Here is a 72,089-nt window from a genome sequence, read left to right as displayed (position 1 = left end):
CAACTCTCACCCCCTAAACCCTGGGGAACGGACCACCTTTTCCAACCTCCACAGGGCATGGAGGTTCATTCAGTCATACATGACTGAATAGAGGATGGAAATTTTACTCAAAGCAAGCCCTCAGAATAAAAGGTAGGAATTATACTCGAGTCTCTGTAAAGCATCTCATGTAGGGGACAGTGTCACAGTCCCTTTACTTTGAACAACCAAGAATCCTCCTTGCAGAAATGTATCCTCCATCGTTGCTGGTTTTGAATACTTATAGGGGTCACATGAAAAGGATCGTTCTTTTAGAAAGAGACAAATTTAACATGGGGTTGTATTTCATTAGCTGAAAGGCTTTTGAAGATCCCTTTCAAAAGCAACAGAGCAAGTTCCTATGTTGTGGAGATCACAAACACTTATAGGATGAATAAATAAGTAATGAATCCCAAGGTTGTACAAATGAGTGCTTAAGGCTTGACCTAAATTTTCCAGTGGCATCATTTTACATGGACTCAAAAAGTCAGCATCTCAAATGGAAATAAAATGATACTCTGGAAAATTCTTAGAAGATGAAACTATGGTTCTCTTGACGGTGAAGACAGATTTAAAAGATGCATGTGGAGTTTTAGTAACATTGTTTGAAACAGTGAGGAGTAGTATTTCTGAAAGTAATATATTACTAGTGTAATATAATTTTACATCCTAAAGTAAGAAATTAAATATCCTCAATCTATATTTAATCACTTAATCACCTTCCCTAAAAGTTTCTATGTTCAAGTCAGTCAAGAGTTTTTCTAGACTGGAAAAGTAGCAAATCAACTTATTTATAATCTTGTCATTTGGAAGCCATAGTTTATTACCAATTCCTCCAAAAGTGCCCTAAGATGTCTTCTTTTTTTCTTTTTTTTTTTAATATTTATTTATTTGGTTGCACTGGGTCTTAGTTGAGGCAGGCAGGCTCCTTAGTTGTGGCATGTGAACTCTTAGTTGCAGCATGCATGTGGGATCTAGTTCCCTGACCAGGGATTGAACCTGGGCCCCCTGCATTGGGAGCACAGAGTCTTAACCACTGAGTCACCAGGGAAGTCCCTAAGATGGCTTCCTGTAAGTGAGCTAAGAACTTAACCTGATAAGCTGTAAACTCACCAGAACAACCAGATGCTATGGTATCTGGACCCAACCAAGAGGCAAGGAGAAGTGGGAAGTGGAGTCTGGCAGGGCTGTGATCTTAACAGTTTAGAAATGAGTATATACATTTAGGTTATTGCAACCAGGATGAGAGAAGTAAAACAGATTGATTCATCTTGTTTTTTTGTTCACTTGAGGGTATTGTACACTGGAAAGATACTAAATCCAATTTAATGTGCATTCAATCTTCCATTCGCTCAACAAAAACAAGCACAAAAGTCTGAGAACCTGTCATGTTCCAAATACTGTGCTAAGTTCCAGAGGAACAATGGTCAACCAGACAGAGACCAGTCACTCCCTGCCTCAGCCCAATAGATGCTGGTCTTACAAACTGAGTGCTGGTGCCCAGGTCCTGGGCTGCCCAGGTCCATCCTTCAGATTACTGAAGCAGGATTGTATAATCAAATAATCAGAGATTGACATTGGTTTGTGAAAATGGGCATTTCTGCATTTGTCCTTTTTAATTTATCAAATATTTGATAAATAATGAGTGAGGCGCTGGAGAGTAATGCTTATTAAAAACTCTGGAACTTCAGTCAAGACTTGAGAGGACGACAGAGGCATTGATCAAGTAATGACACAAATCGGGTAAAATTTTGAGAGACAGGTGCTACAAAGAATGAGTATTTGTTATTTCCAGAACCTAAATGGAGACTTTTTGATATTTTTTATCAATGTGTATTATACATGCAGAAAAATGGACAAATCATAGATGTTCAGCTCAGTGAATTTTCACAAAGAAACAGAATATAACCAGCATATCAAAAGCCTCTCTTGCCCCTGTTTGTCACCACTCACCGCAAGGGTGACCGATATCCTGACCTGTGAAACATGACATATTTCCTCTATTTCTGAACTTTATATAAAAGGAATCAATTGTTCTTTTTGTGGGTTTCTTGTACCAACTTACTTTACTTAACATTACATTTGTGAGATTCATCTATATAGTTGTGTATAAGTCGTATAGTATCCCATTCTATGTGTACCCTTCTATTTATCCCTTCTGCTATTAGTGAGCAAAGGGAACCATTTCTAAGTTTTGTCTGTCAAGAATAGCGCTACTATGGACTTTCTAGTCCACGTCTTCTAATGAAAATATGTACACATTTTTGGTGGGCATATGAGATTGGCAGGGATGGAATTATGGGATCAAAGGGTGTATATGTTCATCAGTAGTAGAGGTGCCAAACTATTTTCCAAAGTGGCTGTACAATTCTGCCTTTCTTTTGTTAAAATTTTAGAATGTTTTTTAAAAATTCATTTGTATTGGAGTATAGTTGCTTTACAACGTTGTGTTAGTTTCTGCTGTACAGCAAAGTGAATCAGTTATACATGCACATGTATCCCCTCTCTTTTAGATTCTGTTCCATAGAGATCATTACAGAGTACTCAGTAGTGTGCTGTCGTAGGTCCTTATTAATCTGTTTTATATATAGTAGTGTGTCTATATCAATCCCAATCTCCCAATTTATCCCTACCCTCCCTTTCCCCCTTGGTAATGCTAAGCTTGTTTTCTACATCTGTGACTCTATTTCTAAATAAGTTCATTTGTATCATTTTTTAGGTTTCATATATAAGTTTCATATATAAGTGATATCATATATCTGTCTTTGTCTGACTTCCTTCACTCAGTATGGCCATCTCTAGGTCCATCCATGTTGCATTTCTAACCACAATGTACAAGAGTTCCAGTTCTTCCTTATCCTTACTAGCTCTTAGTACTGTCAGTGGTATCACGCTGTCGTTTGGATTGAATTTCTAAAAAGGGAGGGCAGGAACAGCTCCCCTGAAGAACTGACAATTGAGCTGAGGCTTGAAATGATGCACTGTGGTTAACTAGGGGAGGAGGGGAACAGATAGCATTCCATGGAAATGCCATGGAATTTCCATGGAAAGGAAACGGCACTGTGCAGAGATCCGGTGGCAGGAGGTGGCGTGGTCAGGAAGAGCTGGGGAAGGGAGCAGGTGTGGCTGTAGCACAAGGAACAGGCAGTCAGGTGAGGTGAGGATGGCTGTGTCAGGGGTACCTGATGGAGCAGAACCTCGGAGGTTTATCGTTAATACTCGAGGCAACAGAAAGTCCTCATAAGACTCTAAACAGAGGAGATGATCACATTTGCTCAGATCAGTCTAGCTGCTTCATGGAAAACAAATTAGAGGGGCTGGATGGGTAGAGGGAGGGAATTGGACCTGCAGAGGGGGCCACTTTGTTGCCCGAGAGGAGAGCTCCAGGTCTTCAGGAAAGAGGCTTCTTTCTGTGGCTTTGTGCTTTGTCTGGGTCTAGGAGCCCATAGTAGGCCTAATTTTCATGACAACCTTCAGACCTTTTGGGATATGTAACCTCTCCCTCAAAACCACAGGTTACACTCCATAGTAATGTGAGGAAATTCTGGCCACAAGCTTAGTACTGGTCTGGTTAATCAAGAAACCTATTTTGTAATTTCCAAGCACTTGAGTAGACTGATTGACTAACATCGTTAAAATGATGGGCTCTCTTGTCTTTTCTTCATTTACTGAAGCTGAGATGAAAGCTGGCTTTGCCTTTTTATTGATTAAATGAAGGCCTGGGACTCATAGCCCAGTGTGTGTTTATGGGCGATCACAGAATATACTGACTGCAGCCAAGGTTTCCTCCCACATAAAGGAAATGTAGGTGACATGGCTTTGTGACAAAGGGAGCTTATCCTTCTTGGGTTCCAATCAAACTAGAATCTGGGTTTACAGGCTCTGGATCACTATTACTAGGGACTTGGGATGAATTTTTGCCACCATGATTAGTCCTGAGAGTATGAAATATAAAAATGTGGTACATTGATGTTTATATGCAATACAACTGTGAAAGAATAGAGCAGAAGTTCATGTGAGTTTCTCTAGTGACGCCTCCATAGGTTAGACTAATTATCTAAACTGTCATTAACATGGCAACATAATCATCTGGAGAAATTAATTTAGGGTAAATTAAAAAGTAATGTGCAGAAATCTCTGTGGATGTGAATGGGGGATGGAGGAGACATGAGTGTGACTGTGTGTGTGTGTGTGTGTGTGTGTGTGCTCGTATGTGAGTGTGGCGTTATCATGGACTGAAGTTTACCATGAACTCATGTGAACAATTCACTACCTCTCTCTAGACATTGGTTTCTATGTCTGTAAGTGAAGGAATTGGCCTTAGATAATCCTTAAGGACTATTAAGCTCTAATGTCTGAATCTTTCATAATTAATCAACCATAATAACATGCTCTCCAATGAGCCCTCCTAACAGTCAAAACCCTTACTCTCAAATTAGAAAATTGGGATGATTAAAACAAATAGAAATCTATAAGATTTTTGTAGATTTTTCATTGTAACCCTGAGCAAACTAGATAGTCCTTTTTTTTTTATTAGTTATTGAAATGTTTGTGTGATTTAGTGGATACAGCCAAAATGCAACAATTTAGTTGTTAATATTTACTGACTATTAGTCAAAAAAACTAGTAGAGAATACTTTGGAAATAGTTCTGAGTGTGAAGTGTCCTAACTTTGAGACTCTGGGGATACATTGTGTTGTACTTTTTGATCCATATAAACGGACATGATTAAAAGTAATACCATTTGAGAGTAATTATAGAGACTATCATAAACATTAATTAAGCAACAAATTGTGCTTTGTGATCAGTTTTTATTTATCTTCTTTGCAGGTAAGAAAATTCTCTTAGGCCTCTTTTCTTATCAATAAAGCAACCTAAAATAGGCCTTAAATATCAGAAGTAACCTAACAGGCTAAAAAGCCATTAGACAGTAATTTCAGCTGCATCAAGATAAGAAATTAAATAGAATCTTGAAATTAAAGAAACTAAAAATTGGTTAAAGAAAACCATATCTGCCAATAAAAGTTTTAAGCATCCTATGAATAAAGACTTGCTATCCCTCCTTTGAGGTTGTCCTTCTGAAATAAAGTAATTTCGACATTTTCATTTATATGGCATTTCCAAGATGAACTTTAAGTGCCATTTAATTGTATTCAGATGATAGCAAATACTCATGCGGGTTGTCAGCACATTGCTTCATTAATAACTTTGGTACCGATTGGTTTAGGGTGTCAGAGCCCTTCTCCTTTTGACTTGTGCACAAATATGAAGGCATGTTTGTTATCATGTCAAACTTAGCCCTAGAGGACTGTGCTGAGACCAGGGAGCCTGCCTTTCTGGGCTTCACTCTTGACTCCAGATGATCCGTTATCTCACTTTGTATGTATTCGACTGGTTGATGAGATGTGATCCGGCCAAGGAAGTAGAAAGTTAGAGCAGGAACTGTATGTTTCATAGTTACCCGAACAGATGTGCCTGAGACCAGGCAGGTGTCACAAATAGCAACATGCTTGTGCAAGGGTCTGGAACAATCTAGAGAAAATGCTACTCTTTGAGGGACTAGTTACCAGGAGGGACACAGGTGCAGTTCTGCCTGACCATCCATACAACCAGGAGCCCAGAATCTCAAAGTTCTTAGGGCACTTGCTCAGTTTTTAAATGTTGGGAGTTAATTCAAATTGCAGATAAACACTCGGTGGAACAAACAATATTTGTCTGTGAATAGTACAAATCCTGGTTTAAAAATAAAAAATCTGAAGGCAGTTCCCAAGCTACGTAGTCAAATTCTATGAAATTGAACCATAGGACATTGCTATGTTTATAGCTTAAGAAATGGTCAAACATCAGCAGTTTCCTGTAGTTCAGCCTAATAGTTTGCAATTTCAAACTATTGAGAATGATAGTGTGTGTTGTCAGAACCGATGTGCAAGTTACGTGAAATAGAAGAACAGCACAAAGTGAGTTTTAAGTTATTCTGGATAACCATCCCCATTCCCCCCTCCATGATAAATTTCTTTAAATCTTTGGACCTTCTGAGATACCTGAACTTTTGCATCAAGTTTTGAAATATGAGGGAAAGGGAATTATAAAACCTAGAAATCAAGGCTTCAAGTTAAGGCCCTGTGTGTGAGCAGGTCTAAATGCAGTGCTGTATTAGTTTGCTCAGGTGACCATAACAAATGCCAGACTATGTGGGTTAAATAGAAAATTTCTTACAGTCTGAGAGGCTAGAAGTGCAAGATCGAGGTGTTGGTAGATTTGGTTTATTCTGAGGCTCCTTACCTTGGCTTGTAGATGGCCACCTTCTTGCTGTGTCCTCACATGGTTTTTTTAATGTGTGTGTGCATGCCTCTGGTGTTTTTTTATACATCCAGATTTCCTCTTATAAGAACACCAGTCAGATTGATTAGGACCCACAAATATGACTTTTTAAAAATTCTGAATCACCTCTTTAAAGGCCTATTTCCAAATACAGTCACTTTCTGAGGTTCTGGGAATTAGGGCTTCAGTTTGGGGCATGAAGGGAGCACAATTCAGCACACAAGTGGTGGGCTCAAAAATTTTTAACATCTCTCTAGGGAGGAAAATCCTTACTTGCAGCATTTGCCAATTTCTGTGGTGTAAATATCCCCATCATGGCTGATTTCAGGTTACCAACATGATGTCACTGAACACAGACTTGGGCCAATATGGATAAAAGTGCATCATTCCATAGCAGTGCCACCATCTGCATCCAGTAGACATGAATAACCTCCAGACCATAAATAATAGTCAATGTAATAAAATTATGAGTACAAGATGAGGGTTTAGTCTTTTGTTATCTTTGCTGTTGATATCATTTGCTTTTTGTAAGTTTATGTAATTTCATCCTTACTAAAGGCTGTGCGTGTTTAACAATTCACCAGCCAAATTGCTGAAAATTTAACACTGGGTCTCAAGAGCCAATACCAACCAGCTCCATCACACCACTGAGTTATGTAGCTGTTAAGTAGAATTCTATAATCAGGAATGGGAAAGTAGGACAGCTTCGTCGAAATTATAAAGGGAGAATCTACTGGACACGATGACTGACAGGATATGTGTGGAAATAAGCAGGAAAAATCCAAAATTAATGAATGAGTTTGGAAAGAGTTTGAAGGGAGAGCTAGGTTAGGTGGGCAATAAATTAGTGAGGATGATGGAAGAGCCAGCTGGGGGTCCAGTGACCGGAATTCCTACCCTAATCCCACCCGAACAAGCCTGTTGATGGGTGGGGTGGGGGGGCCCTCTCTGAGCTTCAGTTTCCCCTCTCTAAAATACACCCCCCTCTGGACGACTTCTCAGGAGCCTCTCAACTCTAAAATTATGGGATCCTATCACTATATAATCGCCAAATCCTTTCTATGTCTATGTCTCTACAAGCCAAAAAAAAAAAAAAATCCAAAGGTCATGTGTGTGTCTGTCCCTTAACGTATGATACGATCACCCCAGAAGATACATTTAATGGAAAGAAAGGACATAATTCTATTGTCTCTAATAATTAGCCAGATTGTTATCAAAAAGATGTTTTTCAAAGACTTCTTTTATTTCCTTATGACCCTCAGAGGCAATTACAAGTAACCCATTTAAAAGTGCGTCTGGGGCTTCCCTGGTGGCACAGTGGTTGAGAGTCCGCCTGCCGATGCAGGGGCCACGGGTTCGTGCCCCAGTCCGGGAAGATCCCACATGCCACGAAGTGGCTAGGCCTGTGAGCCATGGCTGCTGAGCCTGTGCGTCCGGACCCTGTGCTCCGCAACGGGAGAGGTCACAACAGTCAGAGGCCCGTGTACCGCAAAAAAAAAAAAAAAAAAAAAAAGTGCGTCTGGCTTAGAAGAGCAGGTATGTGAACTGTATCAGAAACGCAAGCAACCTCAGAAGGGTTTTACTTTCAGTTCGGTAGTTAAGCCTCAGTATACACTTTATGTTTTGACTGTATCACAGCAGGGTGCCTCGTTGCTGTACTCTTGAAAAAATCCTTTTAAAGAAAACCAGGGGTGGGGGGGTTGTGCATTTAAGACGCTCTCTGAAAAAAAGACATCCTCATTGGCTCATGAATTTTTCAAACTCTCCTGCAAATGTGCCTTCATAACCATTTCAGAACTGTCTTATAAATAACTATATGTTGACTTGAAATGAAAATAATCACCTTACAGTATGTCGATCAACCTCACTTACTTCATTTTGAGATGGGATCCTCACCCCAGTGGTTCTCCAAGTGTGATCTCTGGGCCGGCAGCATCAGCATCACCTGGAAACTGTTAGAAATGCAAATTCCCAGGCCTTCCCTCAGACCTAATGAACGAGGGTCTCTGAGGACGGCATCTGGCCTTTCCAAGTGTCTCTGGCGCAGGCTTATTGATGGGATGCTATGCTATAGCACGCTCCAGGGAGTCAGGCTTTTTCCCCTTTGTTCATCACCAGCTTCATCTCTTTAGGCCAGTGATTCTTAAGGTGAGGTCCCTGAACTAGCAGCATCAGCATCACTTGGGAACTTGCTAGAAATGCAAATTCCTGGGCCTCTCTCAGACCTGTTCCATTAAGAGCTTGGGATATGGGGCTCAGCAAGAGGGAGTGTTATTGCCAAGACGTAATTTAAAATAATGGACTGGGGTGGCTCCACCGAGACTGGGGAGAGGAAGACATTAACCTGGTAGGACATCAGTTTGGGAGACACAGTGGATTCAGAAGAGGAGGGAGGAGCAGTGAGAAAGCACGCTTCTGTGGTCGGGTGTGTTAGAATGGCGGGCCATCGGGAGAGAGGGAAGCTGGTTTAAGAGGAGAGCTGTTCACCCGGCAGAGCTGAGCGCTCCCCCGCTCCACCTGCCCGACTGTGCCTCTCCCAGCTCTAGCCCCTGCCTGTCGCTGGCACAGAGGGGCCCAGACCTGTTCTCACCACCATCCCAGGGTTGCGGGTATTTCTCATTCCCTAAAGGATAGAGAGGCACATCCTTGGACAGGTTTCCTGGCAAAATCCTAGCTGCTGTGTAGGGTCGTCTACTTTAGGACTTCACTTCACTTTAGGACCTTTTTCATCAGATGGAGCTGGTTTGGGCACTGGCTGATTTTATTCTTATAAAGAGGGCATTTTACAGAAGAGCAGGCTGTCTTGGCGAAGACTCCCTCGCAGTCTGAAAGCTGAGTCTGTCCTCCATGACTTTCCCCCTAATATCCCTCCCACCCTTATAAAACCTTAGGTCGGTGCTGAGGAGCCCAAAAGTCAAAGGACTGTGTGTTTCCTTTTCTTAGAAAACAAGAGCCTCTGGCAAAAAAAAAAAAAAAAAAAAAAAAGTAAACTCCAAGGGTAAGAAATAAATTAAATGAATTGGTCTTGAGTTTGGCCCAACTCTGATTTGCATAACTGCCTCAAAACTTGTGACCTGGGGATAAATTCCAAGTGGAAAGTATTTCCAGCTTCCGTTTATGGATAAATGGCCCAGGAGAGCTTTTTCCTTGGTCTTCACTGGTGAGCCTTCTTAGCTTTTAAAAATGTATGGCCAGTGGGGAGTTTCCTTTTCTCTATGTGATTCTGACCCATTTCTCAACCACTTCCTCGACACCCCAAAGCACCATTTAGCACTCCAGGACACCTTGTGTGTTAAAGATAACCCTTAGAGAGCTCTGGGTCCATAAACCAGTGTTAAGTCCCTCGTGGCACAGCAGTGCTGCTCTTCATCTCAGGAGTGGGCAATAAGGGTCCTGCTACTATTTCAGCCAAATGGGAAAAGGAAATTAACATGGGACAGAGTAGAAGGCAGAAATCCTTTAGTTGCATTTTGCTGCTGTAGAACGCCAGGTCCAAGAAACCATACCAGAGCGAAAATATCTGCTTGATGATGTATGAGACAGGGCTTCTGAATTTGGGGACGCATAGAATATGGTGTCAGGCAAGACAAATCACATCCTTCAGTTATGGTGCAGCTAGAAAGCCCCTTATTCCTCTGAGAGACAGCTATCTCATGCCATCAAATTGAGCTTTCAGCACTAAGAATGGAGCCATATGGGGTGATCAAGTAGATTGTATTGCTGGTCAATACCTTTTCCATTAGTATGTAACTGGAAAATAATTATTATCTTCTGCTCGAGCCTGTGTGAGATTGAGAAAGATCAGGGAGAGGAAAAATACTGCATTGTTCAACTTGTACTTTATATTCAGCCCATACACACATTAAAGCCAGCAATGCTAGCCGAAGATTACTTTGTATTATTTTCTAAATCATCACCCTAGAGTAATCTCTTCTGCCTTTTTCTATGCCCATTAAGCTAGGTTGGTAACGTGATTCTGAAATTTATAATCAATAAAAAAGTGTTGGACGATACTTAATTCCATATTCTTCCACAGATTTGGCTTTGGTTAAAAACTTGATAGCTGTGGCCTTTTAATCACAATAAAGTCAAATACGTTTAATAAATTTTTGAGGGAGGAAAACAGTATTGAGGTTTAATTAAGTAAACGTTTATAATTTGTATTATCTTATGCCTCCTCCTGAGCACTATTAAAATAAATAAACTGGGGCCTAGAAAATTCAGCTTTCTGCACTTGGAATGTCTAAGAGAACATTTGGTATTTCGTCCCGTGACTTTGAGGAAGCCCTACAGCTTCCTGAAAAAGCTGTGGAGGAATCATTCCCATCCGAGGAGCTGGTTTTCACTGTGTCATATTCTAGAACTCCCTTGAGTTTGTCAAATATGTCTGTCTGGTCCCTGTAACCCTAAAGTTAAGTTCTTCAAGAGCAAAGGCCCTGGGGTATTTTTTTCTAGTTTGTCCTCCATGCATTTTAGGTACTCACATATATGTTGGTTAACTTAAAACAACAAACAAACAAAAATACCCTCTTCCCCCTTCAACAGGGACATACAGCAAAAAATCAGTCTCTGAGTATTCTCATCCCGAGATTTTATATTCTGGAGGCTTTTCCCAGTCTACTTCCATTGTAGGAATATGAAACCTTTGTTCTGATGTGCTACTTAGGGTTTCTTGATTCAGCACTATTGAACTGGACATGATAATTTCTGTTGTGGGTGGCAGTCCTCTGTGCTACAGGATGTTTACCAGCGTTGCTGACCTCTACTCACTAGGTGCCAGTCACACCCTCTCCCACCAAGCTGGGACAACCAAAATGTGTCCAGGTGTTGCCAGATGTGCTCTGGGGGCTAGAATTGCTTCTCCCCCCGCCCCACGTGGGGAGCCGCTGGGTACACTGCAGGTCTGTCCTCGAACTGAAACTCTCACGAAACCGAGACACATGGGGCAGGTCCTAAGCTAGTTTTGTTGTCCCCTTCCCAGCCCATAGGCTTTTCCTACAGATTCCCAAGGGAAGAGAGATGGTTGTTTTAATGAAAAGGGATGTTATGATCCTCCCTGTCCTTCCCCCGCCCCCGCCCATAGTAGAGACATTTTGCTGTTATCTGGAGGAGGAACCTTGGGGTGGGGAGCAGAAGGTAGGGAGAAGGTATGAGGGCAAAGAGAACACAGTGGAAACTGAACAGGTTCATGGGCATCCCTGCTCTGTTGACCCCCAGCTTTCTCTTAGCTAAGGGGTTCTCTCCCACCTGGCTTCACTATGTAGCAAACACTTGGGGTCGAGCCCTGGAAGGAAACCACCCCGGACAGACTTGTTTGCATCAGCCATACCCGAGAACATCCAACTTTTTATCTTCTCTCTGTATGAAGTAAGAACAACTGAAAAGGGCAGTTGTAAATAATTCCATGTCTTTATATACTTGTTCCAAGGTCTCATTCCAGTTTTAGGGAATTAATGTCAGTGCTCAGACACTAAAAATAAACCAAGAAACCTAAGGCTGGAATGAGTAGTATCTCTATCAGGAAAAATACAGTAAGAGAATTAATAAATTGTACTTTTCTTAACATTCTATTGTTACAGTTAATATTTTATTATTCCTGGGAGATTTTGTCCTGATTAAAGCCATTAGAAGGATTTTTCCCCCTAAACATCCACACCCATTTACTAACCCTGTAATCAAGGCAGAGTATCAATTAAGCCAAAATTATTTTCTTTCCCAAGAAAACTATTAATAAGGCCATAATTAACAAATTCACTAATTGTTTTTCTCTGCTACCAACACCAGCCAATGTTGGCAACAGTAGCCACCATTGAAACTACATTGTAAAGACATCCACAATCAGTGAGCTGCCTTATTTATCTTCATTAACCCAAAGTCTACATGATAGAGCCTGCCTGTCCACACCTTCCACTTACCTGATGCAAGAATGGTAAAACAAAGACAGTAAAAGCTAATGTCCCTGTGGGCTAGGATAATTAGCTGCAACACTTATTTTTTCCCCCTCGAAGCCAGTTCCAGTCATTAGCTGAAGTGCTCCATAAATGCTGAGGATCCCTTATTGCCTATGAAGTTAATCCATCCCAGGGTGAGACTGGTTTATTGGTGGATTATGTGGAGCTGAAAGGAAGCAGAGGTGAGAACTCCAGACACTACTCAAATTCAAGAGCAGTATTCACTTGAAACAACACTGAGATGCCGTTGTTCCCCGATCAGATCGGCAGAGGGGGAACAGCTTGATCGTGTATCGCAATGGTCGGGATGTGTGGGAAACAGGCACATCTATACACTGTTGGTGGTAGTAACGATTGGTAGAACAGAGATGGTAGGTGGAGGGCGCTTCAGCAAGGCCAGGCAGGCAGGGTGCCAGGGGCAGGAACCACAGCCGAACCCACCCTTTGTTCTAACAACTTCTCACAGCTTCTGCGCGTTTATCCTACAAACCTTCTCACAGATAAAAGGGCAAGGTTGTGTTGTGGTCACATTGTTTACAGTCATACAAAAGAAAACAAGTCAGTGATCAATCGTAGGCGACTGTATTACCTCGTGCAATGAATACAGCACTTTGCAACCCATAGGCACTCAGTGAAACCTGTGAAGTTGAATTGAAAAGTCACTCAGCTTAAGTCATCTTTCTCTTCATACTCAAATAATTATTAAATGTCTTCTGGTTGCCAGGCATTCACCTAGGCTTTTGCTACTAATAAAACTTGTGCTTCTGTTTTTCAAATAGAGAGATAGTTTGATGGTGTCGATCCTGTGAATGTTCCTCTTTCTTTTGTTTTGTCAATATTGATTGAGTGAATATTATCAGGAGGCTCTGGAGCTTTAAGAAAGGAGTTCTGGTGTCCTGGTCCCCCACGGACCTATAGGCAGTGGGGTCGAGACAAAATAGCAATCACACATCCGTAGTAAATGATACCTGTATCAGTCTGGGTTCCATCAGGGAAGCAGGGTACCCTGAGTTTTGGGATAAGGAATTCATTGTAGGAGTCAGACCTTACCCAACTGTGGGAGGAACTGGGGAGTCAAAGTCTGAAAGGGAGAATCAGAGAAGTCACCAGTCAGTAAATCTGAGACACAGGCACCTCCAGCCCCCAAAATGGGGCTGCACAGACAATGGGGGTTGGGGAGTGTTCTGAGGGAGGCTGCATCTACACAGCCACCACTTGTGGGTGCACGGCCCGGCACCAGCCAGGAGCCTGAGGATCACTGGACAGCCAGGTCAGCGGTCAAGAAGAGCTGGACATGGACAGGAGTAAGAACAAGTCAGAGCTGCCCCTAGACACAAGGACACAAGACAGTAATGACCACTGCTTCCAGACCTCAGGCGGATCACTCTTGACCCATTCAGAGAAGGGGCGTCTGGGAAACAAATTTCAGCTTAGCCAAGTTGGCTCAATGCAAAGCACCACAAGCACTATTTGTTAGCTTAAGCCTTCTATCTGACATCACTGAAAAACGTATGTTCCGGAAAAGTACATGGGGGTCTCTCCCAGCCCTCATCTCGTAAGATAGTGAAGAGTAGACAATTTAAATATTGGTAAAATCTATGTCTCCAGATTAAGGATTGTTAAAATCTTCAAGTTGTTCTGAGGCTGTGAGATGCAGTCACCCCAGCAGAATGAGTATTGAACTGAGGGTGTTTCTCAGCCTCTGCTCACTTGTTCACCATGGGGGCCAAAAGTGGATGCTGGGATGTATCTCAGATCTCTTAGGTGTGTGTCAGGAGGACCAGAACATTGTGGTTTGAAGGATGTTCTGCAACTTAGCTTAAAAACGCAGTGTCTTTCACATAGTAGGTGTAAAATAAATCCTTGAATGGGTGTGGGCAGGAAGTGTATGGACTGTGGTTTCTCTAGGTAGAGGAAGACGGATGCAAATTTTTGTTTGATATCACAAAAGTAGATGTGCTAAGAGCAAACCTTCAACCAAAATAGTTTTTAATGGCAGAACAAAGGTATTCCAGGTCAACTCCAACACGAACATAGGCTGTCTTCTACGCCAGGCACAAAGGTCCTTCCTCTTTGCTCTTCCTCCTCTCTCTTTTACAGAGACAAACATCAAAAACAAGACTACTGGTGTTGTTTTAGGCTTACAAAGTGATTTTAAACATTTTTAATTAGTTAACAGCATTTAAAAATGGGAGATTTTGCATAAGTATCTCAATCTCCAGTGTCTCTTAGAAATTCTGAAAACCAGGACTTCCCTGGTGGTGCAGTGGTTAAGAATCCACCTGCCAATGCAGGGGACATGGGTTCGATCCCTGGTCCAGGAAGATCCCACATGCCGTGGAGCAACTAAGCCTGTGCGCCACAGCTACTGAGCCTGTGCTCTAGAGCCTGTGAGCCACAACTACTGAGCCCGCGAGCCACAACTACTGAAGCCCATGTACCTAGAGCCCGTGCTCTGCAACAAGAGAAGCCACTGCAATGAGAAGCCCACACACAAAAACAAAGAGTAGCCCCTGTTCACCGCAACTAGAGAAAGCCCGCGTGCAGCAATGAAGACACAACACAGCCAAAAATTTTAAAAAATTAAAAAATTTTTAAACAGTTCCATTCCTTTAAAAAAAAATTCTGAAAACCTGGAAAACATGGTCTGACACTCCTAGGTGACATGTGTTGCTGGATCTCAGGGGCCGCTGCCCCTTTTAGACAAGGGGCTTTCCTATGGCCATGGCCCCCACCCCTCTGAATTGTTCCCACACAAAGGCTGCTCTCCTTTTCCTTTATCATATACTATCTCACATGTGATATGATATGCCTTGGAAATCAAGAAATATCAATAGGTGATACTGATGAAGCTGCTACAGCTAATTTAACTCTTAGGTGCCAGGCACTGTGCTAAATGCTTCAACACCTAATCATTATCTAATTCTTTCAGCCATACAGGGTAGCTATTATTTCCATCTTATGGATGAAGAACTGAGATTAAGGTTGTTAAGGGCCTTCCCTGAGTTGAATCAAAGGAAGGGATGTGCCATCATCTGGGTACCGGAAAATGGAATCCAGCTTCAGAGCTCAGGTTCATAGAGTCAGCAGAAAAGAGCCAGATAGTAAACAGTTTAATTTCAGCTTTGTAGGTCCTACGGTCTCTGTTGTGACAACTCAGCTCTGCTCTGTAGTGTGAAAGTAGCCAGACAATAGGTAAAGGAATGGGTGTGGCATGCTCTAATAGGACATATTTACAGAGACAGGCAGTGGCTGGATCTCACCCAGAGCCTCAGTGCCTGCATCCGCCAAGGGTGGTTATCTTTCAGGAACTGCTCAGAGGGCAGCAAATGCTGTAACGTGGTGCTTCCCACGGCCCTTCATAGGAGGTGGAACCGTGGGAAAGCTCATGTAGTTCTATCCAGGTGCTATGCCAATCTGGATGAGAATTGACTAGGGTTCACCTTTGGATTCTCCATTATTTCTGGTTCCAATTTTGAGTTGTTTCTGTCTCCTTTTGTTTTTCAAACACTGTAAATTCCAGCCATGGGGACAAAAGAAAGGAGTGAGCTCCAGAGGAGGCCTGGTGTAGAAGGAGAACAGCATCCTTGCAGGACTGCAGGAGATTGACTTCCTGACCACCCCACTCCGTGGAGGGAACTGAGGTCCAGAGACCTTAGGAAACATGTACAGAGTCACACCACTTCTCGGTCCACAGGGTAGAATTTGAAGCCCCAAGTCTATGGCCCCAAAGCCCAAGCTGTTTCCATCTACTGTGTAAATATCAGGAGTTTCTATTCTGAATTCACCAATATTAAGTATATCCCTGAAAAGAAATGACTAGACTCATAGGTTTTCTTTTCCTTTAAGTATACATTCCTTCAGCATTATTTATTGGGGGCCTACTGTGCACCAGACACTGAGGTTTTGAGGCTGAATAAGGCAGAAAGCCTGGAATCACATTTCATAAGGAGAGAGACAGCAAACATTTCTATGTCACAAATCCCCCAGCTGGCCACCTGGACCTCAGGTGCTGTGCTCACACCTGTACCTGCATGTGGTACCAACAACATGAACTGTCTTTGTGTGGAGGCTGCTTTGGGGAACGTCAGGATCACAAGGATGTCAAAAAGGCATCACTACATGCCACGCAGCCAGCTGACTTCCAAGTGTGCTTGTTTGTGTTCAGGCTGGGTTGAGGGTATCTGGCCAGATTCTTTGGGGTCTTTGGGGTCTTGTCCAAGAGCTACATTTCTCTGTCTTAGAAAACTGAGTATTGTCTTCAAACCTGTGGGACTTTCAAGGTCATATATGAGAGGTGTCGTGTATGCTCCGAGAAGTTGGAGATTTACAAAAGTCTGTGTGTGTCATGGTTTTATTTCCCCCCCTTTCAAAATTACTGCTGGCTCTAAAAGAGTCAAGAACTCAAACTTGCATGAACTCTTCAACACCTCTCCAAATTCAACAAAACTGACATTTATAGCTTTGTTGAAGCAGAGACATGGCATTTGGCTTCAGATTGTTTGGACTGTAGAGTGTCAGTATAAATAGCTTTGATTGACTTTTGTATCGTGCACATCTGGAAGCAATTTATGGCATTCCAGCTAGATTAAAGCGCGTTTTAAAGGAATTTCACCAGCTCTTTTTTTTTTTTTTTTTTCCTGTTGGCCATGGTGAATAAAGTTTCAAAGAAGGTTTAGCTGTTGTTCTTAGTGTAGACTGTGGTGAAGTCAAATTCAGGGCAAATGCTGGGTGGGGGGAGAAGGGAAGAGGGACGTTTGTTTTGCCAAAAGAGCTAAACACAGAACTGACTTTTCCTCAATTGTTTTGTTCACACGAAACGAGAGATAAAACGTCAGACATCAGGAAGCTGCTATCAATACAAAGAAACCATGGACTAAGCCATTTTTAAAGAGAGGAATAGGAATGGACTGACCTGGGAGAGGTGCAAAGAGCTACGTATGTGTCTCTTGGCTCAGCCACCAGAAGGGCTGAGAAGAAACATGAACATTGACTTTCATTTGTGGAATATGTGTTTTGATTTTCGTTTAGCAAATACTTACTAGTACATAATAAGAACAGCTACTATGAGGTAGGTGACAGAGTATGTGAGAGCGACCAGAGATGGAGGCTGACTTGCTGCCTTCATGGAGCTGATAATCTAGTGGAGCAGAAAGACTGCATAGCAAATTCCCCACACATCATTTCATTACCACTGTGACTAAATTATAACGGAGAAGTAAGTACAGGGTGTCCTGCGTGCTCGTGGACCTGAGGGAGTCGGCAGGATCGGCAAGGGCTTCCTGGGGAGATGTGAAATTTGACACAAGGCAGTAAGGGGAAAGCAAGTCCAAGGAGAGAAGAGGAATAACATTCCAGGAAGGGGGTGGGGGGGATTTTCATTGCAAACCCCTGGAGATGGGAAGGAACAGCCCAGCCAGGTAGGTATTTTCCCATTTAGACATGGGAAAAATGAGGCTTAGACTGGTTATAAACCTCTCCAATTTCACTAAGCTCTCAACTGTATAATCCACCTTAAGACCTGTTGAATCCTGTAGCCCTGATGGTCTGCATGGGTGAAGGCAAGTCACATCCTACCTCTGGGCCCCAGTTTCCCCATTTTTATGATGAGGGAATTTGTTACGTGCTCTGTATCAAATGGAGCTGTGTATAACCTATACATCATCATATATAGCACAATGAATGCAATGGATACACTGTGTATGACACATAGGTCATCATATACAATGAAGCAATGGAAAATTGCTGTTCACAACATTGAAAGATGAAAATTCTCTGATGGACAAACTGGGAGGAACAGTAAAATCCTTGGGGTAATGAGAATGTACCCTCCAGTTTCTCCAGCTTAGATAAGAAAATGAAATCTCCATTATTAAATGAGACTCATGCGCTGGGAGAGTCCGGGCCTGTGCATTGTTAGAGCTATAATATATAGGTCATTGTGGCCCTCCTTTTTCTTTTTGTTGCTGAAGGAAAGTGATGAAATGGTGCCAAGAAAGTGGCAAATTGCCCTAAAAATCACATAAAAGAGCAATTTAGTGCACACAGTTCTGCTGAAGAAAACCACCTTTGTTTCATTATTAGCTTCCCAGGGATTTCTTTCTTTGCTTGGCATTTAAGTGTGGAAACTTGTCCTTTTATTCTTAACATAATGAGACAGTTCTTATGTTTTAAGAACAATAGAAAAAAGCATGAAGAGTTATCGATACATTATTTGAGATTTATTAGCTACCAACTGGAGCCATATTGCTAACCTCCGGGTATGATTTGGAAAGGCAGGGAGGCATAAACCTTTGTTGTTTTACGTAAAAATAGAAAGAAATCTAATCTCTGAGACCATAGGATGAAAAATGTTCTATTAGGGATTTGCTTTGCCTTTTTCCCCTGATTTCAGGCTTGGGATTTGATCTGCAGACAAAGAGTGGCTACTTTGCCTGCAAGGTTTAAAACTAGGAGGAAGGTAAACTCTGTAAGTTATCTACTGACATCATTTCGGGCAGTGTTTCCCAGCTTCTGTTTCAATTCTCTTTCCACTTGTCTGTACAGGCTTGACAAAAATACATCAAAATAAAGCTCATGTGCTGGCCTATCAAATTTCATGCACTCTGCCCTTGATTAAAGGGATGCATGTAAGACCAATTGGGGGGAGGCAGGGCAGAAGTGAGACACTGAGAGTGTTGAGTCCTGTTGTAGTAGCAGGAATGGTTGGAGTTGAGACCAAACCTCACTGGAAAATGGGCTGTGAATTCAATAAGACGATGGGGAGACCAGCAAAGCCTTTTTATTCTGTTGATGAAAAATATGTTGTTCTGTGTAAGCCTAGTCAGAGAGATTTTGCAGTTCAAATGATGTTCAGTGCTTGGCATAGAGAAAGAACTCAATATGTATCTGTTGAATTTGTGTAATAAAAGAGCTTAAAGGATGAAGGTGGTGGGCAATACAGATTATCAGACTGTATTACTATTAGATGTTTTAAAATTTAAAAATCTGGGGATATTTAAATCTGAGATTGAGATCTGGCTGTTACTAATTGTCTCTAATTTGTTAATTCTTTTAATTCAACAAATATGTATAAAGCGCCTCCAGTGTGGAAAGAATTATATCGCATGTTGGCGAACACGACCATGAGGAGATAAATATGAATCTGGATGTGTTCTAGGTGGAAATGGACATTAATTAACTAAGCCCACAGTGGATTATGCTGTTACAATTGTTTTGTGTATTACTGGGTGCTGTGGAAAGCTAGGAGACCGTTTGGGGGTGAAAGCTGAGATCTAAAGGATAGGAAGCTGAATTCTTGGCTTCTGTCTTTATGGTTAATTTGGAGACAGAACTTTGGGCTGTAGGTGATTTCAGCTTCTTGAGTCTTGTCCCTGTTAGAAGTTCCCCAGTCTGAATAAGTGTCAAGAATGGACACAGGGCTGTCTTTGGAGAAAAGTGGAAGTGGAGAATCATTGCAGAGTTTTTGCAGAAAATTAGATGTGGCTGCTGGACTACTTAATTATATAGCATTTTTAGTTGGATGGTAGACAAACAGTCTATAGATTGGGATAGAAAGCCAAGGAGAGACAGCTCCTCACGGAAGGGTTTTACTTGGCTCAGAAAAGAGAAAGATGTTAACGAGAGAAAGTCCATTTAATGGTACTTCCCCTGATGTCCTGAAGGTGAGCCCTGCTGGCCAGGCCAGGGGCACTTACGGAAATGTGGGCTGCATGTACATTTTTATTTTCTGGTCTGAAATGTTGTGGAAGCAGTGGAAAAAATTCTGTCAACAGAAACAAAATGAAGTGGAAAAAAGTGAAGCTCTTTGGGAAAGCAAATAATTCAGTTTGGATGTTCTGTAGGATGCAATTGAGACATGATATTCAGTTCTCTGCAGGGCCTTTTTTATAGAGTCAATGGACTCACCGTTCTTTCAACAGATTTGCACCAGGTTTGGGTTAAGGTGAAGCCAGTAGGCGCTATTGTGTGGTTTATAGGAGGATGGAATCAATTACTATGGTTTCTCTTACATCATGACTGGCCAAACAGGCTGAATCCGTCACTGAAGTGTTAGAATTTGCAACAAAAGTTTATAGAACCCTCTGATGTTACACAGCATTTCTGTGGTCGTTGTATCACTGGTTGGTTCCAGTAGTCCTAGGAGGTAAATGGGCTAGGGGTCTAAGGTCTGCCTAGTGTTCTATAAGCCTGGACTGGGTTCAGAGACAACTCAAGATTGGAATGTGAGCTCCAGGAGAGCTGGAACCTTTGGCTGTTTGGTTCATGCTGTATCACCAGCACCCAGAACAGTGCTTGGCATAGAGAATGAACTCAATACCTGTCTATTGAATTTATTTAATAAAAGAAGTCAAAGCATGAGGGTGGTGAGCAGTGAGATAATAGGATGGTCTGTATTACTATTAGATAATTAAAAACAAAAAATATCTGGGGATATTTAAATCTGAGATTGAGACCTGGCTGTTACTAATTGTCTCCAAGGCCTGAGGTATGTCACTTACCCAGTCCTAAGTTCCCCACCTATAAAATACAGTATCTCTTCCAGCTCTAACAGTCTATGCTGGATTAATGTTTCTACTGATACATCTTCTCTACAAGTTTTTTTCAAGATCACCATTTAGCGTTTACATATTTAAATTCTTTGACACCATCCTTAAGAGCTTGCATTTGAAAAGTGTGCAGGGAAAGACCCATGGGTCTGGCTCTCAAATACATATTCTTTTCTTTGCCCCTCTAGCTCAGATACCTTGCCCCATATCCTTAAAGAGGGGAAGAATACAGAGAACATAGTTGAGAGGGAAAACACAGGACAAATAAAAGGTCTTGCCCTAGTCCTCCTACAAAATGTAGAAGATCAAAATTTATGGTTTTCGGGCTTCCCTGGTGGCACAGTGGTTGAGAGTCCGCCTGCCGATGCAGGGGACATGGGTTCGTGCCCCGGTCTGGGAAGATCCCACATGCCACGGAATGGCTGGGCGCATGAGCCATGGCCGCTGAGCCTGCGCATCCGGAGCCTGTGCTCTGCAACGGGAGAAGCCACAACAGTGAGAGGCCGGCCTACCGAAAAAAAAAAAAAAATTATGGTTTTCCACATGACTCTCCAGCTAAGAATGTTTTTTTAAAATATTATTGAAGTATAGTTGATTTACATTGTTGTGTTAATTTCTTCTGTACAGCAAAGTGACTCAGGTATACATATAAATACACACACACACACACACACACCCCACATCTTCTTTATGTTGATGGACATTTAGGTTGTTTCTGTGTCTTGGCTTTTGTTACTAATGCTGCTGTGAACATAGGGATGAATGTATCTTTTCGAATTATAGTTTTTTCTGGGTATATGCCCAACAGTGGGATTGCTGGATCATATGGTAGCTCTATTTTCAGTTTTTTGAGGACCCTCCATACTGTTCTCCACAGTGGCTGCACCAGTTTACATTCTCGCCAACAGTATACAGCTAATAGTGTTTTAAATCCCTGCTACTCTCCACTCTGAACTCCTCTTTCAGATTATGGATTGTGCCTTTTAGAACAGCGATTGTGCCTTATACATCTGTTTGCTCACCCACAATCCCCAATCAGTATAAAATAATAGGTAAGTATCTATTGAAATAATAAATGTATAAATAGTTGAGGGTGGAGTTGGAACTGCCACAGAAATGCAGGAATTAATGAATAAAGGAGCTGAGTAAAGTAGAGGTAATAATATAGCATCCATGGAACAGAGGAGGGCAAAATGCGGAAAAGCGTGAATTGTCTAAATTAGTGATGCAGTTAAAGCTTGAAATTTATAAAGCAGCTGCCTCCAAAGGCAAGGTGTCTAAAGTCAGTGAGGTCCGCCTCCCACATCACCCAAGGTGTGAAGACATCAGGAATGGAAGAGACTATGGTAAAGTGGGTGGCACATTTCCCATTCTAGAGAGAAGCTGAAAGCTGCTGTGTCCCTGCTGAGTGAGGCTAAGATGGGAATATTGCCAGACCTTCCCATTCTTCAAAGAAAAAGAAACTGGATATATAGTTGTTTATGGAAAATCTGATTTTTTTAAAGCTTTGGCAGTGATTTCTAATATTTTTAAAACATTGCATGGCCGAAGAAACCCTCCCAAGCCCTACATGTTTACCAAAAGATCTACTAATTAAAGATATCTGATACTATAATATTTAGGGATTTAGGTTAAGTTCTGAAACTGTTTTCAGACCAAGACTAACTACTGTTTCACTCAAATATTCTAGATTAGTAACAGTGTTCCAATACCCGAGAATTTTTGGCTGCATCATGCTTTGCTTTGCAGGATGCCTTAGTGTCTGCTCTGGACTCTCTCCTCTGCCAGTTGATCTGAGCCCACCCTTGTTATCCGAAGCTGCCGCTCAATAGTCAGGCTAGAGAAATGACATTAAATTAACATCCAGATTTCTGATTGGATGAGACAGCTTGACATGGAAGTGTCACTTTAAAAAACTCTGGTTTCAAACACTACCCACCATGATTATAACACCACAATGCACTGTATTGACTGTGCTATCCCCCTCTGAATGTGAGCCCCAAGATTGTGTCTGTCTCCTGCTCTGTCATGTCCCTGTTATCTGATGCCATTTTCTCAACTCTGATGTCAAGTTTTGCTGCCCTCTATAGACACAGTTTCAGGAGCCCTCATCCAATACCCATCCTCACAGACAGAACTGTTGAAAACATAAGAGCAGTTCTGTGAATCGGATGTGTCTTCATACTACAATGATGTGAAGGTATGGGAGTGGCCATCAAAGGTTGTCATGGTAAGCTTAAGCTTCCACAGTCTCTTCCTAAAACCCAGACATTTTCTTTGTCCTCTTTTTATGACCTTAACTCACTAAAACCATGTTTTGATTAATACTCATTCTAACATTATTCAAATCCATTGCTTTCTTTAATGTTGAATTCACAAGCTGTATTTCCATGGCATAATTATTTAGCAGTCACATAAAATGTGTATCTTGTCATTCTTAACAGGCTCATTTATACATGGGCCACATAAAATTTGCATTCTTATGCCAGTGACTCATTTATTAATGGTAATAAATACACCCAGCAACAGGCCAAGCACACTTCAGAGGCTTGTAACTTGAGAATGGTCAGAGTAGATGTAAAATGTAATGTGTTTTTTTTCAAATAACTTTAGAAAAGAAAACCACTTTCAACAGAACTTGGAAGTGAAAAGAAAGAAATAGAGGGAGGAAGGAAGGGAGGGAGGGAGGGAAAGAGAGAGAGAGAAAGAGAGAAAGAGAGAGAGGAAGAGAGAGAGAAAGAGAAAGGAAGGGAGAAAAGGAAGGAAGGAAGGGAAAGAGAAAGAAAGAGGGAAGGAGGTAGAAAGAAGAGAAAAAAAGGAAAATTTCTAGTGATATATTTATAGATTCAAAAGGAATGCCTTTCTACAGAAAGAAAGCTTATTCCTACCATGAAGTTCAGCAAGAGGGAAGGAAAAGCAGGCTTGCAGATCTTTCCTTTTTTTAAAAAAAAAAAAGACTACTTATAATTACATCCGTATGATTTCTCTCTGCATAGCAGATTAGACTTTATAACTGAGGCAGCCTTGAACGTTTTTATGACCCCCCAACATGCTCCCTAAGATGCAAAGAGGTTCACCCACGGGCCAGAAAAGTATAGGAAACCTTGAGACCGTGTCAGGAGGTTAGACATATGCAATAAAAGGCAATCATTTTGTGAATATTGGTGAGAATTAATAGCACTTTATTTTGTGGCTCGCTGAGGAAACGTGTGCTTGATGCTGTACAGAAGTACTTCTCGATGGTTTTAATAGAAACCATGTGTGTGTGTGTCAGGACTTGGAGCGCAAGCCATCCCAACTGGGGGCTGAGGCTCTGCAGACCTCTCAGGCTTTCCCATGTCTTTTTAAAAAATTAAGAGTTTCCTTCCACATTCACAGCTTGAAGGGGAGTCATCAACTTGATAATCAAAGTCTCTCAAGCATTTTTATTCTAGTTGTAGAATGAACTATACCCAATGACAAGGTTCAAAACTCTTTAAGTTTAGTTTGGTGGTACCAAGAGGTCTGAGAAGAGAGGAAGAAAGATGTCAGGTCTGTTTCTAGGAAATCACTGGTCTAAAAGCTAGGATAAGCACAGGTATAGCGCCTTCTTGCAAAAGCAACTTTCCCAGATGATGGCTGAGAAAAGGACAGTCTTAAACCTCCAATCTGGGAAGAGAGAGTGAGATGTACATTTATAGATATGTCAGGAAGCTTCCTTTTCTTGTCTCCCGTAGTTAACAGAGTTGAGGAAGATTGGGGTCCAGGATGGGGCAGGGGATGTTGATGAGGAGGCCTTTCCCAAAGAGACAGTGAGGTGTGTTATCTGAGAGGTTTAAGTCAATGCACAGCCTGCTGGCCCCTTCTAGACATTCAAGGCCAGAGCTTCCTCCCCCAGGGAAGTGTACTGTTTCTGTGTGTGCATTGTTTGGGGCCTCTGTTTGTGTTCAACTGTCAAAACGACTTCAGTGCAGCTATTTCTACTACACTGTGTGATTTGGTTTATCTACCAGAAGAATCAGACTTGACTGAACAGTTTTTTAAATTTATTTTTTCTAACACCTGTGACACTTTTAAGAAACGGGAACTGTGAATCTCTGGAATATAAAATTCATTGTCATGGACTTGAATCAATAATTACTTCAGTAAATTACAAGCTTATGACTAGGTTCAACTGCATTTGTGAAGCTTCAGAAGTTCTTTAGGTTCAATATTTCTATTAGTCCTAAAATAACATTTTTGTAGCCTTTTTTTAAAAATGTTTTAATGATATGAACTATAGAGGACAGTTCTAGATACAGTTGAATTATGAATATGACTTAGTATTTTATGATACATTGGAAAATGTCTTGATCAGAGTTAATACTGATTAGACCTAGCTGTTAAATAGCTTGGATAAATACGTGTTTCTTTTTATTGAAAATCTATCTTACCCAAGGCATAGGCCAACATATTAGCTTTCTAAATCATGTAGTCTGTGCAACCGTTTAAACTCTAGACCAGAAAGAGGCTGTCATAAATCCACCACTCCTGGGGTTGGGTGGGAAATTAGGGGAAGAAGAAGGTCAGGAACCACATAGAAGATTCTTATGCCTGTTGGTTTCTGAGCCTCTCCTAGGAACTATCCTGGGATAGGCTGATGTGCTCACAGGCTTGCATGGGTTTTTTTTCACATTCCTTTTTAAAAAGGAGAAAAAAAATTAATATAGGCAGTCTACTAATCTATTCCCTAAGTGAATAGAGACTGACTACAAGCCAATTATAAACCAATTCTAGAACATATTGGAGACTTTTTGGTATTCTAGACGGCAGCATTTTCCAAAATAGGGTACACTAACATTCCTTTGGAATATGGAAAAATATCATAATTTCTATTATTTAGGCTGTGTCAAAATATTAAGCTTCACTAATAGTTAATATATGGATCAGCCATAGCAGTTGCATATAGTTTATTAATAGGTACACGTGTATCGGGAATGCTTGCTAAATTCTTTTTTAACTGCTCTCAGTCACTGCTGTTCTGTCTCAGAAACACTTATTTCCTAAAACCCGGCAGGGAGAATCTGCCTCATTAACTTATCCCATGCCCAGTCTAGACAGTTGTTTTTTCCAGAATTATTTTTGGTGCATCATCCGACCACCCTGGTCCCCGAGAACTCCAGTGTCTCATGCGGTGAATGATAGTCTTAATCTGAGTTCTCCTCCATTTTCAAAGACTTCTGGAGGAATTTCAGCCTTGAGTTTTACAGATTACTTACTGAAAAGAGCCCTGGAGTTACTGCTATCCGTTGGGTAATTAGGTAGTTCCAAGGAAAATAATAAAACTATTTTGTGCCTGGGAGATTAGAATGGCACACGGTGACTCATATTAGTCAGCTGAGTAATTATGTAATTACAGAAGAAGGGGAAGAAAACCCTTCAGATTGTTTTTCCTAAGAGGCACTTTTGGAAGCGTTCCAGCCCATCAGGTACTTATGTAATTAGGTCGGGGGCACAATCCATAAGGAAAGGCTAGGGGTGGGGAGTTCATTAAAAAAAATGTTTATGTAAAAGATCCTGGTGGAGGAAGAAAAGGGAGTGTTTAAAATATTCACCCAGACTCCACACCTACTAGATAGGATGCCATAATCATTAAGGAAAACGGTGTTTCATGGTAACTTGAGGCCGTGTGTCCATGGGTAGAATAGGATGAAGGACCATGGCGTATTTTGAATAATCATGACCATTTATTAAGCCTACGCTGGGGGCTTTCTTCCAGTCAGTCAGTACAGTGGCCCTTGTGTTTTCCCTATTTCTGCAGAGAAATAAACTGAGAGGCTCAGAGAATTTGAACCTAGGTCCTTTGGGCTCCAACACCTGCTCTTCCCACAGCACCGTGCTACTGCCTACCAGCATTTCTGTACTGAATTACGCAGGTTGTCCTGCTAGCATAGATTAGTAGGATTATTGCTCATTTCATCTCTTCACTTTGTATAAATCTTACCCACACAGTGAAAAACACTGGATTGAAAAATTGTTAACTCGGTGATTTGGGCCATTCAGATTACCAATCTGTATTTCCTACATGGTTCAACTAAATGTCTCCGCCTTGCAGAATACTTTGTACAAAGCAGTTCTACCCCCCCAACATATGATATCCCAAATAAATGCATCCAGCTTTCCCATGTTAATGTATGTCAGTAGAAGCAGAATGTTGATATTTTGAAGGAATGTATTATGATGTTCAAGGGCTTATTTCATTGTCCAAGTTTTGCTTGTATATATTCACTGAGGTTAAAAAAATGTTTATAACTGTATCTCAGTTTCTGAGACATTCTGCATGTGTTGATTAATCTGTATGGTAGCAGAAAACTAGTGGATTCTCTGGCGAAAGACACTTGCTCTCAGATTTCTTTACTCTTTATCTGATTGTTTTGCTCTATACAGCGATGCTTTTATAGTTTTAGGGGATGAAAAAGATTTATCTGCAGAGAAAGAAATTAAGGTCGCATCTCTCTTTAGTTCAGCAGTGATATAACTGTCCCTGGTACAGAAATGAAACCAGGCATAGTTTTCAGCTGATTTGGAGAAGTCTTGTGGATCAGGCCAGGTTGAAGTAGCTCAGAATAAGCAGTGGGACTCTTCAGAGGTGCCTGTGGAAGGACTGACATCCCAGGAACTGGGAGAAAGGAGCCAGGTTCGGAAGGGCAGGCTGAGGCTCATCAGAAACAGTTTTCTCTACCAGTTCTAGACAAATTTTGTCCTCTTCCGCTACTGACTTTAGCATTCATGTGATTTGACTGAGAATTGCCAGAGGTCCACCAAATATTGATTTAGAGTTTCAAGAATTTCAGCATTGACTTTGGAATATGTATGATCTAGACTAGCAATTTTTCCTTGCTAATTTCCGTCATTCTGGCCATTCTTTTTCCAATTGAGATGCTTGTCGTGAAAAAGTTGGCAGACTTTCTGGGACAGGCTTTGAGGTTCATAAAGGCAAGAGGGCATACTTTGAACATGTAGTTCTGTGACATCGGTCTGTGCAAAATGCCTCTTATGTAGTGTTGAGAATTAAAGCATGGGATTTTAGCTCAGCTTCTTCACATTGGTTGGACTTTTAGATATAAGCGGATGGTGGGGCTCTCAGTGATTTCCTGTAGCATTAATGAACATTTCAGGTATTTGATAGGAGCTGCCTAAGTTCCTGAATCTGTTCATTTGATAAATATTTTTGGCACTGTGAATAAATAAGATACAGCTCCCTCTCCCAAAGACCTCAAAGTCTAATAAACGGAAGACTGTAGAGAGGTAACTGGTTGTGAGTGACATGGTAAGTAATAGAATCAAGCAGACAGGAAGAGGATCCTTAACTGTTTGGGGAAGGAAAGCTTCATGGAAGAAAGAATATTTACTCTGGATTTTTAAGGATAATTAAGAGTTTTCTAAGCGGATGAGGAAGGGAATTTCAGAAAGATGGAAAAGCATATGCCAGGCTTATATAAGTGTGTCAAGTTTCTCGACTCATGGAGTTTCATGTGACAACACGCAGATGGTATGATGAGTTGGCTGTGCAAGAATCAAACCTGGAAAGCTCTGTCCCAATCCACTCCAGACTGGCTGGGGAAAGGGTCCAGCAGGAGGCATGTTCACCACCACAGGGTTAGCCTTATTTGAGCACACGAGATACATTTCATTACCGTACGACCAAAGTTATCTGAAACGGTCAATATTTTACAAAAGGATCAATCCTAAAGTTGAGACCCTTGAGCTAATTTTTTTTTAATTTTATTGAAGTGTATAGCTGATTTACAATGTTGTGTTAGTTTCTGGTGTACAGCAAAGTGATTCAGTGATATATATAATGTATTCTTTTTCGTATTCTTTTCCATTATGGTTTATCACGGGATACTGAATGTAGTTCCCTGTGCTATACAGTAGGGCCTTGTTGTTCATCCCTCCTATATATACTAGTTTGCATCTGCTAATCCCAAACTTCCAATCCTTCCCTCTGCCACCCCCCCTCCCCCTTGGCAACCACAAGTCTGTTCCCTACGTCTGTGAGTCTGTTTCTGTTTCATAGATAGGTTCATTTGTGTCGTATTTTAGATTTCACACGTAAGTGATATCATAGGGTATTTGTCTTTCTCTTTTGTGACTTACTTTGCTTAGTATGATAATCTATAGGTCCATCCATGTTGCTACAAATGGCATTATTTCATTCTTTTTCATGGCTGAGTAGTATTCCATTGTATATATGTACCACATCTTGTTAATTCATTCATCTGTCAATGGACATTTAGGTTGCTTCCAGGTCTTGGCTATTGTGAACAGTGCTGTAATGAACACAGGGGTGCTTGTAATGTTTTGTATTACAGTTTTGTCGGGGTATATGCCCAAGACTGGGATTGCTGGATCATATAGTAATTCTATTTTTAGTTTTCTGAGGAACCTCCATATCGTTTTCCATAGTGGCTGCACCAATTTACATTCCCACCAACAGTGTTCTCCCTTTCTCCACACACTCTCCAGCACTTGTTATTTGTCCTTTGAGCTGATACTTTTTAAATGAAGCTTTACTTCTCAGAAGGCTCATGATTTCAGAAATATTAAAATTATGTCCTGTTACACTTGAGTGAAGAGGTCTCTTTTTAGAGGAAAAGTATTACCTGTATTCGGTTTGAGAAGTCAAATAGTTCTACGTGGCTTGTGACAAAGCAGCAATGCCCTGCTGCACCATTTTCCAGCAATGATTCCTGCTCCCTTGGGGCAACTGTTTTCAACTTTTCAGCAATTTTCTTTTATTCTATTCTAATGTTTCTAATCTACGTTTTCACACAGTTTGTGATTATTCAATTGTAGAAATGATTTACTGACATCCAATGACAGAAGATCAAATTTTTACTCTTTCATATTATACTCATGTACTCAGTTCCCATCCCCATTTTCCAACATAGCTCTAGCACAATTTTAATTCAGTCAATATTCAATATTATGCATATGATTGTATAAACATTGCTGTTAGACAAAATGCCATATTCTATGATGACCTTTCCTTTTGTCATATAAACTGGCTTGGTTCTTTCTGACCATCCACTCCTCTTTGACTCAAGCTACAATTTACTGTTTTAATTCTCTCTGGTCTGCGAAGTTTTCCGTATGCTTTCCAGATACTAAAATTTTGTTGATATCTTTCATCTGCTGTCATCTCCTCTCCCATTCTCTTTAACTTTGTGGATTTATGCCTTTAGGGAGGAAGTAGAGATAAATGTGTATCTTTGATATGCTGTGTTTAACATAGGTAGAATAGGCCTTTCTAGGTGGGGCCATAGAAAAGGCAGAAGTGGAATTTTAAGTGAAAATGTTTAATCATCACAGAGGAAAAGCAGGTGTTGAGATAGAGCAGAGTTTCAACTACTTGTCAGGGATATTAAGAAGCACAGATAAAGTACATGTACGGAGGAGGAGAATGCTCACAATTGTCATTGTGAGCATTCTATTTGTAAATGTAGGAGAGAGGGAGATTTTGCAGCAAGAAGACAGGTCTTGGCCTGAGGTTTATAAGGAAGTGATACAAGGAAGCTTGCAAATACTTTTGAAGAACTGTCTAAAGATGCTTTGTACCTAAAAATCAAAGTAGAGTCTACCCTCTTTGAATCTTAAGTACTTAAAAATATGAGAAACATGAGAGGAGGATAAGGGTATTTGCAAATATCAGATCATAAATCTTTGAATTTGTACAGGAAGAAAATTTATTGCTAATAGAGCTTTGTTCTGTCACTTACCTGTTTAAAAATAAGACCCCATATTCAATTCAATTGATTTTTGAGGATACGACTATTCGTTAGCAACTCTGTGTTATCAGACAACAGATAGTTCAAAGAAGTTACAGTTAAGAAAAGTCAGTGAGACAAAAGTACAACTAAAATAAGTCAAGGTGAACTAACTCATGGAAGAGAACATGAGTGAGCTAAGAGTTCATGCAGATGAGAAACTACTTTTATCTTGGAGGAGGTAACATCTTAAAAGGGCCCTGAAACAGGATTTTTCAGGCAAAAAAAAAAAAAATGGTGAGAAATGTGTTCTCTGAAGAGGAAGGATGCACAATGACATAAGGTCATGGGAGGGCTAGGTGCACTTGGAGGACAACCCATAGTGAACTTAGGCAAGAAACTTCATGTCAACATTTTGAAAGTTGGTTAAGAGACTTGAGATAAATTGATGCCAAGTTATAGAGGACTTTTATTGAGGTTTTTGAGGCATTAGCCATATTCCTTCACCTATGTGTTCTGAACATTTTGACAGAAAGAAACAGGAGTCAGACACAAATTAAATTACCAGCAGAATTGACAATAAAGTTAGCACGGTGGATGTAGTTTGGAACAGGAACTTAGGCTTTCTAAATTTTGCATGTATTTGTCTACAGAGCATGTCGACAACCACAAGCCTCTAGACCCAAGGGTGGAGTCTGTGGAAGAGAGGGGACCGGGGATGTCTTATAACAGAAATCAGCCAAAGCTCGACTATATCATGGGTACACAACGATCTTTACCTCAGTCTTACCAGACTGGGCAGAAATGAATGTTCTCTCTGTCACTGATTTCTCTTGAAGGAGGGACCAGAAGTGAAATTTCTTCTGTGAAAATGTGGTGTGGAGAATGAGTGTTAGGTGTCTCCACCAACCACCAACAACCTTGACTGCCAGGTAGAAGAACTCGTGTGGGCTTCAGTAGAGCAGGAGATCTACTGCAAACCTTGGAGTAAGGTGCTAGGGTAGAGCTGCTCTCTAGGAAGAATAATCAGGTGGCTGTAGGCAAAATATCTTAGAACAGGATGGATATAAAGGTAAGGCAAGAAGGTGGGATGCTGTGATTTCAGGGGTAAGAAGAAGGAAAAAGCTAAAGCTGCTTACGGACAGTGGGTGTGGAAGGATGGGACAACTGTGAGGAAAGGAATGAAAAACACACTCTAGGACAGTTGGAAGAGGAGAGCAAAAGGGGCAAAAGGTCAGTGATTCAAATCTGGATAACTAGATTAATGATAATTCCATTCACAGAACTGGAGAAGTGATTAGAAGCAGAAACTGGAGAGGAATGAGTTGTTTGTGGACATAATGAGTTTGAGTTATCAAACCATAGGAAAATGTCCAAGAGAATACTGGAAATGTGGATAAGAAAAGAGCATCAGGGCCAAAAGAGAGGATCTGCAATGAAAATTAGGAAATCACTAAGTCCCCTGTTTAACTCAACTGACCCCTCCCCCCCAGTTTAAAACTTTATCAATAGGGGAAGCCATGTGTTGGTTTACGCTGTGATGATGCTCCCTGTCTCAACATCAGCTGTCCCTTTTAATGTCCTGACACCATTACCAGGCTTTTATAAGGGAGACTGTCAATAAATTCAGGTAAGTCGCTTCATTTCCTGGTGTTTTTCTCCTCATGGATAAAGTGGGGTGGTAATAGCACCCATCACAAAGGGTTGTGGGAACTCGATGAGTTAATATTCGTAAAGTGCTTAGAATAGTGTCTGGCATGTAGCAAGTCCAATAAAAGTGGTGTGGCTCTTACTGTGTTTTTGTTTTGCTCTTGTTCATGAAACACCCTGCCTGGAATCTTTTGAAGTATAAATTTTGGAAAGGAAACCTAATGGAGCCACAGAGCACCATGACCCCGTTCATCCCACAGATATGGTTGAGCTCCTACTTTGGGCGTGGACGCCACTGTCCTTGCCCTTGAGGGGTCCTCAGTTTAATAGGGGCTGGATGGGGGTCCACAGGGACACAGAACCAGTACAACCTGATCAAGGCTGGGATCTGTGGATAAACAAAGGCTCTGAGGTGAGTTAGTGAAACTTGTGCTGGAGAAACTAAAGTAGTTTCATGGAGCTAAAACACAAAGCCTCTCTTAACCCACTGCTCATTAATTCGTCCATTGGTTTATTTATTCATTTAGACTTTTTTTTAATACAAGTTAAAACTTTATTTTTTTCCCCAATTTTAATTTTTTAAATTGAAGTAGAGCTGATTTACAATGTTGTATTAATTTCTGCTGTACAGCAAAGTGATTGTTATACATATATACATTCTTTAATTTTTATTTTATATCGGCATATAGTTGATTAACAATGTTGTGTTAGTTTGTGTACAGCAAAGTGATTCAGTTCTACATACACATGTATCTATTCTTTTTCATATTCTGTTCCCATTTAGGTTATTACAGAGTATTGAGCAGAGTTTCCTGTGTTATACAGTAGGTCCTTGTTGGTTATCTATATTACATATAGTGGTGTGTGTATGTTAATCCCAAACTCCCAGTCTATCCCTCCCCCCCAACCCTTCCCCTCTGGTAACCATAAATTCGTTCTCTAGGTCTGTGAGTCTGTTTCTGTTTTGTAAATAAGTTCATTTGTATCATTTTTTTAATCCCACATATAAGCGATATCATGTGATATTTGTCTTTCTCTGAATTCAGACTTTTTTGGATCAAGGAGCATAGCTAAGCGTTACATGAAATATGTAGATAAATGGTTTGTTCTTTGTGACCTTGAGAAGCCAGTTGTCTAGTGGAGGGGAGAGGCGGGTGAAAACCTGTAAGCCAGTGGGGGAGCTGAAGGAGGGTGGGAGGGGTGCAGAGGAGCCCGGGGGGCCACATGTTCCCTCCTACCCCAGGCAGAGCTGCAGGGGCTCTGCGGAGATGGCGGTCTTTGATTTGACCCACCAGCTCACTTCTTGGTGCATTTGGATGTATAGGCAGAGGCCACCTCAGGCAGAGGCACAGGATGCGCAAAGGCAAGGGGCTCAAGATCCCAGGTGTGTGAATCACTTTCTCCTACCACTTGCCCTTGGTGGGAGAGAGGGGGCAGGGGTGACCACAGTAGGGGAAGCTGAGAAGCAGGGGGACTGTGGATGCTGAACAGGCCATAAAGCAAAGGGCTGGGCGTGGGCAGCTAGCCGTGTCCCCTTAGCTCGTTTGCCAAAAGCCAGCTCTGCTTAGGAATCTAAAAAGAAAACTGAGATTATTTATGTGCCACCACCAGCAATACATTGGAGGCCAAGAGGAGTGAGAGTTATTGAGCTGGTTCAAAGCAATCTCGATTATTGAAAATGAATGAAATTGAATTCCACTTCCTACAGAGTCATTTATTGAGAGACAAAAGCAATTAATATTGAAAATAAAATAATTGTGAACTTCTGAACTAAATTACCATGTAGATATAATGTACTGTCTCATCAGCCTTTAAATACTTCATGTATTAGAAAATCATAACACCCGTTTCTGAACCCGAGGATACATCATTAACGCTTATTCGTTCTGCTTTTGCCAAAAAGCAATTCTCAAGAGTAACAAATTAAAAGTCAGCGTTTCAGAAATATGATTCCAAAGTTAAAATTCACAACCATATTGAGGTTTGAGATTTCAGTTTTTAAATTAATCCTGTCATTTGGTAAATTAAAAAAAAGAGAGAGAGAGAGGAACTGGTAAGGTGTCCCATAGTTCCTTGACAGCAACAGGAATTTTTGCACATTATTGCAAATTTAGCATGTCCTGGAAGTACCTGTTGCCAAGTACCAGGCATGCATTTGATGGATGATTCTGCTGTCAGCCTCAAGCATCCTCGTGGTAACTGATTTATGTACTGAGGGCCCTTGAGAATTCAAAGTGCATTGCATGTGCAGAGATAGTACAGAGATTGTAACTCACAGAAGTTCCAACTCGCGTCACCTTGTTTTATGGGAACACTACGGGGTCTCTAGAAGAGTCCTTTCCCATTTAGGAAATGAGCTATCTTAAGTAGATTTCCCAGAAGCAGAGCTTATGGTGAGGATTGGGGGAAGGTAAGAGGAAGAGCTGGGGAGGGGTAGGACAGGAAAGAGAAGGAGACTAACAAAGGGGTCGTATCAAGAAAAGTGCGCTGGAGAGTAACTTAGGTCCTGTCCTGCTGGGGAGTTCTGGAACTAATGTAGGACGTACCCCGGAGTCACGGCACCATATTTATTACTCCTGTATCTGATGATCAGCCCACAAAGAGTCACAGGTGCTGGCTGTTTGGAATGAACACAGCTGGGGAGCTGGAGTGTGCAAAGCTCCCAAAGGGATCTAGGAGGGTGTGGGCAGTGCTATGTCCAGTATTCCATGATTATCATTAAATGCTATGGGAAGAAAGTTTAATTTTACCAGTCCATGGTGACAGTAAATAATATCATCATCCTGGGAAACATGCCCAACTCTTGGCAGTTGTCTTGATTCAGAGCCCAATGTGCAGGAAGAGGTTTCAAAGGGGCCAAGAGATTAATTTCCTGCTGGCAACAGGCTGGTGGCGGAGGACTGACACATGCTAGGCACTCTCCTAAGATAGGAAAACAAATCGTGAGAGGTGGGGTAGGCACTGTCGGTGTGAGAAAGCTTCCAAACAGCTGGTACAGGCAGTGGGGGAGGGGGGAGCCTCTGAGAAGCCAAAGAGGTAGACCCGTCTAAAAGCACTGACAGCCAGCCGTAAAGAGTACTGGCTCAAAAACGTATCTGCGTGCACAGTGTGACCTGTAGCTCGCCAGTTTGCAATACCGAATGTCTAAAATAAAGGACCTTGATATGTGCAAACATATGGTTCGGACATTGATAGAAAACGTTCCAGAATATAGAAAGCAGGTATAAAGGGAGAAGAAGGTTGAACCTACTAGATTCTTGCCACCTGTTTAAAAGTTGGGACTCTGTCTCAGAGCAATAGATGCTCTTAGTAGCAGGGTGTTTTTAAAACATTTTTATTGGAGTATAGTTGATTTACAATGTTGTATTAGTTTCAGGTGTACAGCAAAGTGAATCAGTTATACATACACCTGTGTCCACTCTTTTTTTAGATTCTTTTCCCATATGGGTCATTACAGAGTACTGAGAAGAGTTCCCTGTGCTATACAGTAGGTCCTTATTAGTTATCTATTTTATATATAGTAGTGTGTATTAGTTATCTATTTTATATATAGTCGTGTGTATATGTCAATCCCAATCTCCCAATTTATCTCCTCCCTTCTCCCCTGGTACCAATAAGATTGTTTACTATCAATACATCTATGACTCTATTTCTGTTTTGTAGATAAGTTCATTAGTACCATTTTTTTAGATTCCACATATAAGTAATATACGATATTTGTCCTTCTCTGTCTGACTTAACTTCACTCAGTATGACAATCTGTAGGTCCATCCATGTTGCTTACTCAGCCATAAAAAAGAATGAAATAATGCCATGTGTAGTATCAGGTTATATTGTGATGGAATTTTCAGTATATGTCTAATACCTGTTGATTTGTTTAATACTTGTGTGCATCTCAGGGAAGATAATTAAACCCTGCTTTTGGCTCAGTGTTTTGCCATCAGCATTTTAAGAGGATAGAATTCTTTCAATTATTCAACAAAATATAGTGTAATTTGTCTTTACATACAAAATAAAATACTCTCTCAGTGCAGTTCTTCCTTTGACCCTACTCAGAATCCTGAGGGAAAAATCTCCTTAATGACCAATAACCAGCTAAAGTCCATGTAAATTGATTGAATGTAGAACAAATTACTAAGCCTTGAAGTAACCATATCGTTAGTATATGAGCCTTCATTGTTAGCTCTCCATGAAGCAGTATTTCATGGTGGCACTCCCCATCATTAGCCCAAATACCAGGACATTGTTGCAGTTTCCGCAGTGATTCACCACCAATGATCAGGTAGATCATTGAAACGTTAGCTTCTAACCTTGAAGCTTATGGGCTGAGTCGAAATGGTCCCACTGCTACCTTTAAGCTTTATAAGACTTTCTGCCGGAAACTTCCATGCTTGTTGCCTTCAACATGTAAACCAGTCCCACTGGCAGTTATAAACCAGTAGGAAAGAGACATTTTAGGGATCTTTTGCAATAAGCACTCTTGTGTACTGATTGTGACTTAAAGTAAGATATTCCATTGTTAAGTGACTTGTGGTTGTCTCCATAATTTTTCAAATTACATTTGAGAATGGGAGTTGGGTTTTGATCTCCTAATTATTTTATAACTTATAGTTTAAAACAAAAATGGTTACTCTAGAGACTGAATTTTAAATCCCTAATCTCTTAGAAACATCATAAGCAAAAATCGGTACTTAAAATCGAGCCTCAATTAATCTAGGTTGGCTTTCCTCACTGACTGAACTTACGAGATAATTGAGTAACTTTCCCCTTCGATTTTTGTTTTGAACCCTTGATGTAGGAAAGGCTTCCTCATTCATGGATCCTATGGTATTGAGAGCAGCTTCAAAGGAAAAATGAGAAGAACTTCTTTTGTTTCAGTTTCTTGGCCTTTAAATTATATTTGTGCTTGCTTTTATATTTTAAGGAGATGATAAACTTTTATTCATTCCGACCTACTGGAGGAAGACTAGCCCAACCAATGGAGAAAGCTCAGCCATCAATTAGTTTTAAAGAAATAGAATATTTTTACTAAAGGCAGTGTATTTAGAGCTTGACAAATAAAGTCCTTTAGAAAAGCTCTCCATGAAATTGAATTATTGCTTAGAAAAAAATGATTCACACAGAATTGTTTGAAAAACGTGTTGCTTACACTATTAATTTGCTTTGGAAGCCTGTCTTTATAGGTGATGTAAAGACAGAGTTCTGCACAATCAGCATTTTATATACACACACACACGTGCACGCGTAATATTTCCTGAATTAGACTCTCCTCTCTAGACATGGCTGACCAATGTCTAATCATGCACTTCCATTCCACTCAGATTGCAACATTCTCAGTGTGAACTTTCTGCACTTTGACTTTCACCTAAATGGTACTGGGGTGCCTCTGGTTAATTATATTTGGAGTTCAAAGTTTTGATTATGGCTGATTTATCAGATGTAATCTTTTAAAGGCATAAAATTAAATAATGGGCAGTGCAGGTAAAGAAGATTAACTTTCCCTAGATCATCCAGATTGATGGTCTTGGTGTCCATAAATACACTGGAGGTTGATACAGTACACTCTGCTTTCATGTGGTTGGATTCTGTAAGTTCCAAGAGGTTAATTGCGGGGAACATTTTGCCAAACTTGGGCCATTAGAGATTACAGGAACTGACCAACCAATCTAATGACTTTTGATTTTAAGATGTTACAAAGCTTTAGTTGTTTTGTTCTTTTACCTAGTCTCGCTGAAGTATTTAATGAGATCTGTGCTAAATGAAGCAAAAAGATATGACTGCTGCCCTCATGGAGCTTACAGTTGAATCGGCAGGTGCATCAAAACCAAGTAAAAGGGCTTCCCTGGTGGCGCAGTGGTTGAGAGTCCGCCTGCCGATGCAGGGGACGCGGGTTCGTGCCCCGGTCTGGGAGGATCCCACGTGCCGCGGAGCGGCTGGGCCCGTGAGCCATGGCTGCTGAGCCTGGGCGTCTGGAGCCTGTGCTCTGTAACGGGAGCGGCCACAACAGTGAGAGGCCCGCGTACCACCAAAAAAAAAAAAAAAAAAAAAAAAAACCAAGTAAAAAACAAATAAGTACAATATCACAAGTTATTTTAAAAAGAGCTCAGAAATGAATGACCTACTGCCCTAAGAAACAGAATGAGAGGGGAGTGAAGGTAGATGATCTGATGATCTTATTCTCCTCTTTCTTGCTCATTATCCTAATTTGAATTTTCTTCAATACAAATTTTAAAAATCAGTGATTGTGCATTAGATGAAAACCGTTGGGCTTCCCTGGTGGCACAGTGGTTGGGAGTCCACCTGCCAATGCAGGGGACACGGGTTCGTGCCCCGGTCCGGGAAGATCCCATGTGCCGCGGAGCGGCTGGGCCCGTGAGCCATGGCCGCTGAGCCTGCTCGTCCGGAGCCTGTGCTCCACAACGGGAGAGGCCACAACAGTGAGAGGCCCGCGTACCTCAAAAAAAAAAACACAAAAAATTGTTTACTTAGATTCAGTTAAAATGATATGCTTCCTGAATCATTGAAATGATTGATTCCATAAAGCTCTGATCATATGGGTAGACATAATCTAGAGACTTTAAAGTTATGTTTATAACTATAATTTGCTTCCCCTAAATAATTCTTATGATAATATAGTATGTGGTCAATGCAGAAAGATTGCAAATTTACCGAAAGATCCAAAAATTTACTATAATTCTTTCACCAAGTGGTAGCCAGTATCGACATTTTGGCTGGAATCCTCCCAGTTGCTTTCTGACATACATAAAAATCTTTACACATATACATTTTCACAAGAAGTGGAATCCTATTATATGCATTATTTTACAGCCATTTTATACTTTTTAGGACCAACATTTCCCCATGATCTTTTATACATTGTTTTTATATTATAATTTTAATGGCTGCATAGTACTTAATAACATTGTTGCATCTCAGTTGCCTTAAGCAAGCCACTGTTTACATACATTTGTTTCCTAGTTCTTCATTTTTATAAATAGTGGGATGCCTACCTTTTCCTTATTTTTAATTATTTGCTTAGGGCACACTCATAAAAGTGAAATTTCTTGGCTAAACTCCTGAGGCTTTGGATATATGACTGAAAATATTCCCACAGAAAATCATACTGATGTACACCTCCACTAGCTGGGACTGTGTCCATCCTCTCCATAGGTCACTTTTACTGGGTACTTGTTTTGATTTTAACTTTCGTAATTTCGTCACAAAATGACTACAAAAATGTGTTCTATACTTTATATTTGATGTAAAATTGGAATATATATTTAATGATGTTTCAAGATTTGTAATGTTGCTTTTAAAATAAAACTAAAAACAAAATCAAATTTAGAGGAAATGGGAACTTCTAGGATATGAGCATTCTGAAGACAAAAGTTCAGTGTCACGTTCTTTACAAAAGCAAGTCAACAAATTACAAATGCAAACATAAGTCATAGAATGGGAACCAAAAAAGATCATGTTTAGAGAAAACAAACTTGAAATCAGGGTAGAGAACCTTTGTCCCCAAGAATCACAGTTGACTATGCTCTCTGATGAGAAATTAATTTTAGACTGAGTTGTAAATACGGTGGTATCTTAGAATTCCTGTGACTATTCTCATGAAAGAGATTCTAGTGAAATGGTCTGAGAAGAGTGAGTTGTCTGTGAAGGTTACTTCTAATAAAAATGACAAATGCAAAATTTTAAATTATAGGCTTCCCCTGAAAACATCTTTCCCTATGATTGGTAGTTATCAAAATTAAATGATCCTAGGAAATTGGGCGGCTGCATTAAATACAGCGGCGGGCGGGGGGGAGGTTAGAATTATAAGGAATTTGAAAGATTGCCTAACCCAGCTCCTCATTTTACAGATAAAATAGAGCCCTGCAGAGATGAAGGGAACTGCCTGAGGACCCACACCTGGTGAGTAAAGAAAGAAGAAATAAAGAAATTCAAATAAGCAGATATTGAAGTAATTTAAATATTTAAAATATCATGAAAGTTTCCCTATATAATCTGATGCCTCAGATATAACCACAGTTTGACATATGAACTTTGCAAGTATTTATATGTATACATAGAAGCAAATGTTAACTTTTTTCCAAAAACAGTATCATACTATATATATATATATATATATATATATATATATATATATATATATATATATAAATCTTTCTGCATATTGTTCTTTTACATACATCTTGTACAGATAGTCTTATTTTCTCTCAGCTAACGTGTAGATAGAATAGGGCAGAGGTTGGCAAACCTTTTCTGGAAAGGGCCAAATAATAAACATTTTAGGCTCTGTGGACCCACAGCCTCTGTCCCAGCTACTCAGCTTTGCTGTTGTGTCAAAAAAGCAGCCACAGACTGGGCTTCCCTGGTGGCGCAGTGGTTGAGAGTCCACCTGCCGATGCAGGGGACACGGGTTCGTGCCCCGCTCTGGCAAGATCCCACATGCTGCGGAGCGGCTGGGCCCGTGAGCCATGGCCACTGAGCCTGCACGTCTGGAGCCTGTGCTCCGCAACGGGAGAGGCCACACCAGTGAGAGGCCCAAGTAATGCCAAAAAAAAAAAAAAAAAAAAAAGCAGCCACAGACAATATGTAAACACATGGGTGTGTATTCCAATAAAACTTTGTAAAGACAAGCAGCAGGGAACATTTGTGCTACAGGTTATAGTTTTCTAACTCCTGAAATACAGAAAGAAGAAGAGTGATTTTGGAAAACCATGATGTCTGAGGAGGAAGCATGACGAATGCCCTAGGTATAGAGAGGAAGGGAACTGAGCTTGAGTTTCCATTATTAGATGTGGCCTTGGGTGAGGCATGTAGGCTCACTGGCCTCTTGAGTAAAGTGTGGGTACTAATACCCAGACTGCAGGGTTACTCTGAAAACTAAATGAAATAATCTATGTAATTCAGTGGTTATGAGAAAATTCAGTGGTTATATGAGAAAATTCTCTTCCCCCCGGGATGGGGGTTAATGCAGAATTTTGGTACTCATGTAGGTGAAGAAGCACTTGGGCAAGGAAGAATTGCCCAGATTTACTGATATCTCTGCAAGTCCAAGACTTGTGTAGATCCTCTTAAAAATCATGTTCTCAAACTGTTGGCAAAGTTTGGGTAAACACAACTATACCAGAATGATCCTGAGATTTCCTGAGAAAGGATTAGCATGCTTTGCATGGAATTTTGCAATAAAGGAAACACTTATAGTTTAATTCACAGTGATTTAAGAAGATGGACGATTTCTGAGAGGGGAAATCTAATTATAGTGAAAATAAAATTTCATTTACCCATCACTTCCTTCATTATTCATTATTTTTTATTGGGAAGATAAGTATGTGCAAAGAATAGGAAAGAAACATATTAAAGTGTACTAGGAAAAAATAATGAATTAATGTAATGCTATTTAACTATAAATTTCTCATATTATAATCACATTTTAATTTATCTTCAAGTGAACCGACTGGGTAAGTTCAATTGGTTACTTTAAAACAGAATTCCTATAGCCATTCCAAATAACTGTATTTCTTTTTCTAATTCATTTCCAATTTAACGTATTTTTTATGACATGATAAATTTGTTTTTTTTCTCTGCTGGGGTAGTTTCATTCAACTGAATATTTTATTTTTTTTTTTTTTTTTTTTTTTTTTTTGCGGTACGCGGGCCTCTCACTGTTGTGGCCTCTCCCGTTGCAGAGCACAGGCTCCGGATGCGCAGGCTCAGCGGCCATGGCTCACGGGCCCAGCTCTGCAGCATATGGGATTCTCCCGGACCGGGGCACGAACCCGTATCCCCTGCATCGGCAGGCGGACTCTCAACCACTGCGCCACCAGGGAGGCCCTAACTGAATATTTTAAAATTGAACACAACATTCTTCTGTTTTGTGTTTCTGTTGTTGCTTTTTCTTAACTCAGAGCTAGCTCTTTTTGTCCAAATTTAAATGTAAACTGGAATAATTCTGTTAATTTATTGTTGCAGTTTATATTCTGGAGAGCAAAGTATTTTATACTAATTAAGTATTGCTAATAATGACTATGGCATACAACTTAGGGAAAAAAGTTAAGTGATTCAAGTTGATATAGTGTTCATTTTTGAGAATAAGTATGTGAATATAGTCAAGATATTTTGACAACTGAAGAATTTGTCCGACCTGATCTGGCAGTTGAGTCTGAAATGTAACACAGCCTTTTAATAGTCACAGAAGTTATCCCAGCAATGGGATCTACATTAGTGGTGGTACCAGTGATGATTTAAGTCATATTAAATCTTATAGTGAAGAAAGTATTTTATTCTCCTTTCACGTCTCCTCCAAAACTTTTGATTCTCTTGGCAAGAACGGCTATGTGGTGATATTCCATCTTCTGTAGCTATTTTTAACAAAGAGATCAGTCCTGAGACTTACAGCTATCCTTAGACCACAGCATCTAACCAGGACTCAATTGCACTGGGTTTTTTCCCCAATCCTTTTTATTTTTACAGTTTACCTTATATTTGTGGTAAGTGAAGCTGATGTATCACTTATAGGACTGTTATAACTTGTCCATCTTAAACATATTTATTCAGGTAAAAAACAAACAACAAAAAAAGTGTGCTGACCTAAATAAAACTAATACATGAAGAATGAAAGTTGCTTGCCAACAAGGCAAAATTCATGCCAGTGGAATCTGAATAACAGAAGTTTAAGAAACAACTTAAAGACTATAGCAGACATAAAATATTGGCGCTCAAAGGGATCTATAGACTGTGTACTAGTTGAAGACACTTGTTGTGCAAGTAAAGAAGCATAGACCCTGTGAGGTTGGGGCCTTGCACAGGGTCACATTCAGGTTCAGTTTCAAGATAAAAGAAGCACTGGTAAATAAATCTTTTTACTTCACGTGCCTGAGAGGTCTCAGAGGGTGTGGTCTGGGTGAGCTGAACCAGAATTAACAACTCCTATGTGACTTAGTAAGACTCAATTAGCGAAAACTGTGATTACCAAATGTCTGGTTGCAGTTGGGTGTTCTTGAACTTTTGTTGTCAAGAGCATCATCGAGCTAGAGGGAGGGGATTATGAAAAGGCAGGAGGGAAGAGTAGACCCATCTTGCCTTTTTGTAAATGCCAAAACTAATTTCAATGATTGCTTTAGCGATATAACGATAACCAAGATTAAAGCAAGCAGGCATCCACTTTAGGATATGAGAGCTAGAATTTTAGATTTCATTATAAGATTGCCATTTCAACACAATAGTAATATAATGGCAGTGGATTTCCATTTTTTCTCCATTTCTGTTGAAATATTATCTCATAAATATACTTTGATACAAAAGAGATCTCTCAGTTTCATGACAGCTCCAGAGCTCTGCTTTATACTTTTGCTGACTTATCCCCAAAATATCTTTTTGATGTACAGCTTCAATATTCTTGCCAATGCCCATGACATCAGCAATCAAAAATGGCATTATTTTTAGTTTTTTTTTTTCACATATAGTTGTAGGCTATCTATCCAAAAAAGGGGTCCTGCTTTTAGTGCTCACTGAAATGTTCTTGTAGTATCATCAAGGGACGTTTGTGACTCATGTAGCTAATTGTTCCAGTAGAGGAAACATACAGCATCTATGAAAGGAGATTACTTTACCCAGTGCTAACCTAAAATGTATGTGAAGCACTTAGGAAGGGAACTAACACCTTTATATATTAGGATTTCTTGTACTAGAAGAAAGCATTGTTTTCCCAAATTATATTTTAGGAAACTGAGTTTCTGAGACCACATAACGGAAAGTGTCAGAGCTCTGCATCTCTCTACTCCACTGCACTTGCAGGTCCACGAATTGAACTGCAGACCACTTACATGTGGATCAGTCTTCCCAGAACTCAGAAGTGAAATGTTTCACCCACTGAAGCTCTGAGTTAAAGGTAGTGATCAAATGTCATAATCAGTGAGGTTCATTTAGTTGAAGAACATAAGAAAAGCATAAATTGGTTAAGTACACTTGATTTTAGGCATTATTCTAGAACTACCCTTTTTTTTTTCAGTTTCTGGAGCCACTCCTATGTTATTGTGAAGTCTTTTTTTCTATTATTTTAGTTATTAAAACCCTTGCAGAGAATCTAAGATTCATTCTGTTTGCATAAAATTTATTTCTACATCATAGAGTGCTTTAGTGAAACTTGAGCTCTCTGAAATATTGGCGTTAAAGAACTAGTTGTTGGGTTAATATTAACTATGCTTTTCCTCTAGATGGTCCATTTAAAAAGAAAACTGAATATATTTTAATATTCAGAAAATGGTGTTAAACTGCTGCAGTAAAATAAGCAAATCTTTGCAGTACACAAGCAGCACTGGCTACGAGTAGTACTGATAGTGTTAACCTGACTCAAGCATTATAGAAGTACTTTCACTAGATGTGCCACATATTGGACTAATTTTTCCGTTATACTCCTGGTGATTTAACAAACATAACCAAGATATAGACGTGAGCATGACTGTTCCACCCAAAGTATGACCAGAATTCATGGCTGCTTTCCTTATCACAATGGGCAGAGGCTAAAAAGTTCCACAAATAAATGTGTAGTTAGGTAATACTTGGTAGCATATCCAAGAATCTAGGGTGTAAATTCCCTACACGAATCCAGCTCACACGGGCCAAACACACGAGGAATAACGTCAGAGGGCTGACACAGGGCTGGAAGGCATGGGAACCACTGGCTCTGCCCTGCCCTGCTCTGCCTGTTGCCTGACATACCTGATGGCTTCACCACTTTGATGGCCCTTGAGATTGCTTCGTAGAATCACTCTTTTTTTTCCTGACACACCTGATGGCTTTAACACTTTGATGGCCCTTGAGATTGCTTTGTAGAATCACTCGTTTTTTTCCTGACACACCTGATGGCTTTACCACTTTGATGGCCCTTGAGACTGCTTCATAGAATCACTTTTTTTTTTTTACCAATAAAGGAAGAATTTTTTAAAAGGAAGAAAGTGGTACTCCTTTCTTCTATGATCCATTAACTAATGCAGAAATATGCCCTTCCCACCCCACCCCCTAGGGGAACACAGGAGAGAAGAAGTCAGACAGTGCCAGCATATAGAATAAACAGGGTTTTTTTTTAATGACCCAAGGTTCCCTTATTACTGTAATGTTTAAAGAAGCTGCTGCCTTTTCATTTTAATGTGAGATGTAATTTTCCTGTTGTTTTCCAAGGCTGTCAGGTAACAGACAAATTGCCTTTGATAAAACATGCTTTCAATTTCTCCAATGTAATATTCAATTTTCATTTTCATAAGGGGTTGCTTATTTTGATGGCTTGAATGGCTTGACTAGGATGTCAGTGTCTACTCATCAAAGATTGTAGTCTGAGTTAGAATGCAGGAGAACATATGTTACTATCAAATTTATTATCTAAAAATACTTTTTTGTGTTTAATTCTTGAAAATCAGGAGTGACAGGCCATTTGAGTAAATAATTTCTCTTTGTCCTATTTCTCCCTAAAAGTCACTTAGAAACAAAGGCAGTTTGGGCAACTGCTTATTGAAGAATTTGGGCAATACTTTTATTGAAGAAAAATGTGTTCTAACTCCTTGGATTTCAACTCCTAGAATTTCTGCTAGTAATTCACATTCCTCTTTTTCATTTCACTACCCTGACTCTGTGTGTGTGTATCACACACACATACTTTTCTCTCTTTTGCCCTATCAATACATAGAGCAGACCTCAAAAGAAATTGTTAAAAATCCCCAATTGGGACTTCTCTGGGGGTTCCAGTGATTAAGACTCTGTGCTTCCACTATAGGGGGCACAGGGTCAGTCCCTGGTCAGGAAACATAAGATCCCACATGCCGTGTGGTGCAGCCAAAAAAAAAAAAGTTATAAAAACCAATTATAAAAGTAGTATATATACATTGCAGAAAACTCTGATAATACAAAAATAACAGAAAAAATAAAATAAAAATCAACCATGTTAAATCCCATGTATACATTTTGTCCTCCTTTTAAGAGATTATAATTAAGAGATTATCATCTGAAAAGTTCCCATAGTGAGCTATCTTAGCTCATCTGCCAAGGCAGAATGACCCAGCAGCACCCCAGTATGTGGAATGGTGCCATGCCTTCTGCCCCCAAGCCCTGCCCTAATTCCAGTCAGTTCCATCTGAACAAACTGTGAACCCAAACCATGTGCCAGACACCTTGTCAAACACTGAACGCACACAGCTGAATAATGCACAGGTCCTCACTGGCAGATACAGACAGACACAGACTTACCGAGGAAGTGCCCAGCAAGGGTGCAGCTAACTCTACACGGGCACCTGGGAGAGGCAAGCTTTCCACTTGGGTTGTAGAGCGAGAATTCTGCCTGGAACAATCATTTGAGTGTTCTTGGCATCCTGAAGGTAACTGAAGGCAGAGGGTGAATGGTATTGCCTAGGAGAGTACAAAGAAGGGAAGTAAGCATAGGACCAAACCTTGGAGAAGTTGCCACATTTTATGGTTGGCAAGAGGAGATGATGTTGCAAAAGAGATTAAAAAGGAACAGAGATGTAGTTGGAAAACCAAAGAATGTGGCATGCAGTAGACCCAAGAAGAGAGTGTTTCAAGATGGAGGAAGTGGTCCATTGGGTCAAATAGTATTTGTTACAATAAGGTCTGAAAGATACTCATTGGGTTTAACAACACAGATGTTATTGGTGACATTGACTTTTTTGTTCTTTGTTTTTTGTTGTTGTTTTGTTTTTGCTGTTTTGTGACGTGATGTAAGAAAGAAACCAGACAGGGCTGGATATAGAGGTGTTGGTAACATCTCTAAATGCCTTTTATCACATTATAACATTGAATGTAATTATTTGGTTACAGGTCTGATGTTTTCTTTCTTTTTTATAAATTTATTTATTTATTTTTGACTGCGTTGGGTCTTCATTGCTGTGTGCGGGCTTTCTTTAGTTGCGGCGAGCGGGGGCTACTCTTCGTTGTGGTGCGCGGGCTTCTCATTGCAGTGGCTTCTCTTGTTGCGGAGCACGGGCTCTAGGTGCAGGCTCAGTCATTGTGGCGCATGGGCTTAGTTGCTCTACGGCATGTGGAATCTTCCCGGACCAGGGCTCGAACCCATGTCCCTTGCATTGGCAGGTGGATTCTTAACCACTGCGCCACCAGGGAAGCCCAGTTCATTACTTAAAGTGTGGGTTCCTTATGTGCATTGACTGTCTTAGCTCTGATAACCTGGGTCATAGTGTCATACCTACCCTGTAAAGTGTTCAGTGAATATTTGAATGATGGATAACGCTTTTTTCGCCAACCTGCTTCTCCTCCTCTGCTTGCGCTGGTCTTTGATTCCTCCTTTCCCCTTGCTCACTGCACCTGATAGGCTGCCAGGGGATCTCCATCTGCTCTTTTGTGATATCTCTCATGTCTTGGTTTTTGGCAAGTGACAAATTAACTCCCCTTCCTCCAGGAAATTAAGTCTCCAGTTAAGATTTAGGTGTTAGCCTTCCTAAAATCCCTCCTCCTCTCCTCCCTCCCGCCTCCCTCCCCATCCCTCCCTCTGTCTCTCCTCCCCCCACCCCGCTTTTCAACCTCTCTTCCCCTCCCGCCCACCACCCCACCCCCCGCCACCAGCCATCCTCTCTCCCATTTTTGCCTTTCACTGAGAATTCAAGTGTCATTTTGACCCAGAAACTACAAGTTGTAGAAGTTGGGAAGAATTGCTCATCACCACATTTGCCCCATGAAGAGATGTTTGAAAGATAGCTTAAGGAGAAAAAAACAGATTGACATGAAACCTAAGAACAAATATTAAAGGGTAAACTCTGAGGAAAACTTCGATTGAATAAAAAGGCTTGAATTACTGAATGATCAATACGCTGTGAGTCTGACCTCTGGGCAAATGACGCCAAAAGAGAATGAACACAAGTTAGGAGATGGGGAGATGGGGTGCTAGCTACTGCGTTCTCCGTCCTGCCGGTGATGATGCCCATTAATGAAAGGACCTGGCTGAGCTTGTGTGTCCTGTGGGGCCGTCCCTCAGTGCAGGGCAGTGCCTGGGCCGCTGAAGAATGAATCTGATTGAGGCGAGAAGCGCCATCCATAACGGAGGCCTCCTCTGTTAGGCGGCCGCCCTTCCCTCTTGAGATGCTTGGGGGAGGAGCGGCTTATCTCCGGGATGGCCAATCCTTTATAGTTAGTATCAGAAATGAGCCCATCAATCAGCCACAGGAGACTTGTAAAGGGGCACCAGGGCCATAAACTTTATGAAAAAGGCTAGAGATTGCATTCAGCCCTCAAGCAGACACACAATTACCCTAAGCCCAGTTCAGGGCAGGGAGACTAAATCTTAAAAAAATAAATAAATGAAGTGAAGACTCCACACTCATCATAGCATTTAGAAGCTAAGAGGTAGGAGATAGCAGCTGTCAGACAAACCTTTCCTCCTATTACCATGCAAAGACTAGCAGAAGAACAAGAAGGGGAAGGAAGAAGGAAAGAAATGGTGGAAAGACAGAAAGGAAACAAGAAATTAGGCTGGAATGGGAAGGGGAGAAAAAAGAAAAACTGGAGATTTTTTTTCAGCATCTGTAAATACTTGCCTGCTTACCAGATAAACTCATTGATATTGAGGGGACTTGAGCATACCATTGATTTATTCACTGTAGGCAGAAGTTAGAGAAAATCTCCTCTTCATGAGCTTTCCTTCCTATCACTCAGTTCCCTGGTGACACAAAAGGTAAACCTTTTCTAAGGACTTTCTTAGACAGTTTGACATGTTGTTGAATTAACTGGCATATATTGCACCAAATTTTTATGCTTCATCTTTCCACCCAAGCAAGGAATGATTTTATATTGAATAGAGTTCTTAGGGCACCAAGAGAACCCTGGAAACTTCTTGGGGTAATCTCATTTCTAAAATCTGCCTCGAAAATCTCCCCAAGTCTCCTCCCTGGACATAAATGCTGAGGGCATTCTAAATCTCCGTGGGATTGTTCTCTGACACCCTGGATCTGTCCCCTGTGGCTTCCTAAGTGTATGCTGTCAGAGTGTTTTATCTGGCAGACTTCAAGAACATCTGAACTATTGGGGAAAAGGTGTAAGGAGGGAAACTTAGATGAATAAGGCATCATTCTCCTAGGACAACTGAGTCTGTTTTGACCTGTTAGTGACACATATTCTATGTATAAATGTTGAGCCACAAAATAAACCGTGCGTCTTGTGGTGAGGAAGCCCAGGCCGCACAACTACTGATATGAATGACTCAGGGAGGAGACCCTAGTCTCCTGGGGCTGCTGTAACAAAGTTTCACAAGCTGGGTGGCTTCAAGCAATGTATATTTATCAGCTCACAGTTCTGGAGGCCAGACATCTGAAATCAGGGTGTCAGCAGGGCTAGGCTGAACCCTGGAGGGTAGAATCCTCCCTTGTATCTTCCTAGCTTCTGGTCATTTGCCAGCAATCTTTGGCGTTCCTCAGCTTGCAGCTCCCTAAGTCTAGTCTCTGCCTTGACCATCACCTGGTCTCCTCCCTGTGTCTCTCTGTCTCCACATGGCTGTCTTCTTACAAGACACCAGGCATATGGATTAGGGGCCCATCCTATTCCACTGTGATCTTAACTAATTATATCTGCGGTAACCCTATTTCCAAATAAGGTCATATTCAGAAATTAAGACTTCAATATATCTTCTGTTGTTTTTTTTTTTGAGCGGGCAGGGGGACACAATTTAACCCATAACAGTGACTCGGGGAGATGTTTGTTTGAAGTCTTAACTGAATAGACCTAAAGACATTTCTTTTCTTTTCTTTTCTTTTGTTTAATATATTTATTTATTTATTTTTGGCTGCGTTGGGTCTTCGTTGCTGCACGTGGGCTTTCTCTAGTGCGGGGAGCGGGGGCTACTCTTCGTTGCAGTGCGCAGGCTTCTGATTGCAGTGGCTTCTCTTGTTGCGGAGCACGGGCTCTAGGCGCACGGGCTTCAGTGGTTGTGGTGCGTGAGCTCAGTAGTTGTGGCTCGCGGGCTCTAGAGCACAGGCTCAGTAGCTCTGGCACACGGGCTTAGTTGCTCCGCGGCATGTGGGATCTTGCTGGACCAGGGATTGAACCCGTGTCCCCTGCATTGGCAGGTGGATTCTTAACTACTGCGCCACCAGGAAGGCCCTAAAGACATTTCTAATTCAATTCAGTACACACTTAGCTAGAAACCCTTGGTATTAAAGACAGTAGATGCTGTTTGAGTTACATGAGATTATCAGAATAAGACTCAACCTCCAGGTACCTCGAGGTACCTGGATACAACAGTATCACATTATTAAAGATATTTTAGATAGAGACATAATTGTATAAAATGTTTAGGACTTACAATATACAGGACAAGAGGACACAGTGAGGACACAGTGATTAATAATACTAGTAACACAAAAATATTTGCTGGGCACAATTCTGAGTACTATACCCTCATTTAACCCTCACTGCAGTCCTGTGTGATAAGCACAAGGGCACAGATCAAGCCCCTTCCTATGGAGGGAAAGGTTTGTTCTTTGAGTCCCTGGGGGCCTGACTTGTTTCTTCTCTGGCACCAGATGCAAGGAACTCCATGGTTGTCTCGTACTTTTGAATGTCCAACGCACTAGAACTCTTGTCTCCATTGCCTTGTTGCTATAGTCTGGGGAAGATGCAAGCACCAGGGGCTGTTGGCAGTCAGAACGTAGCTAGAATAAATTTCTCTAAAGATCTTCCCTTGCCGTGGGCTGCTGACATTCACCAGTCTCAGTCCACCATGTTTCCTCCAAGTCTTGAATGCCACTGACAAGTACAAAGTGGAGTCACTAAAATGTAGGAATTGGGCTTCCCTCGTGGCACAGTGGTTAAGAGTATGCCTGCCAATGCAGGGGACATGGGTTTGAGCCCTGGTCCGGGAAGATCACACATGCCACGGAGCAAAGAAGCCCGTGCGCCACAGCTACTGAGCCTGTACTCTAGAGCCTGCGAGCCACAACTACTGAGCCTGCATGCCACAACTACTGAAGCCCACGTGCCTAGAGCCCATGCTCCGCAACAAGAGAAGCCACTACAATGAGAAGCCCGCGCAATGCAACAAAGAGTAGCTCCCGCTTGCTGCAACTAGAGAAAGCCCACACACAGCAACCAAGACCCAACACAGCCAAAAATTAGTAAATTAAAAAGAAGTTTAAAAATAAATAAAAATAAAATGTAGGAGTTATGACCATTCGAAAATAAGCTCCATGCAAGCTAGAATTTTTACCTGGTCACTTCTGTTTCTCTAGTACGCAAAAGAGTAGCCAGCCCATTAGGAGAGGCTCATTAAATATTCGTAGAATGAATGGTTGACCGTAGTTAGCAGGCAGTTCAAACCCAAAGCCTGAATCAAGTCAGGGAAAACAGAGGTTGTTACTGGCTTTTGGTAGTCAAAAACAATATATTTTGGCTATAAAATTAAAAATATATATCTTGCTACTTCAGATACACTGATTTGGGATTTTGCTGAAAGAGGCATGCTAGAAGGTCCAGCATTATGCCTTTCCCTCCACACCCAAACCAACACTTACTAAGCCAAATGCATGTCTGCCCTGAGTGGGTGGTTTGTGTTTGCGGCATTCCTGCTTCAAACTCCTTCAGCCAGAGGAGGAAAACACAAACAGGAAGCTCCTTCTCTACAACCTTAATTCTTTCACTTCCTGTCCAGACCCTGAGGTTACATCCTTTTTGGTGACAGCTCACTTAGAAGGATGATAGTAACGAGTTACGAGATGCTGACATTTGACATGATTAAAAAGGCAAAAGTTGCAAATTGGAAAATATTTACAGAAGACAAACCCTGATTTTACAGTCTAGGGACAGGCATTGCTGAAATATACTTTATAGCGTGAGGTAATGAAAAAGAAAGTATATGTGGGACATTTTGGTAAAAACAAAAAGAAACCAAAAAACCACTTTCCCAGCTTGATGTCTCAAATGCTTTTGGAATCTACTCTTGTTAAGGAAATCGTGGTATGAGTGGCATATACTACTTGGAGAGCACAAGTAGAGCACAGACAGAACAGGCAGTCTCTCACTTTGCCCTGTTGATGCTCTCCTCTTGCAGAAGTCTTGTTTCTGTGTTGGTCTTCCCTGCTAGAAGGCTGTGTCATGGTTATGTACCAAATGCCCCTTGTGGTTTTTGCATCTTCCCCAATATGTCCCCCACCATGGCCTCAAAAATTTGCAAACTAAAATATGTTCCCTTTTAAAATTTAGAAAAAATAAATTATTTTCAGTAACTAAGACACTTTTAATCACACATTGGGCAGTTTAGCATATCACCACAGAAGAGTAAGCAGGATGTTTTTGAAAAGGGGAAATAAGGACCCATTCTGGAGAGCCAAGAGCTTCCTTTGGAAGGCAATCTGCTTGCTGTATAGACCCAGTGCTATTTGTTGGTAAACATGAGAGTTCAGTCCAGAACTCCATGGACCCCAGTAGAGCAGCCAGTCGTTGGAGTGTGAGCCTAAAAAGATCTGAAATGAAATAAGAAATGATCACATTCAGAAGTAAGGCTCCATTTCTACAGAGCACAAGTGAAACACTTTGTAGTGGTGTTTTGTAACATCCCAAGATTCCTGTATTACTTTGAGGATTATAGATTTGCAGATGCAGAAAATGGGACAAATACCATTTGGAGGCCAAGATGCTGACATATGCTCCTTCTTACTGCTTCCTTGAAGTTCAACAGACATAGCAATTACTACTAGTAGCTTAAAAGGGGATTCATCTTATACTGACTTTTCTCTCTTTTCTTTTTTTTGGCCTTTGAATACTGGCATTCCTTTTTCTTCTAAGCGTAGTAGGAACAACTGAACGACTAAGATTCCCCAGGGCAAGGATTCCAAAGTCAAATACCTACAGGGACCAGGCAAGTGATGTACATGTCTGAAATGGTCTGGGAGTAATATGGGAATGCCAGCGCCATAATGAATCAGAGAATCTATGCCCACTGAAAAGGGGTGGGGGGGACTGATGCTAGGAGAGACCAGGGTCCCAGTGTTGCCGGGTGTGCTGACATCTCTCCTCTCTCCTAGTGTGTGCCGTCACTCAAGGAAAAAATACCATGGCCTCAGCAGCTTGTAATCTCTACCTTAGGATCTTGTCCCAAGGTTGCACCTCAGAACACTAACTAGTTCTGAAAGAGAGAAAGCCATTCAGAATAGCCTCCATGGTCATAACAGTTAGAAAAACACTAGGTTAAACCAGAGTTCATTGGGCTTCTTTACTACAGGGCTTCTGAGAAACTTAAGTGTTTTACTTACAGAGTGAACCTTCAAGAGTAGGCTCAGGGTATGAAGCATTTCGCAAACTCATCTGACCCTTGGACCCCCTTTCTGTGGATACTTCATCAAAGTACTTTGGAAGACCATGAAGCAATTTACTTTGCAGTAAATAATGTGAGTGTGATTCCTGTAAGTGAAAATCCAAGGGGAACAGTAGATGCTGAAAACAACCTAAAATAAGGATGCCTGTAAGTGACCTTGGCAAGTTAGAAGCCATGATTTCAATATATGGAGTAAAAGTGGGAAACAATTGTGATTTTTTTTATCATCAACTACACTGTGAATTAGACATTCTTATCATTCATGGAATGTTTGGATTTTCAAGTTTTAAGTTGAGAATGAAACTAGAAATGATAAAGGAAACCTATTCTGTAGAATAATCTATTCCTCAGTACATGACAATATCTTGACTATTGATATTCATTCAACAAATATTTCTCACATACCTACTATGTGCCAGGCACTATGTCAGGCACTGAGTAGGTAGAGTCTAGGATTAAATTACTAGTGTAGCTAATGCCAGTTACAGCCTAAACCCAGGGATCAAATAAAAATGTGTATTTTCAATTCATAATTTGTCATAATGGGAAATTGCTAATACAACCCTCTCTGTGAGGGTTTTTCTGACATTTTGAAGAGGAATATCTTGGTCTGCAACCATTTACTGAGTCATAATGTGACCTGACTTGGTTTGTAGTTGCAGAGGTAGCTACACACAGCATTTGCTTTCCCATCAGAATACTAAGAGTGTGTTCATTTCAGCCTGGACAGTAGCTGCTGACTATTAAGAATACCACTGCGGGCTTCCCTGGTGGCGCAGTGGTTGGGAGTCCGCCTGCCGATGCAGGGGACATGGGTTCGTGCCCCGGTCCGGGAAGATCCCACATGCCGCGGAGTGGCTGGGCCCGTGAGCCATGGCCGCTGAGCCTGCGCGTCCGGAGCCTGTGCTCCGCAACGGGAGAGGCCACAACAGTGAGAGGCCCGCGTACCGCAAAAAAAAAAAAAAGAATACCACTGCTATTTCCTGTTCAACCTAAGAATTCTCCATTTGTCTGGTCATACTGTTCTTTGTTCTTCCTCAGTGTCATTCTGAACCTCCAAACATTTATAAATGTTGATGCCCGAATTGCATGCCACCTCTCCATAATGTCATCTTTGACCTTTCCAGCCAGAAGTAAACTTCACCCTTGGAAGCCCACTACTCATATCTGTAACTTTCTTATGGCTGTTACTACTTCCCTCTTAAATAAGAAATAATTTTTCAGTAATTTATTCAATAAATATATGTTAAGGAGCTATTATGTATACTGACAGTTGGAGATGAAGTAGATGCTTGTAACCTAGTATATATTTGAATGTCTTTCCTCTGCTTAATTTAAGCTATAGGATCATTGAATTCAGGGTCCTGTCTTATATATATGGAGTGCAGTGGCTTGTACATATTTGCCAAATAGTTCACTAAACATGGGTTGTTTTTCCCCATATTTCTCAGTCTTAGTTTTCAATCCTATCGCTTGATGATGCTTCAGCAAAGAAGGTTAATTTTCCTGAAAAGAATATGTCCATTCCATTCAGAAACACTGTTGACTTCCTCTCTTCATTGCTCTAATTTCAGTCCTATTTACAGGTAAAAAATTTCCTTCATTCTTAACCGTTGGGCACAGAAAGCATGTAAGACAGTCTCAGCTGCAGATGTGGGGTTCTTCCAAGAATTCAGCTGGTGCCTGCCACTTGACAAGAAAATTACAACTCAATTAGAGTGTGTCTCCTCGCGTTTTCTCTGAAGTCGCTAAGCTTGCTCTCCCATGCAGATCCAGCTCTCCTCTCCTGTATATATCCCATCTTTCTCTGTTAATGAAAATTGTCCTTCAATCTCTGTTTATCCTTTAGCCAACAAATGAGTTTCAGTGGCAGCGTTATGGTTACAGCCCATAGAAACCTTTTCTGTGCAGTAATTTAGCTGTCAGTCTGGAAGTGGTAAAGCAGCAGGAAGATCGATGCTGAGCCCGGGGCATGCCTGAGCAGGTATCCTGCATGTCCTTACTTGGATGTGCACTTATTAAAGTAGATAGAAAAATGTGTGCCCCGATTTCTCTTAGCCATACTGCATTATAGCTAGGGAAAAATATTTTTACTGGAACTCTGCTAATTGCTAAGAACCCTCTTATTATCCATAGAGAGGATCGGGATGGAGGGTGAAGATCATTTAGTGAGAGAATTGTCCTCAGGTAAAAACTGGAAGGAAAAGCAAATGACTGTGACATTTGTTGCAGGTCCCCTGATATGATATTATATCAGCACGCTGTTTTGGAATGATTTGGCAGGGGAGAGAAAGTATGAATATGGGAGCTTCCTGTTGAAGAGCTGGTATGCAAAATAATAATTTCAGGCCCGTCTGCTGACTGATAACCATGAGCAATCAACAAATTGATAAATTACCTCTCCTGAAACTTTGGTTTGTAGACTAACAAATTGTTTATTTGACTGTGCCTTTAGATGTGAGAAAGAAGGTACTGGAAAACTCAAAGCATCTGATCATCAAACTCAATTTTTAAAAATTAATTCAGATATAGTTTATTGCTTTGTGTTCTCAACAGACTTTGTTAGGATGAATCAGTCTATTTAAGGATTTAAGTCCTCAGTTAAATTAGCAGGCTCATAAATTGAACATTCAGTAGTATACATGATATATATGCATTATACATTATATATACATTACACATGCCTTACACATTTTATATATATATAATGTTAATTTATATATATAGTCAATTTATATGTGTATATATAATGGCTATATATATATATATATATATATATATATATATATATATATATAAAATGACAATTACTAGAGGTCTGTAGCTATTTTAGACATGGATTTGCCCACATGTAGTTTTCTTTTCTTGAGCATTCAAGTGATCACCAGACTTTACTCTATCCTGAGATTCCCAAAATGTGTGTTCCATGGAACTCCTTATTGCTGAGATTTTCAGTGAATAAATGACTCCATGCTCAAATAGGTTTAAAAAGTTTTCTCAGTGTAGTCCCATTCTGAAGAGTCATGCTGAACAATTGCATATTAAGGATTTTGAGGAGGTCTTGCAATAAATTAAAACTTTTAAGGTGTTTTTTTAAAATAAAGCAAAGTATTCTCCAAACCTACTTAGCCACTGAAGTCTTTATTCAAATCAATTACATGTAGAAGAACAAGAGATTCTCAATCTGCTTTGACAAACATGGAGTTACCTTAGTTACCTTATGAACCACAGTGCTTCCCATGAGACAGAGGTCCGAGAGTGGAATTTCCAAGAAAAATTTGGTCCAGTGTGATGGGAACTGTAAGTGGACTCTTGGTAACCAAGGGCACCAGATCTCTGCTTTTCCTAGTCTTTTAGATCTTTGTTGGCATATAATTGTTCCTAGAAGTCTTTTCTGATCCTTTGTATTTCTGTGGTACCAGTTGTAACATTTCTTTCATTTCTGATTTTGAGTCCTCTCTCTGTTTTGCATGGTGAGTCTAGCTGAAGGTTTGTCTGTTTTATTTATCTTTTCAGAAAACTAGCTGTTTGTTCTATTGGCATTTTTCATTGTCATCCTAGTCTCTGTTTCATTTATTTCTGTTCTGATACTTGTTATTTCCTTCTTTAGACTAACTTTGGACTTACTTTGTGCTTCTTTTCGAGTTCCTTGAGGTATAAAGTTAAGTTGTTTCAGATCCTTCTTGTTTCTTAATGTAGGTATTTATCGCTATGCTTTCCCTCATAGAACTGATTTTGCTGCATCTCGTAAGTTTTGGTATGTTGTATTTCCACTTTTATTTGTCTCAAAATATTTTGAAAATTTTTATTTCTTCTTTGATGCATTGATTACTCAGTATCATGTTGTTTCATGTCCACATATTTGTGAATTTTCCAGTTGTCTTCTTACTGTGGATTTCTAGTTTCATGTTATTGTGGTTGGAAAAGATGCTTGATATGATTTTAGTCTTCTTAAATTTATTTAGACTTGTCTCGTGGCCTAACATGTGATCTCTCTTGGACAAAATTCCATGCATGCTTGAGAAGAATGTGTATTCTGTTGCTTTTGAATGGAATGTTCAATAAATGTCTGTTAAGTCCATCTGGCTTAATGTGTCATTTAAGTCTAGTGTTCCCTTATTTTTTGTCTATATGACCTATCCATTATTAAAAGTAGGATATTGAGATCCTCTACGATTATTATATTGCTGTCTATTTTTCCCTTTAGATCTGTTAATATTTGCTCTGTTTATTTAGGTGTTCCTATATTGCGCTCATAAATATTTACAAATGTTATATTCTCTTGTTGGATTGACCCCATTATCATTACCTAATTACCTTCTTTGTCTTGTATTACAGTCTTTGTCTTAAAGTCTGTTTTGTCTGATATAAGTATTGCTGCCCCAGCTTTCTTTTGTTTTCCATTTATGTGGAGTATTTCTATCCTGTTACTTTCAGTCTGTGTTTCCTTAAAGCTGAAGTGAGTCTCTTGTAGGCAGTATATAGTTAGGTCTTGGGGTTTTTTGCTCGTTTGTTTGTTTTTTTAATATACTCAGCCACTCTGTCTTTTGATTGGAGAATTTAGTCCATTTAACATGTACAGTAATTATTGATTGCTATGGACTTACTGCCATTTTGTTAATTGTTTTTTCTGTCTGCTTTGTAATTCCTTTGATCCTTTCTTTTCTTTTCCTTGATTTTTTTTTGTGATTTAATGACTTTCTTGGTGGTATGCTTAAATTTCTTTCTCTTTCTCGTTTGTGTATCTACTATAGGTTTGCTTTGTGGTTACCATAAGGCTTACATGAAACATCTTATATTTATAACAGTCTGTTTTAAGTTAATAACAACTTAAGTTCAAACATATTAAAGCTCTGCATTTTTATCCTGCCCTTCCATGTTTTAGTTTTTGATGTCACAATTTTTTTTGTCTTGTGTATCCATTAAAATATGATACTTATAATTATTTTTACTACTTTTGTCTTTTAACTTTAAATACTAGATTTATAAGTGATTACCTATCACCATTAGAACATTAAATTATTCTGAATTCAACCATATATGTTGTATATACTGTATATATACTTTTACCCATGAGATTTATACTTTCAGATGTTTTTCTTTTACTAGTTAGTGCCCTTTTGTTTCAGCTTACCAAGTCCCTTTAACATTTCTTGTGAGGCCAGTCTAGTGGTGCTGAACTCCTTCAGCTTTTGCTTATCTGGAAAACTTCTTATCTCTCCTTGAATTCTGAAGGACAACTTCGCTGAGTAGAATATTCTTGATTGGCAGTTTTTTTCTTTCATCACTTTGAAAATACTGTGCCACTTCCTTCTGGCCTGCACAGTTTCTGCTGAAAAATCTGCTTATAGTCTTATTGGGGTTCCATTGTAAGTAGCAAGTTGCTTTTCTCTTGCTTCCTTTAAGGTTCCCTCTTTGTCTTTAACTTATGACTATTTAATTATAATCTGTACTGTTGTGGGTCTCTTTGGATTATCTAATTTGGATCTTTATGGCTTCCTGTACCTGGGTGTCTGTTTCCTTCCTCGGGTTAGGGAAGTTTCCAACCATTATTTCTTTTTTTTTCTTTTTTTTTTTTTTTTTTTGCGGTATGCAGGCCTCTCACCGTTGTGGCCTCTCCCGTTGTGGAGCACAGGCTCCGGACGTGCAGGCTCAGCAGCCATGGCTCATGGACCTAGTCGCTCCACAGCATGTGGGATCTTCCCGGACCGGGGCACGAACCCATGTCCCCTGCATCGGCAGGTGGACTTTCAACCACTGCACCACCAGGGAAGCCCCCATAATAACTTTTAAAATTCTTATTTGCTAATTCTAACATCTGTGTCATGTCTGGGTTTCTATATTTTATCTCTCACGGTTATTTTTTTTCCTGCTTCTTTTATTGTCTATTAATTACTGAATGTATGCTAGATGTGGTAAATTCTGTGTTGTTGGCTGTCTGGGTTAAATTATCATTCTTTCAAGATGTCTGAGTTTTGTTTTAGTTGGCTTTTAAGTAGCTAGAGTCTCGGGTTGGTCTTAGGTTTTTTGGGGAAAAATCTAAAGTAGCTCTGATTGTAGGCCTAGAGTTGCCATGCTTCTAAGGTATAACGTTTATAAAGTGTCACCTGAATTTTCTGGATATTCCACAAAGTCTATCCACTTTGAGTAGAATTGAAATATCTTCCAGTGCTGTGTTACCTTCGGAATCTTCATTTATCTCCCCACTGTCAGTAGCTATTCTCCGCCAGACCTCAGTGAGTTACACCCTCTGGATGAAAATAGCATTTGGCTAATGATTCAATAATTAATTTTCCTATAGAGAACAAACTATTTCAGATTTTTTTAATGACTAGAAAATTATTGGCATTTGGGGAGGGGTTTATTAAATACTATTTAAAAGAGATGTGTAAGCTGTTCTTTTAGGATTCATCAGAAATGCAAAGGGACATTTTTGCTATTATTTCCTCTGGTTTTAATTATATTGCTCTTGTATTTCCCTCCTTTTTATGTTCCATCTGTTTGGGTTTTTTAAACATTTCTTTCCAGCTCTTTGAATTTTATCTCTATTTTTAATATGTATATTTATTTTAATCTAAAATTTTAATTAGATTTTAAAGTCAATTTTGAGTACTTTTTTAAAAAGAGAATTTGCCAACTTGCATAGACCCCACCATAAATCAATGTAATCTCCTAAATATTTCCATTTTTTCCACCACTTCGCTGAATGCTAAAGTACATTTTTATGCAAGAATCATGACAAACAAGAAATTGTTTGTGTAATATTCTTTCCATGTAAAATTACAAGGCAGAGCTTCCAGTGCTTTTAGTTGAATAAACTACAGATTAATAGACTCCATTATTTTGAAGATATCCTAAGTCATGCATCATTCCAAAAGCAGAATACCAAGAGGTGATCACTATAGCTGTGCCACCTGAAGTTCAAACATACTGGATTATTTTATCACTTGGAATTTATTCTTTGGCAAGCAACAGTGTCATCTGTTCGTGTGAAAGTGAAGCAGAATTTCTTTTAAAAATGTAGCAAAAGCCATAGAAAACAGAATGATCAGGCATCCTACTGAGGAGCATGAGATAATTATTCTCAGGTTAACTTGGTTTCAAATTTTATTATTTTTTAATGATGAATCTACTTTTATCCATCGTGTCACAGAATGGGAAAAATCTGAATAAATCATTCTTCAAGGATGTTCCAGATTTTGGTAAGGAGTATGTTTGGGGGGATTATTGGGGGTTTTGTTGTTCATTTTACTGCTTTCACATTTCTGTCTTCTCTCCTTCCCTTCTTCATTCCCATAGATTTTCCTTGTTCAAGTCTCTTTTCTGACCCCTGCTAAATTTTCTTTACGCCTTTTACCTATTTATTGGGTCGGCCAAGAAGTCAGGTTGAGTTTTTCCATAAGAAAGTTCATTAAGAAACCCAAAAGTTCATTCCCAAAGGAACTTTTTGTCTGAGCCAATAGTTCATTTCCTTTATTCTTTCCTGAACACAAAACTGAAGATAAACACTCTCAATTTAAAGAATCTAATTTCTTAGTCTTGGTCAGGGCCCACTTCCTCCCAAATGATGAAATTAGGAACTCTTGGCTTCATCATCTTCTTTCTGTCTTGCTTGTTCCTGCCCCAGACCCCTCACAATTGTCCTGATTTGTTCCAAGCTCCTTCTCGTGCTCTTTGCTTTGACTAGTCTAATGAAATCATCTAAACTGAAAGTAGCTGAATTTGCATTTTTATTGCATGAATCAGGGTAAGCTAAACTGCTGTAACAAATAGACCAAAATCTGTAACACTTAAACGTAGCAAAAGTTTATTTCCTATTTATAAAACAACCTACTGTGGGTGTTCAGGCAGCTCTCCTCCATATAAATGATTCAGGGACTTGGGCTCCTGCTGTCCTGTGGCTTTGCCATCCCCTGCACCCTTGATTAAGAAGCATGGTCATGACAGGTTTGCCACAGCCAGGGCTCTTGGTGGAAGAGAAGAGAATGTAACAGAGGGTCACTCACCTCTTAATGGTCTAGACACAGAAATGGCCCACATCGTACCCACTCACATTACACTCTAGCTGTGGGAGTGATGGATTCTGCTTAGACCTGAATGATACCCACCATTTGTCCAGCTCCTAGCAGAAGAACATGGAATGGGTGATCCACAGGAAAGAGCAGTTCTGTTATTAAACAAAGCGATAGTGGGCATGATAACTTTAGACGTTCCATCCATTTTAGAAGAGTTCCTTTCCATATTTGTGTACTCTAACATTTGAGTTGATGCTCATGACTTGGTAGGTAAGCAGATGAGTGGGGCAAGTAAGACATCTGTCTTCAGGAAAATTGTTACCATATGAAAATTTTGAAACAATTTTGAGTAATATAAGGAAGACATGTTTTTTTTTTTTTTTTTTCTCCCAAATGTGAGTTTAGGTGTAGTGGCTAAGGTCATACACTAAAGAAGTCATACTTCCTGGGTTCAAAGCCAGGACCTTCCACGTCTTACCTGTGTAACGTCCTAACCATGCAACCTCAGACCAGCTGGCCTCTTGATGCACCAGAGTCTTCTTCCATAAAATGGAGAGGATCATAGTAAATATTTCATAGCTTTGCTCTCAAGAATAAATGAGGTAACGCACATACATTGCTTTGAAGAATACCTGGCACATAGTAAATGCTCAATAAATGTTACACTAGTAATGGTGATTGTTATTAGATTTATTATTCATTCTCTCACCCAAGTACATACATGCCTTCCAGGTGTGGGCAATTTCTGGCTCTAAAAGAGAAAGCTCTTGACAAATGTTAGACCTCAAGGATTAAAAAAAAGAAAAAGAAAAAAAAACACCTAGAATATGAGACCTTTATTTATTTAATTTCATGCCTTCTGAGCTAGCTTTGCCTCCTGATGGTATTTCTATTTGTTTTCACAAAAGTCAATATTTTTCTGTTTCTCCATTTAAGATATATTTTTATGTGGGACATGTAAACAGTATATGAAACTACTGAAATTACATTCTTCCAAGTGTAGGTTCAAAACAGAAAGGAAGGTATAAGCCCGGAACCGTGCTTCACAGGAAGGTTGTAAAATCCGATAATTTTGCTTCCACAAAAACCAAAAATAAGTAGGGGGGGAGAAAGGGAGAGCATGTTTGATAATTAAAGATTTCACAGTAGGGATCTCAGGCAGGGGGTCAAATTCGTATGGATAAATGCATTATTTGGCTAAACCTTCTGTGATCAAGGAGGAGCTTCCTCTGGTTTTATATCAGTGTATAGTGTATAGAAGTGTATTCACACTTCTCCTTGCTGTTTCTCAATCAATCCTCCAGTGACTTGATGCACCATGTCTAATTCTTCATAAATCAGCTAAACTTTAGAGTGATATTGACAGTGGCTTTGCCAACCCCATTGTTTTCTGTCAAGAGTTTTATTCGGCTTCAAAACAATTTGCCGTGAACGCCCTTGTTTGCTTGCCACACGGGTCTTTGTTTGGGCTGAAAACTTTGATTTATAGCTGCAAATAATTGATGGCTGTGGGGTAGAGGGATCATAGCTCATGCTCCTCCTCTTTTAATCTAGCTTTGCCCAGAAATCCATGTAGTGGAGCATTCTCAAGGGAACAGGGCTGGGAAATTTTCCATATACCCAATGGGAGGCCATTCATCATGGTGAGGAGCGTGTTTGTGAAAGTAAAGAAAACAGAAGTCAGACCACCTCAAGATGGCTTATCAAAAGAACAGACGTTAAAGCTGAGGTGTTCACTGTGGGACATTTATAAAGAAAAACCAAGCTAGCTGGTGAACCAGATATACTCGCTACTCTGAAAGTGAAATTTGATATTAATATTTCAAATTATTAATATTGAAAAGCCTCTTCAGAGTCTCTGACAAGTTGCTCAGTTGTTGACTGGGGAGCAGTTGAAAGCTCATTTTAAATGGCACAGTCTTTTTACTAATAATGAAAAAGGGGAAAAGATACAGATTTTTTGTTTGTTTTTGGCAGCCTCATCACAATATAGCTTGGGGTACCTGTCATTCTAGTACATGCTGAATTTAAGGCCATGTTCCCTCCTCACCCTTTAGGTTTTACTAATTCGAAAAGAATCAGTGAAACTTTCTAAGTTGCACATTTCTTTAGGGTGCAAAAAAATTTATACTAGGTTTCTGAAAGTAATTCGAGATTCTTCTCAAGGGTTGGAAAGAATAGCATGAGCCAGTTTTCTTTTCTTTCATATTCATTGTGAAGATATCAGACTTTATAATTTATTTTTAGTTTATTTTGGTTTTTCTCCATAAAAATTACCTTGCTAGCTAAAGATATTTCATGATATTTCAATAGCCTACTCAGAAAAACAATTACATACACATTTTTGCAAGTGAATTATAATGCCAATATTAGAGTAATTCATCACTAGATACAGTAAATTTTAGGTGGTTTATTTACACAAAATATTTTAGTGATTGAGAATGTTGATCCTTCAGGGAAAAATAAAGGAAGTAACAAAGAAAATCAAAGAGAATTGTAAGCACTGATGGGAACTGGATCATATCCTACAAAAATATCCCAAATTATGATAAGAGCTATGCTGAAATACTGCTTAATATCAATTCACTCTATTTACTAAGTAAACAGCTCTTACCATTGAAGTGGAAGTTAAAATGGTCTGAGGCAAGCACATCGTGGTTCATTTTTTCATGTACCTATTGATGTAGGCATTATTTGAAGTTACTTGTTTTATTTTGCATTGTTTTATCTCAGTGATACTCAGCAATAGCAACCCTCTCCTTGGAAGAGAAACCAAGAACATTTTCAATTCATTTCCTCCTCTTTAAAGGGGTTTGAACTGATAAATAGTTCCCATGTGAATGATGATAAAGTAAAAATGGAAATAATGCTTTTCATAGATCGTATTCCTTGTTAAATCAGAATTCTTTGACATGAGGAGAAAGACAGTTCCCAGATGTTGGTACCTTGGGACTCAGAGTCCCGATTCAATGACACAAGAATCGATGGGTCTTGGAGAAGAATCCCGTATCATTGACCAGATGTGGGATGTAACTTCAGTCCAGGTCTACCGATGTGACTTATCAGAAACATATTCATTAACCAAATGGCAGGAAGCAGTAATTAAAATCCATAGTTAACCTGAATGAAAGCACAAAATAAACACAGACATAGGGCAACTTTGAAGGATTAAAAATCCATTTCCTTGAAAGGGATGAGAAACATATTCTGTGCTAGCTTATCAGAAAGAACTTCATTCAAAATAAACCCCCTATAGAGATGAGAAGCATGCATGGCAGTGTTTTTTAGTTTTTTCTTGGGAAAAAATAAGTATTTGAGGAAAGATTCTAATAGAGGATATTTTAAGCCTCCCCAAATTGCTGATATTTGTTCTTTGTTCTAATAGCTCTGCATTTCAAAGCCAACATTTACTTGTTTTTTACAAGTGTTCTTTTTTTCTTTAATTTTTAAAAAAATTTTATTGGAGTATAGTTGATTTACAATATTGTGTTACTCTCTGGTGTACAGCAAAGTGAATTAGTTATACGTATACATATATCCACTCTTTTTTTAGATTCTGTTCCCATACAGGTCATTACAGAGTATTGAGTAGAGTTCCCTGTGCTGTACAGTAGGTCCTTACTGGTTATCTATTTTATACATAGTAGTGTGTATATGTCAATTCCAATCTCCCAGTTTATCCCTCCCCTGCCCTTCCCCCTGGTAACCATAAGTTCGTTTTCTACATCTGTGACTCTATTTCCGTTTTGTAAAGAAGTTCATTTGTATGTACAAGTATTCTAAGTTTAAGAACTATTTCACTACCTATGTTCAATATGTAACTTCCCTCCCTTAAAAAAAAAAAAAATCCCCTGTCACTTTACTTACAATCCCCTGTGTTCTTAAGAAGTTAAAACTTCAGAACAATGTATCATTCTGGACATTTTCCATTCAACCACCTTCCTGTTGTCTGATGCTCTCATATAATGTGGATGTTTTTGCCTTGGGGAACAAGATTTTTTGTTGGACTTTTGGGGCACAGCTCCTTAATATAGAGTTGATGAATCTCCTCTCACTTCCTGTATAAACAGTTTAAATTAGGCCAAAATAAAATATTCATGGTACTAAGGAAACAGAAATGCCCCGCAAATAAAGTATAACATTTTAACCATAAGCAGAGAAGGATTTCAGAAACAACCAATATGCACTTAAAAGAATAATTGCTCTATGGTGTAACAAGCATCTCTTGTTCAAACTCACACTCCATTTTTCATGTAGGGGAAAGAGATGAGTTCCCTCAAGAAATGTCTAAAATAATCCATGATCTCGAAAGTACTACATACATATTATTAAAATAAAATATGAAGCCTGTTGGCTGTGTTCCAGAAAACCTGAACTGGGTTAAAGGACATAATGAACAGTCATAGCTTTGCGTGCAATTATTTAATTGGGGAATAGATTTTTCTACTACTGTCCCTAGCAGTAGCAGCCATTTGATCCCGAGGCTTGGATTAAATGTTTCATCAGTAGTGCCTATTTAAGGATCTTTGTGGAACAACAAGTCGGTCCCCTGGGCAAGCCCATGTCAACTGCAATAAAGAGATCCACGCAAGTGAGTGAGAGGTAGTTTTTTTCAAGATGTATAGAGCATTGAACGTGCATGGTGCTTCCCGGATGCTTTGTGAGCTTTGAGGGTGCATGGTCTCCTGATGGCAAAGGTTGGAAGCTGAACTCGGTGTGTCCATGGGTTTTATGGTTGCCTTAGGAAAATGAATTCTCAAGCTCCGGCCCTCTTTCCAAGCACAGGTAAGCCCTTGGAGAGCAGGAAAAGTGCACGGAAACTGTGAAGAGCCATTCTTTTCTAGGAAATAGCTGCTACCAAACCAAACCTTACACTGGACAGCTGTAGCTTTATGCCTACTACAGAACCCACCATCTGCTTCATATGGGGTAGATATAAATTTTATAGACTTCACAATTATCTGTTAGTTGTTTTTAGTTTGGTTAGGTTTTTTCCCCTGTGTATTCTCTGAGCGGTCGTAGACAGAATGCCCGTAGCTAAGGATGACTGGAATATTTGGAAAGTGGGCACTAAAAGGCACGTGTCACATTAAAACAGTTGAATACATTTAAAGGCATCCTGGAAATTGAAATCTGAACATCTGTACAAAAAAAGGCAAGAAAATAGAATCTGTTGTTGCTACTCTCAATAGCATGTAAAAAGCCGTGTAAAAAGGTTTAATTGGGGGTTTATTTTTCCCTTTGTGATACTGTGATCATATTGGTATGGTCTGCATTTTCTACAAGTTATGTCAGAATTGATAAAAATGTGTCCTACAATGCGGTTGAATCAGAAGATGTTGTGTGGAGATTTATTTTCAGGATCTGGGGATATGTTTGGGCATGCTGTTTCACTCAAATTAAGAAACCAATTGCAGTGCGATGTTCTTTTATAGACTTCTGGTATTTGGATAATTGAATGGCTATGTTCTTTTTCACTATAGCTTAAGAGGCATCTTTCCGAGATTGGGGAAAAGTAGAAACAAGTGCTTTTACAGCCAGGCTCCAGGAATCTGCTGACTAGGCACTTAGGGAAGAGGAGGCGGTCCTGTCGGTTGCTTTAAAATGTTCACAAAATCTTTCCCCTCTGTTAAGTGGTGGGGAAAAAAGTATCCAACCGAAAAGGTTGCAAGCTATGGTGATGTCTGAGCTCTTTTGAGAACAGGATCACAAAGCAAGTACTCCAAATGCCTTTTTCTCCTTGTTTCATGTAGGAATTTTTGTTTGTTTGCCCAAGATCTTTAAAAAAAAAGACTGTTCACAAATGAAGTGTCTCTATGCTGCTAATTTGTAAGCAGGCATTCCTCCAGAATTTAGAGAAAATTGAAGTAAAAACTATTTGTCTCACTTTTATTTCGATGTTTCTAATCCCACCTTTCCCCATGTCCTGGGAAGAGATGCAACCTCTGTGCTCTGTAGCCCACCGTGCGCCACTAAGAGCAGGCTGTTACCTGGAAATTGGAATCTTTGACTCAGATTACAGGCTTCCTCCTTTTATTTTTCCAGAAAAGAATGCAAGACAACATTTACAATTGTGCAGAAGTTTTGTGAATGTCAAAAACATGCCTCTGAGAAGTTTGTGGTCCTGCTATGTAATTGCTCCTGGTTATCAGGACATGTTTTTCACTGGATGGATTCCCAGACAGTAATGTCACCTGAACATGAGTTCTAGGTTTGAGGGAAGTTGTTTGATGCAAAGGTCATTTTTCCTCGTGCCCGTGCTCAGTCTCTAAGGTTAATTTAGGAGGTAGGGCACGGGGACTGAGCCTACAGCTCAGAACGACTGAGACAGTCCCCAGAGCATAACAGAGGTGAGGCAGAAAGGGGGTTTAAAGTGACAGTATTCCACTCACTGTGTTCGTCTAGCTGGCACCCATCTTCACTGAGAGCACAGTGTCACTCGCGGTGGCACTGACCCAGGATCAGCGCACTGTCGCGGTTTCCCTTGCTCTGATGTGGGTGGTGAGCGAGAATCCTCCTGCTCATAGTGGGCGTTTTCGTCTACACGATTTGGCTTCCTTCTCCACTAGAAGGTTAGCTTTGAGTTGTTTCATGTTTCCTTATGTGATCCAGCACTACTCAAAGCTCTGGTTTTTCTCCTTGTATACAAGTATCTGGGTTGGGATTGTTCTGTTGTTGTTGCTGACTTTAATTTTTATTGGTCAAAGTAAGGAGTGATACTCCTCAGGAACTCCTGTGAACATGGCTCTTGGAGTTCATCACCACAGTGTTATATGTATTACATATATATATCATTCCACACTGAAATCTGGGACTCTTCCTGTGACCGGCATTATGCTGGGACTGCGGCGTCTTCAGAGCGCTGCCCTCCTGCTTGCTAACGTGTGCTGCGTCGTTCCCCTCACGCTCGTTCTCGCCCAGTGGCTACCGTGTGTCTCTAGTGGGGTGCACGTATGTTTAGGGCAGCTCTTCTCAGACTCCAGTGTGCGTGCGCATCACCCGAGCGGCTGGTTACAGTGCGGTCTGTGATGCAGCCAGTCATCAGGGGGCCGGCGATTCTCTAATCCTGGAAGGCACTCCTGGGATGTCAGTGCACCTGGGCTGGGGGTGGCAAAGGTGCAGGACACCTCTGTGAACTACAGTGGAGCAGATTATGTGTCAACCCACGCAGATCACGGGACAGACAGTGAGGAGGGGGACATTTAGCTGGCACGGTCACCCATTCCACGCAAGTCACATGCTATGCTAAATAACTGTGGACTGTCCCTGATCGTTACAGTACCCTCTACCTGGTTTGAAAGATAGGCGTAGAAACCGTTAATTGCGACAGAGTGGGTTAAACAGAGCTTCGTACCAAGATGGCACCCAGGGGAGGGAGCGGCTTTGCAGCTGTGGGTCATGGAGCCACCACAGAAGTGACCTTGTTCATCTGAGTCTTGAAGGGGGAGAGGTTTCCGAGCTGATGAGGTAGGAAGCTATCTGTTCAAAGGTAAAGAGGCATGATGTAGCATCAAGTGTTTGAGGGAGCTCCTGGTTCCTGGGGCAGGGGCTGCACGTGTACGAGGATCAGGAAATGCAGTTCATACTTCTTAAAAATGTCTGTCATACGCCAGGCATTTCACATTTATTAATTCTAGTCTTACAACAAACCTGAAAGGAGTTAGTATTTTCCCATTTTGCAGATAAAGAAACTGAGGTTAGGGAGATTATGGAAATCTTTGGCAGGTGCATAGCCTTTTGGAGGCTGGCTGGATTTCAAGCCCAAATCTCCATGACACCAAAGCCCTGGATATTTCCTCTTCCAAGGTGTTGGGGGAAAGTCAGCAGAGGCCAGATCACAAAGAACCTTATGAACCGGCTAAGAAGGGTAAGCTGGACCCTTTGAACAGTGGGAAAACTTGGAAGACTCTTAAGTAGAGAGATGACATTTGGATTTTTGAAAGATTACTCTGGAAGCTGTATGAAGGGTAAATTAGAAGAGACATCGATGACTATTAAGCACCCAGAATTGTGAGCTCATGGGTGCTCTAGGAAAACATGAGCTCATGAAATTCAAGGACTTGCAGTCTAGCCCAGGAGAAAAACTTACATACATGAAATAAAATGCCAGATGCAAAATCTGAAAGTACCCCCAAGTTCAGGCTAACCACTGGTACATGGAGTGTCAGAGAGCAAACCTGCTGGTAAGTGGGTCTTCCGGAAGCAGGAGGAAAGGACAGTGGAGATCTGTAATCCTGAGGACCTGATGCCTTAAGACCCAGCCACTGAGTTACTTAAACCACATGCCCACAATTGTCTATTGTCTGCTTATGGGCTGTCTATTGGATGCTGTTTTACAGACCTTCCACTGTTTATCTCACTAACCTCTGTTTGAAATTCTTCCCAAGAGTCTGCCTTTTGCATATTTAGGGATAACGGCATGTGTAGTATATATACCAATCAAATAACAGTCATTTCTGGAGCACCCATTTCAACCTGGGCAAAGAGCAAGATTGCTCTGGAGGAACCCCATGAGCAAGGTAATGTCGTTCTCTTTTTACAAAGGAGGGAAATGCAACACAGAGCAGTTAAATTAACTTGGTCACAGAGCTGGTGAGACTCAGTATGCTGACCCAGGTCTCCCTGACGGCAAAGCCTCTGCATCTTACCCTGACAGCACCACCTCCTTTGCTTCCTAAGTTTCAAAACTATTTTACTTGTTTGATGTATTTTTCCTGCTACTGATGCTTGAGAAGAAAGTAAAGAGCTAGTCGTGTCGTTGGACAGATGAGAAAAGACAGACTAGGGAAACAGAGGGATCATCCCACGATCAAGGGCTGCTCTTCCTCCCTCTTCTGGCCTCCGGTCCTTCTCTTTGTCTCCAGGCCTTATCCCAAACTTGACTGTATATTGCAGTCTCCTGGAGAGCTCTGAAAGGTACTGATGCCTGGCTTAGAAAAATATGGGTGCCTGCATAGACATTGTACTTTACCTGGTATAAAATGCATTGGAATTTTCAAAGCTCTTTAGGTGATTCTGGGATGTAGTAGAGTTTGGAAACCACTGTCCTAGCTTTTGAGATAGTAGGTATCTACTATAAGATATATATTCCATACCAGATATGTATATCAGAAACTCTGAGGGTGGAATCCAAAAATCTGTGTTACAACAAGCTTTCCAAGTAGTTTTGATGCAAGCCAACCCCCTTGGCCATACTTCCTCCCAACAGGTTTATAGTGTGGAGCATGGTGACCAGCTGTCTGCTATTTTTACTGAGGCCAGAGCTCAGGGGGAAATATATTTAACCCCAAATGACAGTACAAAGCATTCAGATTTGTATTAAAGATGGATTTCCAGGTAGTGTAGGTTGCCAACTGCAGGAATAAAAACTGAGGGAGGATTTTGGAATCCTTCTGCGGGTGGCCAGAGTACTGCACCATCAACAAGCAAAAAAGGAAAAGGAAGAAATTGTCCTCTGGAGAAAAATGAAAGCAGTGAGTACTGTCATCTGACTTCGCTTCAGTCGTTTGTGGTCCTTCCTTCCTTCCTGTGCTTTGAAGTCAGTGGTGATGTCGTCTTAACGGGCAAAAATCTCAGAGCAGTTGAAATCTACATCTTCCCAGAAGTTCCGTGATGATGGCAGAAAGCAGGCACTCACTGCCTGAGAAGGGAAGGGCTGGGTCACGGCAGCAAAGGGACTTCTCCCCTGCCTCTGTCCCATAACTGGGATACTTAATTGGCATAATTTCCCTACTACTGCAGTTATTTTCTTCAACATTATAATTTTAAGTAATTCAGTGTATTAGCCAATTTCCCTAATGCCCTTTGTTGCATGTTCATTTAGTGTGGCTGATTTTCGACATATTTTTCAAGTATTTCCCTCTGGACTTCGCTCAGTAGCTGCTTGGGTTAGGTTTTACTGGTTCTTAGGACAATGGTTTGTGAAAGAATTAAGAGTCCAGCATGTTGGGGTGAGAGAGGTGTTAATGGGATGTGATTGTTTAAACTGAGGACTCCTTTGAAGCCCCAGGAGGGGAGGAGGGAGTGGAAATATTCATGCAAGGCTGGATGCCATTGGAAGAATAGGGGAAATCATATCTAAATTTACTGTACAGATTCAAACAATCCAGCTGTTTGACATTAGTCATTAGTCACCAATACTAAGATGCTTTATAATATATGCAAAATATGCCCCTACGTTTTAGTGAATTATTTATTTTTAGTTGTACCATTTTCAACCAAAAACTGACTTTGAGTTTTGACTTGGACATCATTTGACTTTTTCTGTTTCCATCATGTCATGAGGAACCTATGTCTAACAATGTAGTGAAAATGCTGAGGAAAAGAGGAAGAGGGGGTGAGGAAAAGGGCAGCTTAGCTGCTTTTACCTGGCTGGGTGGGTGTTTCACCTCCTAGTATCTCAAGATGATTAATCCGGGGGTGGACCCTGCCTCTTAATCAACTGGCAGCTGAGGATCCTGGGAAGACTTATCTATTCATAGAAAACATGTTGTCAGAAGAAAATAGACCCCTCAGTAGGAAAATGGCTT

This window comes from Hyperoodon ampullatus (assembly GCF_949752795.1).
Source record: "Hyperoodon ampullatus genome assembly, chromosome: 5".
Taxonomy (NCBI): Eukaryota; Metazoa; Chordata; class Mammalia; order Artiodactyla; family Ziphiidae; genus Hyperoodon; species Hyperoodon ampullatus.
Note: the sequence above shows the minus strand (reverse complement) of the source record.